The sequence below is a fragment of the Pseudophryne corroboree genome, unplaced genomic scaffold (genome assembly GCF_028390025.1).
Source record: "Pseudophryne corroboree isolate aPseCor3 unplaced genomic scaffold, aPseCor3.hap2 scaffold_923, whole genome shotgun sequence".
Classification (NCBI taxonomy): domain Eukaryota; kingdom Metazoa; phylum Chordata; class Amphibia; order Anura; family Myobatrachidae; genus Pseudophryne; species Pseudophryne corroboree.
The window spans coordinates 22,915-94,067 of NW_026970503.1; the positions used below are offsets into that span (position 1 = coordinate 22,915).

The following is a 71,153-nucleotide window of genomic DNA, read 5'->3' on the forward strand; positions in this document are numbered from 1 at the left end:
TTTCTCCCAAACGAAGGACACTAGAATGAAAATTTTAAAGCCTCCTGTTAATGCTTCATCTACACGTTATAGCCCTGAATTTTCCAATGCCTATCTCTTTGCAAAAGAGAGATATCGGCAAGGAAAAGCTGTATTGTACCTTTGCATTTTTCTCCCAAACGAAAGACACTAGAATGAAAATTTTAAAGCCTCCTGTTAGTGCTTCATCTACTTGTTATAGCCCTGAATTTTCCAATGCCTATCTCTTTGTTATCATGCTGTTAACTGGGTTCAGATCACAAGTTGTACGGTGTGATTGGTGTGGCTGGTATGAGTCTTACCCGGGATTCAAAATCCTTCCTTATTGTGTACGCTCGTCCGGGCACAGTATCCTAACTGAGGCTTGGAGGAGGGTCATAGGGGGAGGAGCCAGTGCACACCAGCTAGTCCTAAAGCTTTTACTTTGTGCCCAGTCTCCTGCGGAGCCGCTATTCCCCATGGTCCTTTCGGAGTCCCCAGCATCCACTACGGACTATGAGAAATAGAATTATCGGTAAGTAAATTCTTATTTTCTGGACTGTGTCCAGGATCATCCTTAGGAATAGAAGACGTGTCGTCGGGATCAGCTGCGATTTTGGAATATTAAGAATCCAACCGTGCTGCCGCAACACTACCTGAGATAGTGCTACCCCGACTACCAACTGTTCCCTGGATCTTGCCCTTATCCGGAGATCGTCCAAGTAAGGGATAATTAAAACTCCCTTCCTTCGAAGGAGTATCATCATTTCGGCCATTACTTTGGTAAAGACCCGGGGTGCCGTGGACAAACCAAACGGCAGCGTCTGAAACTGATAGTGACAGTTCTGTACCACAAACCTGAGGTACCCTTGGTGAGAAGGGTAATTTGGGACATGGAGATAAGCATCCTTGATGTCCAGAGACACCATATAATCCCCTTCTTCCCGGTTTGCCATCACCGCTCTGAGTGACTCCATCTTGAATTTGAACCTTTGTATGTAAGTGTTCAAGGATTTCAGATTTAAATTAGGTCTCACCGAGCCGTCCGGCTTCGGTACCACAAACAGCGTGGAATAATACCCCTTTCCCTGTTGTTCAGATCTCTAGATGATTGTTTATTAGCCTTTGTCAGTATGTAATTTTGCAAAGTGTCGCTGTGGCGCAATCAGTTAGTGTGTATGGCTATTAACCAAAAGGTTGGTGGTTCAATCCCACCCAGGGATGTAATTGACTTTGTTATCAGATTTTGGTGATCTTTAAGTAGACAAGTCAAAATTTCAAACCCCCTGTTATGGTGTTAGGTATTTAGACTTCTCTGATGTAATCAGAGTTAGATTTGATTCAGTGATTTTATAAAAACAGCTAGGAAGCACAATTTAGCAGTGGGTTGCAGAGAAAAAGAAATATGCTGGCAAAAAAATCCAATTGAGTGATTAAACAGCTCTTGGATGGTTTTTCACCTATTACTAAATTAAACTTGCTTCATTGGAAAGGCAGCAAGATGCATCCTCATTTCAATATCTACTGAAATAATACAGGTTGACACCAGGAAACATTAACGCCACTGCATCCTTGCTGCTTTCTCATGTGGAAGTCTGTTTAATGTGAAAACAAGGTGATATCTAATTAGCACACAGGTAAGGAATTAAGAAAATCTTTATTAAAGGGTGAAGATGTTTCTCACAAAATCGTTGCCCCAATGCATCATTGAAATTCAAGCTGGAAAGATGATTTTAATATATCACTTGTACATTTTGTATTGCTCTTCTGGTGACAATGTAGTTTGTTTTTGTCAATTACCATTTTAATAATCGGGTAAAGAAAATTAATTGGATTTTTGAAAGAAAACAATACTGTCAATATACTATTAAAACAAATTAAAATGGTAAAAGTTATTGTACTTTAAGTAAAAATAAAAGAGCAAAAATATCAATCCCAGTTTTGGATTACTTTAATTAACAAAAAAAAATGCATATAGCAGAGGATAGTTTCAATCTGCCTACCTCTGGGTTATGGACCCAGCATGCTTCCATTACAGTACTCTGCTGCACATGTAAGTGCAAGAGGTCCTGAAGCACTCACTTATCATGGGAAAGTTCCAATGTGTTTCTTCATTGGTTGATGGAAGAAACATCTTACAAAAACTCTCCACTTTATTGACTTTTTAAAATGTTTCTAGGAAACGTTCTAGATGAATGCTTATTAGCATTTGTCAGTATGTACTTTTGCAAAGTGTCGCTGTGGCGCAATCAGTCTGTGTGTATGGTTATTAACCAAAAGGTTGGTGGTTCAATCCCACCCAGGGACGTAATTGACCTTGTTATCAGATTTTGGTGATCTTTAAGTAGACAAGTCAAAATTTCAAACCCCCTGTTATGGTGTAGGGTACCTGGCCTTCTCTGATGTAATCAGAGTTAGATTTGATTCAGTGATTTTATAAAAACAGCTAGGAAGCACAATTTAGCAGTGAGTTGCAGAGAAAAAGAAATATGCTGGCAAAAAAATCCAATTGAGTGATTAAACAGCTCTTCATTTTCTGGCTTTATTTTTATGCTAACAAATTTGTTCTCTGAAAAGTGTCCACAAAGCCAAGTCTCTGATTAACACCTTTGTAGGGATGGTTTTTCACCTATTACTAAATTAAACTTGCTTCATTGGAAAGGCAGCAAGATGCATCCTCATTTCAATGTCTACTGAAATAATACAGGTTGACACCAGGAAACATTAACGCCACTGCATCCTTGCTGCTTTCGCATGTGGAAGTCTGTTTAATGTGAAAACAAGGTGATATCTAATTAGCACACAGGTAAGGAATTAAGAAAATCTTTATTTAAGGGTGAAGATGTTTCTCACAAAATCGTTGCCCCAATGCATCATTGAAATTCAAGCTGGAAAGATGATTTTAATATATCACTTGTACATTTTGTATTGCTCTTCTGGTGACAATGTAGTTTGTTTTTGTCAATTACCATTATAAAAATAGGGTAAAGAAAATTAAGTGGATTTTTGAAAGAAAACAATACTGTCAATATACTATTAAAACAAATTAAAATGGTAAAAGTTATTGTACTTTAAAGTAAAAATAAAAGAGCAAAAATATCAATCCCAGTTTTGGATTACTTTAATTAACAATAAAAAATGCATATAGCAGAGGATAGTTTCAATCTGCCTACCTCTGGGTTATGGGCCCAGCATGTTTCCAATGCAGTACTCTGCTGCACATGTAAGTGCAAGAGATCCTGAAGCACTCACTCATCATGGGAAAGTACCAATGTGTTTCTTCGTTGGTTGATGGAAGAAACATCTTACAAAAACTCTCCAGATTATTGACTTTTTAAAGTTTTTCTAGGAAACGTTCTAGATGAATGCTTATTAGCCTTTGTCAGTATGTAAGTTTGCAAAGTGTCTCTGTGGCGCAATCGGTTAGTGTGTTTGGTTATTAATCAAAGGGTTGGTGGTTCAATCCCACCCAGGGATGTAATTGACCTTGTTATCAGATTTTGGTGATCTTTAAGTAGACTAGTCAAAATTTCAAACCCCCTCTTATGGTGTAGGGTACCTGGCCTTCTCTGATGTAATCAGAGTTAGATTTGATTAAGTGATTTTATAAAAAAACAGCTAGGAAGCACAATTTAGCAGTGGGTTGCAGAGAAAAAGAAATATGCTGGCAGAAAAATCCAATTGAGTGATTAAACTGCTCTTCATTTTCTGGCTTTATTTTTATGCTAACTAATTTGTTCTCTGAAAAGTGTCCACAAAGCCAAGTGTCTGATTAACATCTTTGTAGGGATGGTTTTTCACCTATTACTAAATTAAACTTGCTTCATTGGAAAGGCAGCAAGATGCATCCTCATTTCAATATCTACGGAAATAATACAGGTTGACACCAGGAAACATTAACGCCACTGCATCTTTGCTGTTTTCTCATGTGGAAGTCTGTTTAATGTGAAAACAAGGTGATATCTAATTAGCACACAGGTAAGGAATTAAGAAAATCTTTATTTAAGGGTGAAGATGTTTCTCACAAAATCGTTGCCCCAATGCATCATTGAAATTCAAGCTGGAAAGATGATTTTAATATATCACTTGTACATTTTGTATTGCTCTTCTGGTGACAATGTAGTTTGTTTTTGTCAATTACCATTTTAATAATCGGGTAAAGAAAATTAATTGGATTTTTGAAAGAAAACAATACTGTCAATATACTATTAAAACAAATTAAAATGGTAAAAGTTATTGTACTTTAAGTAAAAATAAAAGAGCACAAATATCAATCCCAGTTTTGGATTACTTTAATTAACAAAAAAAATGCATATAGCAGAGGATAGTTTCAATCTGCCTACCTCTGGGTTATGGACCCAGCATGCTTCCATTACAGTACTCTGCTGCACATGTAAGTGCAAGAGATCCTGAAGCACTCACTCATCATGGGAAAGTACCAATGTGTTTCTTCATTGGTTGATGGAAGAAACATCTTACAAAAACTCTCCAGATTATTGACTATTTAAAGTTTTTATAGGAAACGTTCTAGATGAATGCTTATTAGCCTTTGTCAGTAAGTACTTTTGCAAAGTGTCGCTGTGGCTCAATCAGTTAGTGTGTATGGCTATTAACCAAAAGGTTGGTGGTTCAACCCCACCCAGGGACATAATTGACCTTGTTATCAGATTTTGTTGATCTTTAAGTAGACAAGTCAAAATTTCGAAAACCCCTGTTATGGTGTAGGGTACCTAGCCTTCTCTGATGTAATCAGAGTTAGATTTGATTCAGTGATTTTATAAAAACAGCTAGGAAGCACAATTTAGCAGTGGGTTGCAGAGAAAAAGAAATATGCTATCAAAAAAATCCAATTGAGTGATTAAACAGCTCTTCATTTTCTGGCTTTATTTTTATGCTAACAAATTTGTTCTCTGAAAAGTGTCCACAAAGCCAAGTATCTGATTAACATCTTTGTAGGGATGGTTTTTCACCTATTACTAAATTAAACTTGCTTCATTGGAAAGGCAGCAAGATGCATCCTCATTTCAATATCTACTGAAATAATACAGGTTGACACCAGGAAACATTAACGCCACTGCATCCTTGCTGCTTTCTCATGTGGAAGTCTGTTTAATGTGAAAACAAGGTGATATCTAATTAGCACACAGGTAAGGAATTAAGAAAATCTTTATTTAAGGGTGAAGATTTTTCTCACAAAATCGTTGCCCCAATGCATCATTGAAATTCAAGCTGGAAAGATGATTTTAATATATCACTTGTACATTTTGTATTGCTCTTCTGGTGACAATGTAGTTTGCTTTTGTCAATTACCATTTTAATAATCGGGTAAAGAAAATTAATTGGATTTTTGAAAGAAAACAATACTGTCAATATACTATTAAAACAAATTAAAATGGTAAAAGTTATTGTACTTTAAGTAAAAATAAAAGAGCAAAAATATCAATCCCAGTTTTGGATTACTTTAATTAACAAAAAAAATGCATATAGCAGAGGATAGTTTCAATCTGCCTACCTCTGGGTTATGGACCCAGCATGCTTCCATTACAGTACTCTGCTGCACATGTAAGTGCAAGAGATCCTGAAGCACTCACTCATCATGGGAAAGTACCAATGTGTTTCTTCATTGGTTGATGGAAGAAACATCTTACAAAAACTCTCCACATTATTGACTTTTTAAAATGTTTCTAGAAATCGTTCTAGATGAATGCGTATTAGTCTTTGTCAGTAAGTACTTTTGCAAAGTGTCGCTGTGGCGCAATCAGTTAGTGTGTGAGGCTATTAACCAAAAGGTTGGTGGTTCAATCCCACCCAGGGACTTAATTGACCTTGTTATCAGATTTTGGTGATCTTTAAGTAGACAAGTCAAAATTTCAAACCCCCTGTTATGGTGTAGGGTACCTGGCCTTCTCTGATGTAATCAGAGTAAGATTTGATTTAGTGATTTTATAAAAACAGCTAGGAAGCACAATTTAGCAGTGAGTTGCAGAGAAAAAGAAATATGCTGGCAAAAAAATCCAATTGAGTGATTAAACAGCTCTTCATTTTCTGGCTTTATTTTTATGCTAACAAATTTGTTCTCTGAAAAGTGTCCACAAAGCCAAGTCTCTGATTAACATCTTTGTAGGGATGGTTTTTCACCTATTACTAAATTAAACTTGCTTCATTGGAAAGGCAGCAAGATGCATCCTCATTTCAATGTCTACTGAAATAATACAGGTTGACACCAGGAAACATTAACGCCACTGCATCCTTGCTGCTTTCGCATGTGGAAGTCTGTTTAATGTGAAAACAAGGTGATATCTAATTAGCACACAGGTAAGGAATTAAGAAAATCTTTATTTAAGGGTGAAGGTGTTTCTCACAAAATCGTTGCCCCAATGCATCATTGAAATTCAAGCTGGAAAGATGATTTTAATATATCACTTGTACATTTTGTATTGCTCTTCTGGTGACAATGTAGTTTGTTTTTGTCAATTACCATTATAATAATAGGGTAAAGAAAATTAAGTGGATTTTTGAAAGAAAACAATACTGTCAATATACTATTAAAACAAATTAAAATGGTAAAAGTTATTGTACTTTAAGTAAAAATAAAAGAGCAAAAATATCAATCCCAGTTTTGGATTACTTTAATTAACAATAAAAAATGCATATAGCAGAGGATAGTTTCAATCTGCCTACCTCTGGGTTATGGGCCCAGCATGTTTCCAATGCAGTACTCTGCTGAACATGTAAGTGCAAGAGATCCTGAAGCACTCACTCATCATGGGAAAGTACCAATGTGTTTCTTCGTTGGTTGATGGAAGAAACATCTTACAAAAACTCTCCAGATTATTGACTTTTTAAAGTTTTTCTAGGAAACGTTCTAGATGAATGCTTATTAGCCTTTGTCAGTATGTAAGTTTGCAAAGTGTCTCTGTGGCGCAATCGGTTAGTGTGTTTGGTTATTAATCAAAGGGTTGGTGGTTCAATACCACCCAGGGATGTAATTGACCTTGTTATCAGATTTTGGTGATCTTTAAGTAGACAAGTCAAAATTTCAAACCCCCTCTTATGGTGTAGGGTACCTGGCCTTCTCTGATGTAATCAGAGTTAGATTTGATTAAGTGATTTTATAAAAAAACAGCTAGGAAGCACAATTTAGCAGTGGGTTGCAGAGAAAAAGAAATATGCTGGCAGAAAAATCCAATTGAGTGATTAAACAGCTCTTCATTTTCTGGCTTTATTTTTATGCTAACTAATTTGTTCTCTGAAAAGTGTCCACAAAGCCAAGTGTCTGATTAACATCTTTGTAGGGATGGTTTTTAACCTATTACTAAATTAAACTTGCTTCATTGGAAAGGCAGCAAGATGCATCCTCATTTCAATATCTACGGAAATAATACAGGTTGACACCAGGAAACATTAACGCCACTGCATCTTTGCTGTTTTCTCATGTGGAAGTCTGTTTAATGTGAAAACAAGGTGATATCTAATTAGCACACAGGTAAGGAATTAAGAAAATCTTTATTTAAGGGTGAAGATGTTTCTCACAAAATCGTTGCCCCAATGCATCATTGAAATTCAAGCTGGAAAGATGATTTTAATATATCACTTGTACATTTTGTATTGCTCTTCTGGTGACAATGTAGTTTGTTTTTGTCAATTACCATTATAATAATAGGGTAAAGAAAATTAAGTGGATTTTTGAAAGAAAACAATACTGTCAATATACTATTAAAACAAATTAAAATGGTAAAAGTTATTGTACTTTAAGTAAAAATAAAAGAGCAAAAATATCAATCCCAGTTTTGGATTACTTTAATTAACAATAAAAAATGCATATAGCAGAGGATAGTTTCATTCTGCCTACCTCTGGGTTATGGGCCCAGCATGTTTCCAATGCAGTACTCTGCTGCACATGTAAGTGCAAGAGATCCTGAAGCACTCACTCATCATGGGAAAGTACCAATGTGTTTCTTCGTTGGTTGATGGAAGAAACATCTTACAAAAACTCTCCAGATTATTGACTTTTTAAAGTTTTTCTAGGAAACATTCTAGATGAATGCTTATTAGCCTTTGTCAGTAAGTACTTTTGCAAAGTGTCGCTGTGGCGCAATCAGTTAGTGTGTACGGCTATTAACCAAAAGGTTGGTGGTTCAATCCCACCCAGGGACGTAATTGACCTTGTTATCAGATTTTGTTGATCTTTAAGTAGACAAGTCAAAATTTCGAAAACCCCTGTTATGGTGTAGGGTACCTGGCCTTCTCTGATGTAATCAGAGTTAGATTTGATTCAGTGATTTTATAAAAACAGCTAGGAAGCACAATTTAGCAGTGGGTTGCAGAGAAAAAGAAATATGCTGGCAAAAAAATCCAATTGAGTGATTAAACAGCTCTTCATTTTCTGGCTTTATTTTTATGCTAACAAATTTGTTCTCTGAAAAGTGTCCACAAAGCCAAGTATCTAATTAACATCTTTGTAGGGATGGTTTTTCACCTATTACTAAATTAAACTTGCTTCATTGGAAAGGCAGCAAGATGCATCCTCATTTCAATATCTACTGAAATAATACAGGTTGACACCAGGAAACATTAACGCCACTGCATCCTTGCTGCTTTCTCATGTGGAAGTCTGTTTAATGTGAAAACAAGGTGATATCTAATTAGCACACAGGTAAGGAATTAAGAAAATCTTTATTTAAGGGTGAAGATGTTTCTCACAAAATCGTTGCCCCAATGCATCATTGAAATTCAAGCTGGAAAGATGATTTTAATATATCACTTGTACATTTTGTATTGCTCTTCTGGTGACAATGTAGTTTGCTTTTGTCAATTACCATTTTAATAATCGGGTAAAGAAAATTAATTGGATTTTTGAAAGAAAACAATACTGTCAATATACTATTAAAACAAATTAAAATGGTAAAAGTTAATGTACTTTAAGTAAAAATAAAAGAGCAAAAATATCAATCCCAGTTTTGGATTACTTTAATTAACAAAAAAAAATGCATATAGCAGAGGATAGTTTCAATCTGCCTACCTCTGGGTTATGGACCCAGCATGCTTCCATTACAGTACTCTGCTGCACATGTAAGTGCAAGAGATCCTGAAGCACTCACTCATCATGGGAAAGTACCAATGTGTTTCTTCATTGGTTGATGGAAGAAACATCTTACAAAAACTCTCCACATTATTGACTTTTTAAAATGTTTCTAGGAATCGTTCTAGATGAATGCTTATTAGCCTTTGTCAGTAAGTACTTTTGCAAAGTGTCACTGTGGCGCAATCAGTTAGTGTGTAAGGCTATTAACCAAAAGGTTGGTGGTTCAATCCCACCCAGGGACTTAATTGACCTTGTTATCAGATTTTGGTGATCTTTAAGTAGACAAGTCAAAATTTCAAACCCCCTGTTATGGTGTAGGGTACCTGGCCTTCTCTGATGTAGTTAGATTTGATTCAGTGATTTTATAAAAACAGCTAGGAAGCACAATTTAGCAGTGGGTTGCAGAGAAAAAGAAATATGCTGGCAGAAAAATCCAATTGAGTGATTAAACAGCTCTTCATTTTCTGGCTTTATTTTTATGCTAACTAATTTGTTCTCTGAAAAGTGTCCACAAAGCCAAGTATCTGATTAACATATTTGTAGGGATGGTTTTTCATCTATTACTAAATTAAACTTGCTTCATTGGAAAGGCAGCAAGATGCATCCTCATTTCAATATCTACTGAAATAGTACAGGTTGACACCAGGAAACATTAACGCCACTGCATCCTTGCTGCTTTCTCATGTGGAAGTCTGTTTAATGTGAAAACAAGGTGATATCTAATTAGCACACAGGTAAGGAATTAAGAAAATCTTTATTTAAGGGTGAAGATGTTTCTCACATAATCGTTGCCCCAATGCATCATTGAAATTCAAGCTGGAAAGATGATTTTAATGTATCACTTGTACATTTTGTATTGCTCTTCTGGTGACAATGTAGTTTGTTTTTGTCAATTACCATTTTAATAATCGGGTAAAGAAAATTAATTGGATTTTTTAAAGAAAAAATACTGTCAATATACTATTAAAACAAATTAAAATGGTAAAAGTTATTGTACTTTAAGTAAAAATAAAAGCTAAAATATCAATCCCAGTTTTGGATTACTTTTATGAACAAAAAAAAATGCATATAGCAAAGGATAGTTTCAATCTGCCTACCTCTGGGTTATGGGCCCAGCATGCTTCCATTGCAGTACTCTGCTGCACATGTAAGTGCAAGAGATCCTGAAGCACTCACTCATCATGCGAAAGTACCAATGTGTTTCTTCGTTGGTTGCTGGAAGAAACATCTTACAAAAACTCTCCAGATTATTGACTTTTTAAAGTTTTTTTAGGAAACGTTCTAGATGAATGCTTATTAGTCTTTGTCAGTATGTACTTTTTGCAAAGTGTCTCTGTGGCGCAATTGGTTAGTGTGTTCAGCTATTAATCAAAAAGTTGGTGGTTCAATCCCACCCAGGGACATAATTGACCTTGTGATCAGATTTTGGTGATATTTAAGTAGACAAGTCAAAATTGCAAACCCCCTCTTATGGTGTAGGGTACCTGGCCTTCTCTGATGTAATCAGAGTTAGATTTGATTAAGTGATTTTATAAAAAAAACAGCTAGGAAGCACAATTTAGCAGTGGGTTGCAGAGAAAAAGAAAAATGCTGGCAGAAAAATCCAATTGAGTGATTAAACAGCTCTTCATTTTCTGGCTTTATTTTTATGATAACAAATTTGTTCTCTGAAAAGTGTCCACAAAGCCAAGTATCTGATTAACATTTTTGTAGGGATGGTTTTTCACCTATTACTAAATTAAACTTGCTTCATTGGAAAGGCAGCAAGATGCATCCTCATTTCAATATCTACGGAAATAATACAGGTTGACACCAGGAAACATTAACGCCACTGCATCTTTGCTGTTTTCTCATGTGGAAGTCTGTTTAATGTGAAAACAAGGTGATATCTAATTAGCACACAGGTAAGGAATTAAGAAAATCTTTATTTAAGGGTGAAGATGTTTCTCACAAAATCGTTGCCCCAATGCATCATTGAAATTCAAGCTGGAAAGATGATTTTAATATATCACTTGTACATTTTGTATTGCTCTTCTGGTGACAATGTAGTTTGTTTTTGTCAATTACCATTTTAAAAATCGGGTAAAGAAAATTAATTGGATTTTTGAAAGAAAACAATACTGTCAATATACTATTAAAACAAATTAAAATGGTAAAAGTTATTGTACTTTAAGTAAAAATAAAAGCTAAAATATCAATCCCAGTTTTGGATTACTTTAATGAACAAAAAAAAAATGCATATAGCAAAGGATAGTTTCAATCTGCCTACCTCTGGGTTATGGGCCCAGCATGCTTCCAGTGCAGTACTCTGCTGCACATGTAAGTGCAAGAGATCCTGAAGCACTCACTCATCATGCGAAAGTACCAATGTGTTTCTTCATTGGTTGCTGGAAGAAACATCTTACAAAAACTCTCCAGATTATTGACTTTTTAAAGTTTTTCTAGGAAACGTTCTAGATGAATGCTTATTAGTCTTTGTCAGTATGTACTTTTTGCAAAGTGTCTCTGTGGCGCAATCGGTTAGTGTGTTCAGCTATTAATCAGAAGGTTGGTGGTTCAATCCCACCCAGGGACGTAATTGACCTTGTGATCAGATTTTGGTAATATTTAAGTAGACAAGTCAAAATTGCAAAACCCCTCTTATGGTGTAGGGTACCTGGCCTTCTCTGATGTAATCAGAGTTAGATTTGATTAAGTGATTTTATAAAAAAAACAGCTAGGAAGCACAATTTAGCAGTGGGTTGCAGAGAAAAAGAAAAATGCTGGCAGAAAAATCCAATTGAGTGATTAAACAGCTCTTCATTTTCTGGCTTTATTTTTATGATAACAAATTTGTTCTCTGAAAAGTGTCCACAAAGCCAAGTATCTGATTAACATCTTTGTAGGGATGGTTTTTCACCTATTACTAAATTAAACTTGCTTCATTGGAAAGGCAGCAAGATGCATCCTCATTTCAATATCTACGGAAATAATACAGGTTGACACCAGGAAACATTAACGCCACTGCATCTTTGCTGTTTTCTCATGTGGAAGTCTGTTTAATGTGAAAACAAAGTGATATCTAATTAGCACACAGGTAAGGAATTAAGAAAATCTTTATTTAAGGGTGAAGATGTTTCTCACAAAATCGTTGCCCCAATGCATCATTGAAATTCAAGCTGGAAAGATGATTTTAATATATCACTTGTACATTTTGTATTGCTCTTCTGGTGACAATGTAGTTTGTTTTTGTCAATTACCATTTTAATAATCGGGTAAAGAAAAGTAATTGGATTTTTGAAAGAAAACAATACTGTCAATATACTATTAAAACAAATTAAAATGGTAAAAGTTATTGTACTTTAAGTAAAAATAAAAGAGCAAAAATATCAATCCCAGTTTTGGATTACTTTAATTAACAAAAAAAAATGCATATAGCAGAGGATAGTTTCAATCTGCCTACCTCTGGGTTATGGACCCAGCATGCTTTCATAACAGTACTCTGCTGCACATGTAAGTGCAAGAGATCCTGAAGCACTCACTCATCATGGGAAAGTACCAATGTGTTTCTTCATTGGTTGATGGAAGAAACATCTTACAAAAACTCTCCAGATTATTGACTATTTAAAGTTTTTATAGGAAACGTTCTAGATGAATGCTTATTAGCCTTTGTCAGTATGCACTTTTGCAAAGTGTCGCTGTGGCGCAATCAGTTAGTGTGTACAGCTATTAACCAAAAGGTTGGTGGTTCAATCCCACCCAGGGACATAATTGACCTTGTTATCAGATTTTGTTGATCTTTAAGTAGACAAGTCAAAATTTCGAAAACCCCTGTTATGGTGTAGGGTACCTGGCCTTCTCTGATGTAATCAGAGTTAGATTTGATTCAGTGATTTTATAAAAACAGCTAGGAAGCACAATTTAGCAGTGGGTTGCAGAGAAAAAGAAATATGCTATCAAAAAAATCCAATTGAGTGATTAAACAGCTCTTCATTTTCTGGCTTTATTTTTATGCTAACAAATTTGTTCTCTGAAAAGTGTCCACAAAGCCAAGTCTCTGATTAACACCTTTGTAGGGATGGTTTTTCACCTATTACTAAATTAAACTTGCTTCATTGGAAAGGCAGCAAGATGCATCCTCATTTCAATATCTACTGAAATAATAAAGGTTGACACCAGGAAACATTAACGCCACTGCATCCTTGCTGCTTTCTCATGTGGAAGTCTGTTTAATGTGAAAACAAGGTGATATCTAATTAGCACACAGGTAAGGAATTAAGAAAATATTTATTTAAGGGTGAAGATGTTTCTCACAAAATCGTTGCCCCAATGCATCATTGAAATTCAAGCTGGAAAGATGATTTTAATATATCACTTGTACATTTTGTATTGCTCTTCTGGTGACAATGTAGTTTGTTTTTGTCAGTTACCATTTTAATAATCGGGTAAAGAAAATTAATTGGATTTTTGAAAGAAAACAATACTGTCAATATACTATTAAAACAAATTAAAATGGTAAAAGTTATTGTACTTTAAGTAAAAATAAAAGCTAAAATATCAATCCCAGTTTTGGATTACTTTAATGAACAAAAAAAAATGCATATAGCAGAGGATAGTTTCAATCTGCCTACCTCTGGGTTATGGACCCAGCATGCTTCCATTACAGTACTCTGCTGCACATGTAAGTGCAAGAGATCCTGAAGCACTCACTCATCATGGGAAAGTACCAATGTGTTTCTTCATTGGTTGATGGAAGAAACATCTTACAAAAACTCTCCACATTATTGACTTTTTAAAATGTTTCTAGGAATCGTTCTAGATGAATGCTTATTAGCCTTTGTCAGTAAGTACTTTTGCAAAGTGTCGCTGTGGCGCAATCAGTTAGTGTGTAAGGCTATTAACCAAAAGGTTGGTGGTTCAATCCCACCCAGGGACTTAATTGACCTTGTTATCAGATTTTGGTGATCTTTAAGCAGACAAGTCAAAATTTCAAACCCCCTGTTATGGTGTAGGGTACCTGGCCTTCTCTGATGTAATCAGAGTTAGATTTGATTCAGTGATTTTATAAAAACAGCTAGGAAGCACAATTTAGCAGTGGGTTGCAGAGAAAAAGAAATATGCTGGCAGAAAAATCCAATTGAGTGATTAAACAGCTCTTCATTTTCTGGCTTTATTTTTATGCTAACTAATTTGTTCTCTGAAAAGTGTCCACAAAGCCAAGTATCTGATTAACATATTTGTAGGGATGGTTTTTCACCTATTACTAAATTAAACTTGCTTCATTGGAAAGGCAGCAAGATGCATCCTCATTTCAATATCTACTGAAATAATACAGGTTGACACCAGGAAACATTAACGCCACTGCATCCTTGCTGCTTTCTCATGTGGAAGTCTGTTTAATGTGAAAACAAGGTGATATCTAATTAGCACACAGGTAAGGAATTAAGAAAATCTTTATTTAAGGGTGAAGATGTTTCTCACAAAATCATTGCCCCAATGCATCATTGAAATTCAAGCTGGAAAGATGATTTTAATATATCACTTGTACATTTTGTATTGCTCTTCTGGTGACAATGTAGTTTGTTTTTGTCAATTACCATTTTAATAATAGGGTAAAGAAAATTAAGTGGATTTTTGAAAGAAAACAATACTGTCAATATACTATTAAAACAAATTAAAATGGTAAAAGTTATTGTACTTTAAGTAAAAATAAAAGCTAAAATATCAATCCCAGTTTTGGATTACTTTAATGAACAAAAAAAAAATGCATATAGCAAAGGATAGTTTCAATCTGCCTACCTCTGGGTTATGGGCCCAGCATGCTTCCATTGCAGTACTCTGCTGCACATGTAAGTGCAAGAGATCCTGAAGCCCTCACTCATCATGCGAAAGTACCAATGTGTTTCTTCATTGGTTGCTAGAAAAAACATCTTACAAAAACTCTCCAGATTATTGACTTTTTAAAGTTTTTCTAGGAAACGTTCTAGATGAATGCTTATTAGTCTTTGTCAGTATATTCTTTTTGCAAAGTGTCTCTGTGGCGCAATCGGTTAGTGTGTTCAGCTATTAATCAAAAGGTTGGTGGTTCAATCCCACCCAGGGACGTAATTGACCTTGTGATCAGATTTTGGTGATATTTAAGTAGACAAGTCAAAATTGCAAACCCCCTCTTATGGTGTAGGGTACCTGGCCTTCTCTGATGTAATCAGAGTTAGATTTGATTAAGTGATTTTATAAAAAAACAGCTAGGAAGCACAATTTAGCAGTGGGTTGCAGAGAAAAAGAAAAATGCTGGCAGAAAAATACAATTGAGTGATTAAACAGCTCTTCATTTTCTGGCTTTATTTTTATGATAACAAATTTGTTCTCTGAAAAGTGTCCACAAAGCCAAGTCTCTGATTAACACCTTTGTAGGGATGGTTTTTCACCTATTACTAAATTAAACTTGCTTCATTGGAAAGGCAGCAAGATGCATCCTCATTTCAATATCTACTGAAATAATACAGGTTGACACCAGGAAACATTAACGCCACTGCATCCTTGCTGCTTTCTCATGTGGAAGTCTGTTTAATGTGAAAACAAGGTGATATCTAATTAGCACACAGGTAAGGAATTAAGAAAATCTTTATTTAAGGGTGAAGATGTTTCTCACAAAATTGTTGCCCCAATGCATCATTGAAATTCAAGCTGGAAAGATGATTTTAATATATCACTTGTACATTTTGTATTGCTCTTCTGGTGACAATGTAGTTTGTTTTTGTCAGTTACCATTTTAATAATCGGGTAAAGAAAATTAAGTGGATTTTTGAAAGAAAACAATACTGTCAATATACTATTAAAACAAATTAAAATGGTAAAAGTTATTGTACTTTAAGTAAAAATAAAAGCTAAAATATCAATCCCAGTTTTGGATTACTTTAATGAACAAAAAAAAAATGCATATAGCAAAGGATAGTTTCAATCTGCCTACCTCTGGGTTATGGGCCCAGCATGCTTCCATTGCAGTACTCTGCTGCACATGTAAGTGCAAGAGATCCTGAAGCACTCACTCATCATGCGAAAGTACCAATGTGTTTCTTCATTGGTTGCTGGAAGAAACATCTTACAAAAACTCTCCAGATTATTGACTTTTTAAAGTTTTTCTAGGAAACGTTCTAGATGAATGCTTATTAGTCTTTGTCAGTATATTCTTTTTGCAAAGTGTCTCTGTGGCGCAATCGGTTAGTGTGTTCAGCTATTAATCAAAAGGTTGGTGGTTCAATCCCACCCAGGGACGTAATTGACCTTGTGATCAGATTTTGGTGATATTTAAGTAGACAAGTCAAAATTTCAAAAACCCCTATTATGGTGTAGGGTACCTGGCCTTCTCTGATGTAATCAGAGTTAGATTTGATTCAGTGATTTTATAAAAACAGCTAGGAAGCACAATTTAGCAGTGGTTTGCAAAGAAAAAGAAATATGCTGGCAAAAAAATCCAATTGAGTGATTAAACAGCTCTTCATTTTCTGGCTTTATTTTTATGCTAACAAATTTGTTCTCTGAAAAGTGTCCACAAAGCCAAGTATCTGATTAACATCTTTGTAGGGATGGTTTTTCACCTATTACTAAATTAAACTTGCTTCATTGGAAAGGCAGCAAGATGCATCCTCATTTCAATATCTACTGAAATAATACAGGTTGACACCAGGAAACATTAACGCCACTGCATCCTTGCTGCTTTCTCATGTGGAAGTCTGTTTAATGTGAAAACAAGGTGATATCTAATTAGCACACAGGTAAGGAATTAAGAAAATCTTTATTTAAGGGTGAAGATGTTTCTCACAAAATCGTTGCCCCAATGCATCATTGAAATTCAAGCTGGAAAGATGATTTTAATATATCACTTGTACATTTTGTATTGCTCTTCTGGTGACAATGTAGTTTGTTTTTGTCAATTACCATTTTAATAATAGGGTAAAGAAAATTAAGTGGATTTTTGAAAGAAAACAATACTGTCAATATACTATTAAAACAAATTAAAATGGTAAAAGTTATTGTACTTTAAGTAAAAATAAAAGAGCAAAAATATCAATCCCAGTTTTGGATTACTTTAATTAACAAAAAAAAATGCATATAGCAGAGGATAGTTTCAATCTGCCTACCTCTGGGTTATGGGCCCAGCATGCTTCCATTGCAGTACTCTGCTGCACATGTAAGTGCAAGAGATCCTGAAGCACTCACTCATCATGGGAAAGTACCAATGCGTTTCTTCATTGGTTGATGGAAGAAACATCTTACAAAATCTCTCCAGATTATTGACTTTTTAAAGTTTTCTAGGAATTGTTCTAGATGAATGCTTATTAGCCTTTGTCAGTATGTACGTTTGCAAAGTGTCTCTGTGGTGCAATCGGTTAGTGTGTTTGGTTATTAACCAAAGGGTTGGTGGTTCAATCCCACCCAGGGATGTTATTGACCTTGTCATCAGATTTTGGTGATCTTTAAGTAGACAAGTCAAAATTTCAAACCCCGTCTTATGGTGTAGGGTACCTGGCCTACTCTGATGTAATCAGAGTTAGATTTGATTAAGTGATTTTATCAAAAAACAGCTAGGAAGCACAATTTAGCAGTGGGTTGCAGAGAAAATGAAATATGCTGGCAGAAAAATCCAATTGAGTGATTAAACAGCTCTTCATTTTCTGGCTTTATTTTTATGCTAACAAATTTGTTCTCTGAAAAGTGTCCACAAAGCCAAGTATCGGATTAACATCTTTGTAGGGATGGTTTTTCACCTATTACTAAATTAAACTTGCTTCATTGGAAAGGCAGCAAGATGCATCCTCATTTCAATATCTACTGAAATAATACAGGTTGACACCAGGAAACATTAACGCCACTGCATCCTTGCTGCTTTCTCATGTGGAAGTCTGTTTAATGTGAAAACAAGGTGATATCTAATTAGCACACAGGTAAGGAATTAAGAAAATCTTTATTTAAGGGTGAAGATGTTTCTCACAAAATCGTTGCCCCAATGCATCATTGAAATTCAAGCTGGAAAGATGATTTTAATATATCACTTGTACATTTTGTATTGCTCTTCTGGTGACAATGTAGTTTGTTTTTGTCAATTACCATTTTAATAATCGGGTAAAGAAAATTAAGTGGATTTTTGAAAGAAAACAATACTGTCAATATACTATTAAAACATATTAAAATGGTAAAAGTTATTGTACTTTAAGTAAAAATAAAAGAGAAAAAATATCAATCCCAGTTTTGGATTACTTTAATTAACAAAAAAAAATGCATATAGCAGAGGATAGTTTCAATCTGCCTACCTCTGGGTTATGAACCCAGCATGCTTTCATTACAGTACTCTGCTGCACATGTAAGTGCAAGAGATCTTGAAGCACTCACTCATCATGGGAAAGTAACAATGTGTTTCTTCGTTGGTTGATGGAAGAAACATCTTACAAAAACTCTCCAGATTATTGACTTTTAAAAGTTTTTCTAGGAAACGTTCTAGATGAATGCTTATTAGCCTTTGTCAGTATGGACTTTTGCAAAGTGTCTCTGTGGCGCAATTGGTTAGTGTGATTGGTTATTAACCAAAGGGTTGGTGGTTCAATCCCACCCAGGGATGTAATTGACCTTGTTATCAGATTTTGGTGATCTTTAAGTAGACAAGTCAAAATTTCAAAAACCCCTGTTATGGTGTAGGGTACCTGGCCTTCTCTGATGTAATCAGAGTTAGATTTGATTCAGTGATTTTATAAAAACAGCTAGGAAGCACAATTTAGCAGTGGTTTGCAGAGAAAAAGAAATATGCTGGCAAAAAAATCCAATTGAGTGATTAAACAGCTCTTCATTTTCTGGCTTTATTTTTATGCTAACAAATTTGTTCTCTGAAAAGTGTCCACAAAGCCAAGTATCTGATTAACATCTTTGTAGGGATGGTTTTTCACCTATTACTAAATTAAACTTGCTTCATTGGAAAGGCAGCAAGATGCATCCTCATTTCAATATCTACTGAAATAATACAGGTTGACACCAGGAAACATTAACGCCACTGCATCCTTGCCGATGATAACCTCAAGTTGGGTCATTCGGTGCTGCAGAGTCGTACGCACTCTTCCACCCGTTCAAGAGCTTTGGTATAACCCCATGGTTCTTAATGTGACCCCAGCATCCTCTAGGTCGTATGAGAAAATAGGATTTTAATACCTACCGGTAAATCCTTTTCTCTTAGTCTGTAGAGGATGCTGGGCACCCGTCCCAGTCCATACTGTGTCTGCAGTTATTACTTGTGGTTATACACATGTTGTGTTATGGTTCTGGTCAGCTTTTTGCTGCAATTGTTCATGCCGTTGGCTTGTGTTCTGTTGAATGCCACGTTCTGCGGCATGCTTAAGGTGTGAGCTGGTAAGATGCTCACCTTAGTTTAACAATAAATCCTTTCCTCGAAATGTCCGTCTCCCTGGGCACAGTTCCTATAACTGGAGTCTGGAGGAGGGGCATAGAGGGAGGAGCCAGTTCACACCCTTTGATAGTCTTAAAGTGCCCATGTCTCTTGCGGATCCCGTCTATACCCCATGGTTCTTAATGTGACCCCAGCATCCTCTACGGACTAAGAGAAAAGGATGCCCTTGCGCACTATCCTGACTTCTCCTCCCGTCTGCTTACTTTGTGCCTTCCAACGCACAATGCGAACTACAGGTGGTGCTGCAGGGCCCACACCCTTTTACTTGCCTTACAGAACAGCTCTGGAGCTGTTACAGTGCCCAGCTGCTGCAAGAAATCAGCTTGAATGCTTCAGGGGATGGGGCATGGCCAACATGAGCCCCACACCAAAGGAGGGTGTGGGTGTTTAATGAGAACTAGGGGTCATCCAAGCACTGCAAAAGGCCGCCATGCCCTGCACGCCCCTTTTCTCTTTTCATATGCAGATGAGGGTTCCAGCCAACTTTGGCCCACTGCTTGGATAACATCACTGTATGCAAATCCGTCTGCTGCAGACCTTCCCCCAGGAATGCTTGTACTTGATGTTGCATATGGTTTGATATTTGATGGTGCTTCAGTATTAGGCAGCCTTCCGCCCTCCCATGTTCATCTGAAAAGATGTGGTCTCCCTGCAGTTGTTGTCCCCAGACGAGAGTTCCCTTGTGCTTCCTCAGTTGAATCTCCTTAACTTGACGGGGGAGGGGCTGCCCGAGCAGCCACCCTCCCCAGCCCTATCCCAACTCATACTTATTTTGCATATGAGATCTCTTGATCATGAAGATTGTTCTCACAGGGTGAGGTTCATCCATTATATTTTAAAATAGGAAGGTACAAATTACATATTTGAATTGCATTTATGTGCTTGATTCAAATGTCCCCCCCCCCTTCCATTCTCAATTGTGCCCGTCAGCAGCTATTCTAAGGTTGCTGCCAATGGGTGTGACACATTAATTTCTTCTGTGGGGTACACTGGACTCCACAAGGATTCACATTGGGGTGTAGAGTAGGATCTTGATCTGAGGCACCAACCGGCTCAAAGCTTTTGACTGTTCCCAAGATGCTCAGTGCATTCTCCTCTATAACCCCGCTTCCATGAACAGGGAGCTCAGTTTGTAGTTGGTGCCTTCAGTAGCAGGCCACTTAACAGGGGCCTGCCTCAGGCAGCCTATTCTTAGCTATAAATTTTGACAAGAAAAGAAGAACTTGTTTTATGAGAATCTACAAGGGCTGCAGCAGGCTAGGTCTAATAGACATCTTTACTGCAGCTTCATCACTCCCAGCGGCGCTGTATACTCCCATGCCCTGGTTGCTGGGTCACTGCAGCGGAGGCTCCGGTTTCATCCTAAGGTCAGTCACACACACACCACCCTTCCGGATCACGAGGCCGCTGATGAAGGGGAGCGTGGCCGTAGGGGGTGGACCGTGTGCGCACTGGCGTGGACACTGATTACTGGGCAGCCGCTCCACTAGCCACCAGGTACAGTTAAGGAGCACAGGTCTGGGGGTTTTTCTCCTATATTAACCCAATTTTGCACTGCCCGCAGCGCATTGTGATAGGTAATAGGGCCTGATTCAGGTTGGATTGCAATCACAATAAGCGATCCAACTGCAAAAATTGCTAAGAGCATACGCATGTGCCTGCATTTTCTGTGGCACCCCGCAGAGAATGCGATCGCCTCTGCCTGTCAATCGGGGCGGGGGGGGGGGATAGGTGGGTCAGCAACACTCCATTTCCAAGTCAGGGATGGAGCGGTGCGGGGGCAAGGCTTCAAAATGGGGTCTGCAACGGAGGAGACACAGGGGGCGTGGTCACAGCGGCTGTATGACATCACATTCAGCCGCTGTGATCACAAAAATGGTGGCGGCTTCCTGCGCGCACATACAGTCTGCACCAGCAGGAGGCTACATCATTTTTTATGATCACGCTGAACTGCAGTGCGACTGCAATTACAGCATGGACAAGAAGGGAGGCGTCATGCTGGGTGGCCATGCCCTTTCACTGTGCAGGAGCCAGCACCGCTCACTCACTAGTCCCCGGGTGCAGCCCCCAACCCCCGGGACACCCGGAGCAACAAAATGTAGATTCAGGCCACCAGGCCACGCCCCTACCTATGAAACCATGCCTCCTTTTTACCATTGCGCTGCTTATCTGCGCGCACTGCATTACAATCTCCCTCGCCACCTCTCTGGGTGTCACCAGTGATAGTGACACCTCTGCCATGCTTGTAGCAGCTGGTCCTAAGATCTACGCCTCAAGCCCTGAGTGTTTGCCCTTGTGACTTGTTGATCATCATAGCGAAGCAGATGCTTACAGAAAACTGCAGGGGCTTAGATTGAAAATAAAAAAATTGATAGGTATAAGGTAGAGAGGAGCGGGTTCGGTTCTCCGAGAACCGAATTCCCCACGAACTCCACGTTGTTTACACTGGTCCGAGGCAGGCTCGGTTGTTCCCGCCTGACTCGGAAAACCTGAAAAAGGGAAAATGTCATCATCCCGCTGTCGGATTCTCGCGAGATTCGGATTCCATATAAAGAGCTGCGCGTTGCCGCCATTTTTACTCGTGCATTGAAGATAGAGCGGAATGGACGTGGCTATGTTCTCTCAGTGGAAATCTCAATATCAGTGCTCAGTATCAGTGGTTACTTATTGCTGCTCAGTAATACTAGTAGTGTGTCTCTCCTGCTCAGTGTCAGTTCTCAGTAGTATCCTCATCAGTGCTCAGTATCACTGCTCATTGTCTTGTGCTGCATTGTGGTGCTCAGCATACTACAGTACATTACTAATAGTCCAGTGCTGCATCTTGCTGCTCAGTGTCAGTTCTAGTATCCTCATCAGTGCTCACTATCACTGTTCATTGCATTTTGGTTTTCTGTATACTACAGTAACATAGTAATATAGTAACATATAGTAACATAGTTTTTGAGGTTGAATAGAGGCAAATTGCCCATCGTGTTCAACCTGTTTTAAGTTGTGATGATTCTACATACTTGCTGAATAATGTTTTATGACTAGTTAGCTACTATAACTCATGTTACCCCCGGATTAACCATGTTGATATTTTAAGTATTATAACCTTGGATAGCTTTTTCATTCAGAAATGTATCCATTCCTTTTTTAAATCCAATTACAGAGTCCACCATTACCACCTTCCCTGGCAGGGAATTCCACATCCTGATTGCCCTAACAGTGAAGATCATAGTATCTCACCTGGCAGGTAAGTAGGAGTTGGGCTAGAGCTGTGGAGGATTGCTGCTCGGGCACCCCCTGTCAAGTGAAGGAGATCCAACTGAGGCAGCACAAGGGAACTCTCGAAAGAAGAACAAGGCTAGAGGAAGATCTGAGACAAAGAAATCTGACTTTTACCAGAGCTGACCAGAGGAAAGCACAAACACAGTCCCCCACTACCACAAATAATGCAGTCGAGTTTCCCACATTTGGGGAAATCACAGGGGTCAGCATACCCAGAATGCAATGAATGAACCTCACCCTGGGAGAACAATCTTCATGACCATGGTATCTCCTATGCAAAATAAGTATGATTTGGGATAGGGCTGGGGAGGGCCGCTGCTCAGGCACATCTCTGTCAAGTAAAGGAGATTCAACTGAGGCAGCACAAGGGAACTCTCATCTGGGGACAACAACTGCAGGGAGAACACATATTTTCAGATGAAAATCTTGGTCATGCTCTGGTTTCTCTTCAGAACGAACAAATCTTTCGCCTTTTACTAAAGATTTCCGTGGAGAGGAGCAAAACTGAGTTTTACCTCAATTTTTGCATGCCCCATCTTTTTGGGGTTTCTTTTATCGGTTTAAAGATAGAATGAGTGTGCTTTAATGAAAGCTCATTTGCATAGAAATGACAGTAAATGTTTGTTTCTTTTCAAACAGAACTTTCTTGACCATGCTACTTGCTTGAAAGATCTGGGAGCACATGGAATACAGTACAAACCATGCTTATAGCAAGGAGAAGCCAGGTGAGAAATCTGCTTTCTTTCAAATTGGGCGCTCACTTTGATCTGAATGAGGACTGCTGGCATGGCACTCAGGCGACAGGTGGAATCTTGGTCATGCTCTGGTTTCTCTTCAGAACTAACAAATATTTCGCCTTTTATTAAAGATTTCCGTGGAGAGGAGCAAAACTGAGTTTTATCTCAATTTTTGCATGCCCCATATTATTGGGGTTTCTTTTATCAGTTTAAAGACAGAACGAGTGTGCTTTCTTGTTAGCTTTAATGTAAGTTTATTTGTATAACAATGACAGTAAATGTCTGTTTCTTTTCAAGCAGAACTTTCTTGACCATACTAATTGCTTGAAAGATCTGGGAGCACATGGAAAAGAGTACAAACCATGCTTATAGCAAGGGGAAGCCTGGTGAGAAATCTGCTTTCTTTCTTTCAAATTGGGTGCTCACTTTGAGCTGAATGAGGACTGCTGGCATCAGGGCCGGCTCTAGGCATGTTCGAATAGAGCGGCCGCGCAGGGCGCCACCCTTAATGGGCGCCACGCGCTGGCGCCGCCATATTCGATGCTGGAGCCGGCCCTGTGTGTGTGCTGCTGCAGCATTTGGCGGTCGCGCTGTGTATGCGCGCTGCGCGGCGCCGGTATCTAACGTCAGACGCCGGCGCCGCGCATAGCCCGCCTGCACAAGTGGCCGCCCACCCGCCCGCCAGCCCGGACCCAGGCTCAGGCTCACTCGCCCGGCCTCCCGCCCGCCAGCGCTCCCACACAGGCGGACAGCAGTACTCCTCCCCAGCGCCGCAGGTATTTTTTTTTTTTTGGGGGGGGGGGAGATCCGCACTGTGGGGGCATTTCTGGCACACAGGGGGCATTTTTGGTTATGTGGGGGCATTTCTGGCACTGTGGGGGCATTTCTGGCTCTGTGGGGGGCATTTCTGGCACTGTGGGGGCATTTCTGGCACTGTGGGGGCATTGCATATCTGGCTCTGTGGGGGCATATTTGGCACTGTGGGGACATATCAGGCACTGTGGGGACATTTCTGGCACTGTGGGGGCATTTCTGGCACTGTGTGGGCATTTCTGGCACTGTGGGGGCATTTCTGGCACTGTGGGGGCATTTATCTGGCTCTGTGGGGGCATTTATCTGGCTCTGTGGGGGCATTTATCTGGCTCTGTGGGGGCATTTATCTGGCACTGTGGGGGCATTTCTGGCACTGTGGGGGCATTTCTGGCACTGTGGGGACATATCAGGCACTGTGGGGGCATATCTGGCACTGTGGGGGCATATCTGGCACTGTGGGGGCATATCTGGCACTGTGGGGGCATTTCTGGCACTGTGGGGGCATTTCTGGCACTGTGGGGGCATTTATCTGGCTCTGTGGGGGCATTTATCTGGCACTGTGGGGGCATTTATCTGGCACTGGGGGCATTTATCTGGCACTGTGGGGGCATTTCTGGCACCGTGGGGGCATATCTGGCACTGTGGGGGCATATCTGGCACTGTGGGGACATATCTGGCACTGTGGGGGCATTTATCTGGCTCTGTGGGGGCATTTATGTATCAGGCACCGTGGGGGCATTTATGTATCAGGCACCGTGGGGGCATTTATGTATCATGCACCGTGGGGGCATTTATGTATCATGCACCGTGGGGGCATTTATGTATCAGGCACCGTGGGGACATTTATGTATCTGGCACCGTGGGGGCATTTATGTATCTGGCACCGTGGGGGCATTTATGTATCTGGCACCGTGGGGGCATTTATGTATCAGGCACCGTGGGGGCATTTATGTATCTGGCACCGTGGGGGCATTTATGTATCTGGCACCGTGGGGGCATTTATGTATCTGGCACCGTGGGGGCATTTCTTGCACTGTGGGGGCATTTCTTGCACTGTGGGGACATTTCTTGCACTGTGGGGGCATATCTTGCACTGTGAGGGCATTAATGTATGTGGCACTGTGGGGGCATATCTGCGCTGTGGGGGCATTTATCCATCTGGAACTGTGTGGCCATTTATGTAGCTGGCACTGCTGGGGGGCATGTCACGTGTAGCTGGCACTGCTGGGGGGCATGTCATGTGTAGCTGGCACTGCTGGGGGGCATATCATGTAGTGTTCCCGCTAGGCGTCTGTGGCTGGGCAGTGTGTCTCAGTGCTCTACCTGGCGCAATGTGTCTAACGTGCTCTTATAGGAGGTTCTACCTGGTGCAATGTGTATTAGCTGCACTACTGTGTGGTGTAATGTGAATTGCCACTATAATGTGGCTACGCACCTTCCCCACGAAGTAACTCCCCTAAATTTTTGCTGCGCGCCTTCGGCGCGCACTGTCCATGCTTTAGCGTGTGGAAATGGGAACAACAAGCATTACAGTATGTACATCATTTTGCCCACCTAACTTAAAAATGTGCCCTCCCTGTGATCAGCAACCTGCCCTAAAAAGTGAACACTAGCACGTGTAGCTGGCACTGCTGGAGGGCATGTCATGTGTAGCTGGCACTGCTGGGGGACGAGACCACGCCCACTTTTTCAAGAGGCCACACCCACTTTTCCAAGGGCGCGCGCGCCTTCGGCGCGCGCATGGGGGGGGGGCACTTTTACATTTTCTCGCTCAGGGTGCTAGTAGGCCTGGAGCCGGCCCTGGCTGGCATGGCACTCAGGCGACAGGTGGAATCTTGGTCATGCTCTGGTTTCTCTTCAGAACGAACAAATCTTTCGCCTTTTACTAAAGATTTCCATGGAGAGGAGCAAAACTGAGTTTTATCTCAAATTTTGCATGCCCCATCTTATTGGGGTTTTATTTTATCGGTTTAAAGATAGAACGAGTGTGCTTTAATGTAAGCTCATTTGCATAGAAATGACAGTAAATGTTTGTTTCTTTTCAAACAGAACTTTCTTGACTATACTAATTGCTTGAAAGATCTGGGAACACATGGAAAAAAATACAAACCATGTTTATAGCTAGGGGAAGCCTGGTGAGAAATCTGCTTTCTTTCTTTCAAATTGGGTGCTCACTTTGAGCTGAATAAGAACTGCTGGCATGGCACTCAGGCGACAGGTGGAATCTTGGTCATGCTCTGGTTTCTCTTCAGAACGAACAAATCTTTCGCCTTTTACTAAAGATTTCCGTGGAGAGGAGCAAAACTGAGTTTTATCTCATTTTTTCCTTGCCCCATCTTATTGGGGTTTTATTTTATCTGTTTAAAGATAGAACGAGTGTGCTTTAATGTAAGCTCATTTGCATAGAAATTACAGTAAATGTTTGTTTCTTTTCAAACAGAACTTTCTTGACCACACTAATTGCTTGAAAGATCTGGGAGCACATGGAAAAGAGTACAAACCATGTTTATAGCAAGGGTAAGCCTGGTGAGAAATCTGCTTTCTTTCATTCAAATTGGGTGCTCACTTTCAGCTGAATGAGAACTGCTGGCATGGCACTCAGGCGACAGGTGGAATCTTGGTCATGCTCTGGATTCTCTTCAGAACTAACAAATATTTCGCCTTTTATTAAAGATTTCCGTGGAGAGGAGCAAAACTGAGTTTTATCTCAATTTTTGCATGCCCCATATCATACCTCCCAACTGTCCCGATTTTCGCGGGACAGTCCCGTTTTTTGGGGACTGTCCCGCTGTCCCACCTGCGGGCCGCAGTGTCCCGCGGTGGGGAGGACAGTTGGGAGGCTCTGTCTGTCGCTGCCCTGCTTAGCAGAGCAGCGGTGAATAGACGCTGTGCGCATGCGCACAGCGTCTATTCACTGAAGTCAGAGGGAGAGGTGGCATGCCAGCGGCTCACAGAGCGCTGGGCATGCCCCCTCAGTGCCGAAAACGGGGGCGTGACTCGCGATCGCGGGTCCTCCCGCGAAGTCACACCCCCTTTTACTTAGGCCACGCTGCAATTGTTCATGCCGTTGGCTTGTGTTCTGTTGAATGCCACGTTCTGCGGCATGCTTAAGGTGTGAGCTGGTAAGATGCTCACCTTAGTTTAACAATAAATCCTTTCCTCGAAATGTCCGTCTCCCTGGGCACAGTTCCTATAACTGGAGTCTGGAGGAGGGGCATAGAGGGAGGAGCCAGTTCACACCCTTTGATAGTCTTAAAGTGCCCATGTCTCTTGCGGATCCCGTCTATACCCCATGGTTCTTAATGTGACCCCAGCATCCTCTACGGACTAAGAGAAAAGGATGCCCTTGCGCACTATCCTGACTTCTCCTCCCGTCTGCTTACTTTGTGCCTTCCAACGCACAATGCGAACTACAGGTGGTGCTGCAGGGCCCACACCCTTTTACTTGCCTTACAGAACAGCTCTGGAGCTGTTACAGTGCCCAGCTGCTGCAAGAAATCAGCTTGAATGCTTCAGGGGATGGGGCATGGCCAACATGAGCCCCACACCAAAGGAGGGTGGGGGTGTTTAATGAGAACTAGGGGTCATCCAAGCACTGCAAAAGGCCGCCATGCCCTGCACGCCCCTTTTCTCTTTTCATATGCAGATGAGGGTTCCAGCCAACTTTGGCCCACTGCTTGGATAACATCACTGTATGCAAATCCGTCTGCTGCAGACCTTCCCCCAGGAATGCTTGTACTAGATGTTGCATATGGTTTGATATTTGATGGTGCTTCAGTATTAGGCAGCCTTCCGCCCTCCCATGTTCATCTGAAAAGATGTGGTCTCCCTGCAGTTGTTGTCCCCAGACGAGAGTTCCCTTGTGCTTCCTCAGTTGAATCTCCTTAACTTGACGGGGGAGGGGCTGCCAGAGCAGACACCCTCCCCAGCCCTATCCCAACTCATACTTATTTTGCATATGAGATTTCTTGATCATGAAGATTGTTCTCACAGGGTGAGGTTCATCCATTATATTTTAAAATAGGAAGGTACAAATTACATATTTGAATTGCATTTATGTGCTGGATTCAAATGTCCCCCCCCCCCCTTCCATTCTCAATTGTGCCCGTCAGCAGCTATTCTAAGGTTGCTGCCAATGGGTGTGACACATTAATTTCTTCTGTGGGGTACACTGGACTCCACAAGGATTCACATTGGGGTGTAGAGTAGGATCTTGATCTGAGGCACCAACCGGCTCAAAGCTTTTGACTGTTCCCAAGATGCTCAGTGCATTCTCCTCTATAACCCCGCTTCCATGAACAGGGAGCTCAGTTTGTAGTTGGTGCCTTCAGTAGCAGGCCACTTAACAGGGGCCTGCCTCAGGCAGCCTATTCTTAGCTATAAATTTTGACAAGAAAAGAAGAACTTGTTTTATGAGAATCTACAAGGGCTGCAGCAGGCTAGGTCTAATAGACATCTTTACTGCAGCTTCATCACTCCCAGCGACGCTGTATACTCCCGTGCCCTGGTTGCTGGGTCACTGCAGCGGAGGCTCCGGTTTCATCCTAAGGTCAGTCACACACACACCACCCTTCCGGATCACGAGGCCGCTGTTGAAGGGGAGCGTGGCCGTAGGGGGTGGACCGTGTGCGCACTGGCGTGGACACTGATTACTGGGCAGCCGCTCCACTAGCCACCAGGTACAGTTAAGGAGCACAGGTCTGGGGGTTTTTCTCCTATATTAACCCAATTTTGTACTGCCCGCAGCGCATTGTGATAGGTAATAGGGCCTGATTCAGGTTGGATTGCAATCACAATAAGCGATCCAACTGCAAAAATTGCTAAGAGCATACGCATGTGCCTGCATTTTCTGCGGCACCCCGCAGAGAATGCGATCGCCTCTGCCTGTCAATCGGGGCGGGGGGGGGGGGGATAGGTGGGTCAGCAACACTCCATTTCCAAGTGAGGGATGGAGCGGTGCGGGTGCAAGGCTTCAAAATGGGGTCTGCAATGGAGGAGACACAGGGGGCGTGGTCACAGCGGCTGTATGACATCACATTCAGCCGCTGTGATCACAAAAATGGTGGCGGCTTCCTGCGCGCACATACAGTCTGCACCAGCAGGAGGCTACACCATTTTTTATGATCACGCTGAACTGCAGTGCGACTGCAATTACAGCATGGTCAAGAAGGGAGGCGTCATGCTGGGTGGCCATGCCTTTTCACTGTGCAGGAGCCAGCACCGCTCACACACTAGTCCCCGGGTGCAGTCCCCAACCCCCGGGACACCCGGAGCAACAAAATGTAGATTCAGGCCACCAGGCCACGTCCCTACCTATGAAACCATGCCTCCTTTTTACCATTGCGCTGCTTATCTGCGCGCACTGCATTACAATCTCCCTCGCCACCTCTCTGGGTGTCACCAGTAATAGTGACACCTCTGCCATGCTTGTAGCAGCTGGTCCTAAGATCTACGCCTCAAGCCCTGAGTGTTTGCCCTTGTGACTTGTTGATCATCATAGCGAAGCAGATGCTTACAGAAAACTGCAGGGGCTTAGATTGAAAATAAAAAAATTGATGGGTATAAGGTAGAGAGGAGCGGGTTCGGTTCTCCGAGAACCGAATTCCCCACGAACTCCACGTGGTTTACACTGGTCCGAGGCAGGCTCGGTTGTTCCCGCCTGACTCGGAAAACCTGAACAAGGGAAAATGTCATCATCCCGCTGTCGGATTCTCGCGAGATTCGGATTCCATATAAAGAGCTGCGCGTTGCCGCCATTTTTACTCGTGCATTGAAGAGAGAGCGGAATGGACGTGGCTATGTTCTCTCAGTGGAAATCTCAATAGCAGTGCTCAGTATCAGTGGTTACTTATTGCTGCTCAGTAATACTAGTAGTGTGTCTCTCCTGCTCAGTGTCAGTTCTCAGTAGTATCCTCATCAGTGCTCAGATCACTGCTCATTGTCTTGTGCTGCATTGTGGTGCTCAGCATACTACAGTACATTACTAATAGTCCAGTGCTGCATCTTGCTGCTCAGTGTCAGTTCTAGTATCCTCATCAGTGCTCACTATCACTGTTCATTGCATTTTGGTTTTCTGTATACTACAGTAACATAGTAATATAGTAACATATAGTAACATAGTTTTTGAGGTTGAATAGAGGCAAATTGCCCATCGTGTTCAACCTGTTTTAAGTTGTGATGATTCTACATACTTGCTGAATAATGTTTTATGACTAGTTAGCTACTATAACTCATGTTACCCCCGGATTAACCATGTTGATATTTTAAGTATTATAACCTTGGATAGCTTTTTCATTCAGAAATGTATCCATTCCTTTTTTAAATCCAATTACAGAGTCCGCCATTACCACCTTCCCTGGCAGGGAATTCCACATCCTGATTGCCCTAACAGTGAAGATCATAGTATCTCACCTGGCAGGTAAGTAGGAGTTGGGCTAGAGCTGTGGAGGATTGCTGCTCGGGCACCCCCTGTCAAGTGAAGGAGATCCAACTGAGGCAGCACAAGGGAACTCTCGAAAGAAGAACAAGGCTAGAGGAAGATCTGAGACAAAGAAATCTGACTTTTACCAGAGCTGACCAGAGGAAAGCACAAACACAGTCCCCCACTACCACAAATAATGCAGTCGAGTTTCCCACATTTGGGGAAATCACAGGGGTCAGCATACCCAGAATGCAATGAATGAACCTCACCCTGGGAGAACAATCTTCATGACCATGGTATCTCCTATGCAAAATAAGTATGATTTGGGATAGGGCTGGGGAGGGCCGCTGCTCAGGCACATCTCTGTCAAGTAAAGGAGATTCAACTGAGGCAGCACAAGGGAACTCTCATCTGGGGACAACAACTGCAGGGAGAACACATATTTTCAGATGAAAATCTTGGTCATGCTCTGGTTTCTCTTCAGAACGAACAAATCTTTCGCCTTTTACTAAAGATTTCCGTGGAGAGGAGCAAAACTGAGTTTTACCTCAATTTTTGCATGCCCCATCTTTTTGGGGTTTCTTTTATCGGTTTAAAGATAGAATGAGTGTGCTTTAATGAAAGCTCATTTGCATAGAAATTACAGTAAATGTTTGTTTCTTTTCAAACAGAACTTTCTTGACCATGCTACTTACTTGAAAGATCTGGGAGCACATGGAATACAGTACAAACCATGCTTATAGCAAGGAGAAGCCAGGTGAGAAATCTGCTTTCTTTCAAATTGGGCGCTCACTTTGATCTGAATGAGGACTGCTGGCATGGCACTCAGGCGACAGGTGGAATCTTGGTCATGCTCTGGTTTCTCTTCAGAATGAACAAATCTTTCGCCTTTTATTAAAGATTATCCGTGGAGAGGAGCAAAACTGAGTTTTATCTCAATTTTTGCATGCCCCATATTATTGGGGTTTCTTTTATCAGTTTAAAGACAGAACGAGTGAGCTTTCTTGTTGGCTTTAATGTAAGTTTATTTGTATAACAATGACAGTAAATGTCTGTTTCTTTTCAAGCAGAACTTTCTTGACCATACTAATTGCTTGAAAGATCTGGGAGCACATGGAAAAGAGTACAAACCATGCTTATAGCAAGGGGAAGCCTGGTGAGAAATCTGCTTTCTTTCTTTCATATTGGGTGCTCACTTTGAGCTGAATGAGGACTGCTGGCATGGCACTCAGGCGACAGGTGGAATCTTGGTCATGCTCTGGTTTCTCTTCAGAACGAACAAATCTTTCGCCTTTTACTAAAGATTTCCGTGGAGAGGAGCAAAACTGAGTTTTATCTAAATTTTTGCATGCCCCATATTATTGGGGTTTCTTTTATCTGTTTAAAGACAGAACGAGTGTGCTTTCTTGTTAGCTTTAATGTAAGTTGCCATAGATGCAGTGAAACACGCGTGTAGGGCACGGCGTGTCCTCGTGTATTTGACTCATGTGAAATGTTATAAAACAAAAATATATGATTATGATGTTAGCTGTTAGTCTCCACTAATAGGGAATAGAAGCTGAGCTATAAGAAAGGAATACACTAGATATGATGTCACTTAGCAATTACAATGTCTAAAGTGCATACAGATAGCTACTAATAACTCTTGATAAGAAAGTATATCAGTGTGGGTATATTTATATGATGGGATATTGGGACTAGTGAATATATATCACTCCTGCTGTCCAGATTGGCAATAACCAGACAATTATGATAAGAGTAGAGATGTCACATGGGCTGCTATAGATATTAATTTAATGCTGTATGTGTCATTTGTTACAAATGGATACATTTTCTATGAGTCAGCCTAGCAGCTGCATGTTCTAACAGAACACTATCCTCACACAGAATCTGCTAACCTTGAGATAACTAAATGACAGTGTGTAACAGTCTCTTTACTATAAGACTGTTACAAAGTAATATATATATTTGAAGTCAGTCTAGCAGCTGTGTGTTCCAGCAGTTTATAAGACAAAGAAAATCTCCTATTGTGGAATCTAGACACATGGGACTGCTGGCCTGTGTCATACTATTTCTATGTAATACCAGTAACATGTATATAACTGTTACATAATTGTTACAAATGGATAAATCTTTGAGTCAGCCTAGCAGCTGCATGTCCTAACAGGACACCATAAATCCTTTACAGTGTAACAAATTGATTGGTAACACTTAAAGGCTGGAGAGCAGTTATATGCCTTACTAGCATACTCAATATACCACATTATTACACCAGTTACCACGATTATTGACAGCGCATTTGATATATTATATTACCCTCACACTGAGTCTGTTTACCTTTAGATAACTAAGTGACCGAATATGTAACAGTTTCTCTATCATAAGACTGTTACAAAGTGAGATAGATATATTTGGAAGTCAGTCAAACAGCTGTGTGTTTCAGCGGTTTATAAGAAAATTCCTCATTGTGGAATCTGGACCACTAAGGGTTATTATATATATAGCACATGGAATTGCCACATCTCCCTATATGATAATTTCATTACACTGTAACATAATAAGAATTAACTCTTTAACAGTGTAAATAGAGAGTAATGAATCTCTGACACATGGAATATATTATTTCTTAGATGAATTGGATAAACCATTATGACAGACACTTTGCTTCCTAATAAGAATTGAGGTGGCTATACCTCTAAGGAAAGCATTATTGCCTACGCCTAGATCAGATTAAATAAGATCTGGCTGAATATATGAAGGAAGGTTGCTATTTATATGAGAATTGGAATTGCTATATTCCTTAAGGCAACCCCACCGATTGATATATGTTGTCAATTAAGTATATCTGAACGGCTATATCTGGACCAGATTTAATAAGATCTGGCTGATTATATGAAGGAGGGCTGCTATTTATATTGGAATTGCCATATTCCTTAAGGCAACCGCACCTGTTGGTATATCTCGCCAATTAACTATATCTAAACAGCTAAATTAAAGCTATTCATCATTTTTTTAGTTTGGATATTAATAAATATGATCTTTCCATGATGCATAGAGATTTCCCTATCAAGTGATTCCTTATCCGATATAGAAAGCTATCCCCCTATGGTATTGAATTTAGGAATATAGTCTTAGGGGACACAGAGAAATAAGTGATCCCCATCTACCTAAGCACCCCACAAATTGGAGGTTAGCTTACCGGTTATACTCAATCACCCCCACAAATTCGCCAATGGGGATGGCTTCCCGGGAGGTAACCCCTATTGAGTGAAGGGAGTATATAGGATACGACCCAGTGGTACCTGACGACATAGATACTAACAGCTATTTAATAACATTACGCTAGAAAGTGATTATTAGCAACATATATATCTATATAAACAACCCCGCCAGGGTTGTGCCTTCAAAAATAATCACACACGGACACGCTTTTTAAACCTTTTTTTCACATCTCTTTATTCTTCTTATGCACATGTATGTTAGTTCTGTGATTTTAACCTTTATGTTTCACTGCAGTTTGGGATAATAATATTAATATTTATCCAATTTTAATACATACTTAATAAAGGTTATATTTTATGATTCATTCATTCTGTCCAGTGCGTCAACAGTGCAGATTTCTTCTTGTTTTTTCTCCCAAATTCTATAACAATGACAGTAAATGTTGTTACTTTTCAAACAGAACTTTCTTGACCATGCTACTTGCTTGAAAGATCTGGGAGCACATGGAAAACAGTACAAACCATGCAGTATCACAAGATCCTTTATTTGATCTTTCATGAAGATAGAGCAGAATTGAGGACACGTCAACAATTTCTGCCGAAGGTGGTTCATCTTTCCACATGGTGCCTTTGGCCACTGACACCTTCGTTGAGTCAAAGTCTCTGGCTGTGGTCAGAACTTTGAAAATTTATGTCACCAGAACGGTTCAGATTAGGAAAACAGAGGCTCTGTTTGTCCTGTATGCTCCCAACAGGATTGGGTGTCCTGCTTCCATGTAGACCATTATGCGCTGGATCTGTGGTAAGATTCAGCATGCTCATTCCACGGCAGGATTGCCGTTACTGAAATAGGTGAAGACCCATTCTACTAGAAAGGTGGGTTCATCCTGGGCAGCTGGTCGGGGAGTCTTGGCATTGCAATTTTGCCGAGCAGCTATTTAGTAAACACTTTTGCTAAGTTTTACAAGTTTGATACCTTGGCTGATGATAACCTCAAGTTGGGTCATTCGGTGCTGCAGAGTCGTACGCACTCTCCCACCCGTTCAAGAGCTTTGGTATAACCCCATGGTTCTTAATGTGACCCCAGCATGCGGCATGCTTAAGGTGTGAGCTGGTAAGATGCTCACCTTAGTTTAACAATAAATCTTTTCCTCGAAATGTCCGTCTCCCTGGGCTCAGTTCCTATAACTGGAGTCTGGAGGAGGGGCATAGAGGGAGGAGCCAGTTCACACCCTTTGAAAGTCTTAAAGTGCCCATGTCTCTTGCGGATCCCGTCTATACCCCATGGTTCTTAATGTGACCCCAGCATCCTCTACGGACTAAGAGAAAAGGATGCCCTTGCGCACTATCCTGACTTCTCCTCCCGTCTGCTTACTTTGTGCCTTCCAACGCACAATGCGAACTACAGGTGGTGCTGCAGGGCCCACACCCTTTTACTTGCCTTACAGAACAGCTCTGGAGCTGTTACAGTGCCCAGCTGCTGCAAGAAATCAGCTTGAATGCTTCAGGGGATGGGGCATGGCCAACATGAGCCCCACACCAAAGGAGGGTGGGGGTGTTTAATGCGAACTAGGGGTCATCCAAGCACCGCAAAAGGCCGCCATGCCCTGCATGCCCCTTTTCTCTTTTCATATGCAGATGAGGGTTCCAGCCAACTTTGGTCCACTGCTTGGATGACATCACCGTATGCAAATCCGTCTTCTGCAGACCTTCCCCCTGGAATGCTTGTACTAGTTGTTGCATATGGTTTGATATTTGATGGTGCTTCAATATTAGGCAGCCTTCCACCCTCCCATGTTCATCTGAACAGATGTGGTCTCCCTGCAGTTGTTGTCCCCAGACGAGAGTTCCCTTGTGCGTCCTCAGTTGAATCTCCTTAACTTGACGGGGGAGGGGCTGCCCGAGCAGCCACCCTCCCCAGCCCTATCCCAACTCATACTTATTTTGCATATGAGATCTCTTGATCATGAAGATTGTTCTCACAGGGTGAGGTTCATCCATTATATTTTAAAATAGGAAGGTACAAATTACATATTTGAATTGCATCTATGTGCTGGATTCAAATGTCCCCCCCCCCCCCTTCCTTTCTCAATTGTGCCCGTCAGCAGCTATTCTAAGGTTGCTGCCAATGGGTGTGACACATTAATTTCTTCTGTGGGGTACACTGGACTCCACAAGGATTCACATTGGGGTGTAGAGTAGGATCTTGATCTGAGGCACCAACCGGCTCAAAGCTTTTGACTGTTCCCAAGATGCTCAGTGCATTCTCCTCTATAACCCCGCTTCCATGAACAGGGAGCTCAGTTTGTAGTTGGTGCCTTCAGTAGCAGGCCTCTTAACAGGGGCCTGCCTCAAGCAGCCTATTCTTAGCTATTAATTTTGACAAGAAAAGAAGAACTTGTTTTATGAGAATCTACAAGGGCTGCAGCAGGCTAGGTCTAATAGACATCTTTACTGCAGCTTCATCACTCCCAGCGGCGCTGTATACTCCCGTGCCCTGGTTGCTGGGTCACTGCAGCGGAGGCTCCAGTTTCTTCCTAAGGTCAGTCACACACACACCGCCCTTCCGGATCACGAGGCCGCTGATGAAGGGGAGCGTGGCCGTAGGGGGTGGACCGTGTGCGCACTGGCGTGGACACTGATTACTGGGCAGCCGCTCCACTAGCCACCAGGTACAGTTAAGGAGCACAGGTCTGGGAGTTTTACTCCTATATTAACCCAATTTTGTACTGCCCGCAGCGCATTGTGATAGGTAATAGGGCCTGATTCAGGTTGGATTGCAATCACAATAAGCGATCCAACTGCAAAAATTGCTAAGAGCATACGCATGTGCCTACATTTTCTGCGGCACCCCGCAGAGAATGCGATCGCCTCTGCCTGTCAATCGGGGCGGGGGGGGGGGGGGAGAGGGGGGTCAGCAACACTCCATTTCCAAGTCAGGGATGGAGCGGTGCGGGGGCAAGGCTTCAAAATGGGGTCTGCAACGGAGGAGACACAGGGGGCGTGGTCACAGCGGCTGTATGACATCACATTCAGCCGCTGTGATCACAAAAATGGTGGCGGCTTCCTGCGCGCACATACAGTCTGCACCAGCAGGAGGCTACACCATTTTATATGATCACGCTGAACTGCAGTGCGACTGCAATTACAGCATGGTCAAGAATGGAGGCGTCATGCTCGGTGGCCATGCACTGTCACTGTGCAGGAGCCAGCACCGCACACACACTAGTCCCCGGGTGCAGCCCCCAACCCCCGGGACACCCGGAGCAACAAAATGTAGATTCAGGCCACCAGGCCACGTCCCTACCTATGAAACCATGCCTCCTTTTTACCATTGCACTGCTTATCTGCGCGCACTGCATTACAATCTCCCTCGCCACCTCTCTGGGTGTCACCAGTGATAGTGACACCTCTGCCATGCTTGTAGCAGCTGGTCCTAAGATCTACGCCTCAAGCCCTGAGTGTTTGCCCTTGTGACTTGTTGATCATCATAGCGAAGCAGATGCTTACAGAAAACTGCAGGGGCTTAGATTGAAAATAAAAAAATTGATGGGTATAAGGTAGAGAGGAGCGGGTTCGGTTCTCCGAGAACCGAATTCCCGACGAACTCCACGTGGTTTACACTGGTCCGAGGCAGGCTCGGTTGTTCCCGCCTGACTCGGAAAACCTGAACAAGGGAAAATGTCATCATCCCGCTGTCGGATTCTCGCGAGATTCGGATTCCATATAAAGAGCTGCGCGTTGCCGCCATTTTTACTCGTGCATTGAAGAGAGAGCGGAGAGGACGTGGCTATGTTCTCTCAGTGGAAATCTCAATATCAGTGCTCAGTATCAGTGGTTACTTATTGCTGCTCAGTAATACTAGTAGTGTGTCTCTCCTGCTCAGTGTCAGTTCTCAGTAGTATCCTCATCAGTGCTCAGTATCACTGCTCATTGTCTTGTGCTGCATTGTGGTGCTCAGCATACTACAGTACATTACTAATAGTCCAGTGCTGCATCTTGCTGCTCAGTGTCAGTTCTAGTATCCTCATCAGTGCTCACTATCACTGCTCATTACATTGTGGTGTTCTGTATACTACAGTAACATAGTAATATAGTAACATATAGTAACATAGTTTTTGAGGTTGAATAGAGGCAAATTGCCCATCGTGTTCAACCTGTTTTAAGTTGTGATGATTCTACATACTTGCTGAATAATGTTTTATGACTAGTTAACTACTATAACTCATGTTACCCCCGGAATAACCATGTTGATATTTTAAGTATTATAACCTTGGATAGCTTTTTCATTCAGAAATGTATCCATTCCTTTTTTAAATCCAATTACAGAGTCCGCCATTACCACCTTCCCTGGCAGGGAATTCCACATCCTGATTGCCCTAACAGTGAAGATCATAGTATCTCACCTGGCAAGTAAGTAGGAGTTGGGCTAGAGCTGTGGAGGATTGCTGCTCGGGCACCCCCTGTCAAGTGAAGGAGATCCAACTGAGGCAGCACAAGGGAACTCTCGAAAGAAGAACAAGGCTAGAGGAAGATCTGAGACAAAGAAATCTGACTTTTACCAGAGCTGACCAGAGGAAAGCACAAACACAGTCCCCCACTACCACAAATAATGCAGTCGAGTTTCCCACATTTGGGGAAATCACAGGGGTCAGCATACCCAGAGTGCAATGAATGAACCTCACCCTGGGAGAACAATCTTCATGACCATGGTATCTCCTATGCAAAATAAGTATGATTTGGGATAGGGCTGGGGAGGGCCGCTGCTCAGGCACATCTCTGTCAAGTAAAGGAGATTCAACTGAGGCAACACAAGGGAACTCTCATCTGGGGACAACAACTGCAGGGAGAACACATATTTTCAGATGAACATGGGAGGGCAGAAGGCTGCCTAATACTGAAGCACCCCCAAACAACAAACCAAATGCAACTACTAGTGCAAGCATTCCTGGGGGAAGGCCTGCAGCAGATGGATTTGCATATGGTGATGTCATCCAAGCAGTGGGTCAAAGTTGGCTTCAACCCTCGTCTGCATATGAAAATAAAAATGGGGTGTGCAGGGCATGGCGGCCTTTTGCGGCGCTTGGATGACCCCTAGTTCGCATTAAACACCTCCACCTTCCTTCGGTGTGGGGCTCATGTTGGCTATGCCCCAGCCCCTGAAGCATTCAAGCTGATTTCTTGCAGCAGCTGGGCACTGTAACAGCTCCAGAGCTGCTCTGTAAAGCAAGTAAAAGGGTGTGGGCCCTGCAGCACTACCTGTAGTTTGCATTGTGCTTTGGAAGGCACAAAGTAAGCAGACGGGAGAAGTCAGGATAGTGCACAAGGGCATAGAAGGGAGCGGCTCAAGAAAAGAGAAGTGGAAACAGACAGCAAACTAGGCTGGAGAGAGACCTGAGACAAAGAGATCTGAATTATACGAGAGCCGACCAGAGGAAACACAAATTATGTAATCAAGTGTCCCACATTTGGGGAAATCGTAGGAGCAGCACACCCAGAGTGCATTGGGTGAGCCTTGCCCTGGGAGAAGCACCTTCCTGATCATAGTATCTCACCTGGCAGGTAAGTAGGAGTTGGGCTAGAGCTGGGGAGGGTCGCTGTTCGGGCACCCCCCTGTCAAGTGAAGGAGCTCCAACTGAGGCAGCACAAGGAAACTCTCGAAAAAAGAACAAGGCTAGAGGAAGATCTGAGACAAAGAAATCTGACTTTTACCAGAGCTGACCAGAGGAAAGCACAAACACAGTCCCCCACTACCACAAATAATGCAGTCGAGTTTCCCACATTTGGGGAAATCACAGGGGTCAGCATACCCAGAATGCAATGAATGAACCTCACCCTGGGAGAACAATCTTCATGACAATGGTATCTCCTATGCAAAATAAGTATGATTTGGGATAGGGCTGGGGAGGGCCGCTGCTCAGGCACATCTCTGTCAAGTAAAGGAGATTCAACTGAGGCAGCACAAGGGAACTCTCATCTGGGGACAACAACTGCAGGGAGAACACATATTTTCAGATGAACATGGGAGAGCAGAAGGCTGCCTAATACTGAAGCACCCCCAAACAACAAACCAAATGCAACAACTAGTACAAGCATTCCTGGGAAAAGGTCTGCAGAAGACGGATTTGCATACGGTGATGTCATCCAAGCAGTGGGCCAAAGTTGGCTGGAACCCTCATCTGCATATGAAAAGAGAAAAGGGGTATGCAGGGCATGGCGGCCTTTTGCGGCGCTTGGATGACCCTTAGTTCGCATTAAACACCTCCACCCTCCGTCGGTGTGGGGCTCATGTTGGCTATGCCCCAGCCCATGAAGCATTCAAGCTGATTTCTTGCAGCAGCTGGGCACTGTAACAGCTCCAGAGCTGCTCTGAAAGGCAAGTAAAAGGGTGTGGGCCCTGCAGCACTACCTGTAGTATGCATTGTGCGTTGGAAGGCACAAAGTAAGCAGACAGGAGAAGTCAGGAGAGTGCACAAGGGCATAGAAGGCAGCGGCTCAAGAAAAGAGAAGTGGAAACAGACAGCAAACTAGGCTGGAGAGAGACCTGAGACAAAGAGATCTGAATTATACGAGAGCCGACCAGGGGAAACACAAATTATGCAGTCAAGTTTCCCACATTTGGGGAAATCGCAGGAGCAGCACACCCAGAGTGCAATGGGTGAGCCTTGCCCTGGGAGAAGCACCTTCATGATCATAGTATCTCACCTGGCAGGTATGTAGGAGTTGGGCTAGAGCTGGGGAGGGTCGCTGCTTGGGTACCCCCCTGTCAAGTGAAGGAGATCAAACTGAGGCAGCACAATGGAACTCTCGAAAGAAGAACAAGGCTAGAGGAAGATCTGAGACAAAGAAATCTGACTTTTACCAGAGCTGACCAGAGGAAAACACAAACACAGTCCCCCACTACCACAAATAATGCAGTTGAGTTTCCCACATTTGGGGAAATCACAGGGGTCAGCATACCCAGAATGCAATGAATGAACCTCACCCTGGGAGAACAATCTTTATGACCATGGTATCTCCTATGCAAAATAAGTATGATTTGGGAAAGGGCTGGGGAGGGCCGCTGCTCAGGCACATCTCTGTCAAGTAAAGGAGATTCAACTGAGGCAGCACAAAGGAACTCTCATCTGGGGACAACAACTGCCGGGAGAACACATATTTTCAGATGAACATGGGAGGGCAGAAGGCTGCCTAATACTGAAGCACCCCCAAACAACAAACCAAATGCAACAACTAGTTCAAGCATTCCTGGGGGAAGGTCTGCAGAAGACGGATTTGCATACAGTGATGTCATCCAAGCAGTGGGCCAAAGTTGGCTGGAACCCTCATCTGCATATGAAAAGAGAAAAGGGGTATGCAGGGCAGGGCGGCCTTTTGCGGCGCTTGGATGACCCTTAGTTCGCATTAAACACCCCCACCCTCCTTCGGTGTGGGGCTCATGTTGGCCATGCCCCAGCCCCTGAAGCATTCAAGCTGATTTCTTTCAGCAGCTTGGCACTGTAACAGCTCCAGAGCTGCTCTGTAAGGCAAGTAAAAGGGTGTGGGCCCTGCAGCACTACCTGTAGTTTGCATTGTGCATCGGAAGGCACAAAGTAAGCAGACAGGAGGAGAAGTCAGGATAGTGCACAAGGGTGTAGAAGGGAGGGGCTCAAGAAAAAAGAAGTGGAAACAGACAGCAAACTAGGCTGGAGAGAGACCTGAGACAAAGAGATCTGAATTATATGAGAGCCGACTAGGGGAAACACAAATTATGCAGTCAAGTTTCCCACATTTGGGGAAATCGCAGGGGCAGCACACCCAGAGTGCAATGGGTGAGCCTTGCCCTGGGAGAAGCAACTTCATGATCATAGTATCTAACCTGGCAGGTAAGTAGGAGTTGGGCTAGAGCTGGGGAGGGTCGCTGCTCGGGCACCCCCCTGTCAAGTGAAGGAGATCCAACTGAGGCAGCACAAGGGAACTCTTGAAAGAAGAACAAGGCTAGAGGAAGATCTGAGACAAAGAAATCTGACTTTTACCAGAGCTGACCAGAGGAAAGCACAAACACAGTCCCCCACTACCACAAATAATGCAGTTGAGTTTCCCACATTTGGGGAAATCACAGAGGTCAGCATACCCAGAATGCAATGAATGAACCTAACCCTGGGAGAACAATCTTCATGACCATGTTATCTCCTATGCAAAATAAGTATGATTTGGGATAGGGCTGGGGAGGGCCGCTGCTCAGGCACATCTCTGTCAAGTAAAGGAGATTCAACTGAGGCAGCACAAGGGAACTCTCATCTGGGGACAACAACTGCAGGGAGAACACATATTTTCAGATGAACATGGGAGGGCAGAAGGCTGCCTAATACTGAAGCACCCCCAAACAACAAACCAAATGCAACAACTAGTGCAAGCATTCCTGGGGGAAGGCCTGCCGCAGATGGATTTGCATATGGTGATGTCATCCAAGCAGTGGGTCAAAGTTGGCTTCAACCCTCGTCTGCATATGAAAAGAGAAAAGGGGCATGCAGGGCATGGCGGCCTTTTGCGGCGCTTGGCTGACCCCTAGTTTGCATTAAACACCTCCACCCTCCGTCGGTGTGGGGCTCTTGTTGGCTATGCCCCAGCACCTGAAGCATTCAAGCTGATTTCTTGCTGCAGCTGGGCACTGTAACAGCTCCAGAGCTGCTCTGTAAGGCAAGGTAAAAGGGTGTGGGCCCTGCAGCACTACCTGTAGTTTGCATTGTGCGTTGGAAGGCACAAAGTAAGCAGACAGGAGAAGTCAGGAGAGTGCACAAGGGCATAGAAGGCAGCGGCTCAAGAAAAGAGAAGTGGAAACAGACAGCAAACTAGGCTGGAGAGAGACCTGAGACAAAGAGATCTGAATTACACCAGGTCCGTCATTATATTATATATACCAACAGTAGTTATATATATTTTTTTTTATATCATTAATTATCATCTCTATACTAGCAGACGCAGTACGGTAGTCCACGGCTGTGGCTATCTCTGTGTCGTCAGTGCTCGTCCATAATTGTATACCTACCTACCTGTGGTGGAAGTTTTTTTCTATCTTCTTCATACTAGTAGTTTAGCAGTCTGCTGACAGTGTCCACCAGGTCCGTCATTATATTATATATACCTACAGTAGTTATATATATTTTTTTTTTATATCATTAATTATCATCTCTATACTAGCAGACGCAGTACGGTAGTCCACGGCTGTAGCTACCTCTGTGTCGTCAGTCACTCGTCATCCATAAGTATACTAGTATCCATCCATCTCCATTGTTTACCTGAGGTGCCTTTTAGTTGTGCCTATTAAAATATGGAGAACAAAAATGTTGAGGTTCCAAAAATAGGGAAAGATCAAGATCCACTTCCACCTCGTGCTGAAGCTGCTGCCACTAGTCATGGCCGAGACGATGAAATTCCATCAACGTCGTCTGCCAAGGCCGATGCCCAATGTCATAGTACAGAGCATGTAAAATCCAAAACACAAAAGATCAGTAAAAAAAGGACTCAAAAATCTAAATAAAAATCGTCAGAGGAGAAGCGTAAACTTGCCAATATGCCATTTACCACACGGAGTGGCAAGGAACGGCTGAGGCCCTGGCCTATGTTCATGGCTAGTGGTTCAGCTTCACATGAGGATGGAAGCACTCAGCCTCTCGCTAGAAAAATGAAAAGACTTAAGCTGGCAAAAGCACAGCAAAGAACTGTGCGTTCTTCAAAATCACAAATCCACAAGGAGAGTCCAATTGTGTCGGTTGCGATGCCTGACCTTCCCAACACTGGACGTGAAGAGCATGCACCTTCCACCATTTGCACGCCCCCTGCAAGTGCTGGAAGGAGCACCCGCAGTCCAGTTCCTGATAGTCAGATTGAAGATGTCAGTGTTGAAGTACACCAGGATGAGGAGGATATGGGTGTTGCTGGCGCTGGGGAGGAAATTGACAAGGAGGATTCTGATGGTGAGGTGGTTTGTTTAAGTCAGGCACCCGGCGAGACACCTGTTGTCCGTGGGAGGAATATGGCCATTGACATGCCTGGTGAAAATACCAAAAAAATCAGCTCTTCGGTGTGGAAGTATTTCAACAGAAATGCGGACAACAGGTGTCAAGCCTTGTGTTGCCTTTGTCAAGCTGTAATAAGTAGGGGTAAGGACGTTAACCACCTCGGAACATCCTCCCTTATACGTCACCTGCAGCGCATTCATCATAAGTCAGTGACAAGTTCAAAAACTTTGGGCGACAGCGGAAGCAGTCCACTGACCAGTAAATCCCTTCCTCTTGTAACCAAGCTCACGCAAACCACCCCACCAACTCCCTCAGTGTCAATTTCCTCCTTCCCCAGGAATGCCAATAGTCCTGCAGGCCATGTCACTGACAATTCTGACGAGTTCTCTCCTGCCTGGGATTCCTCCGATGCATCCTTGAGTGTAACGCCTACTGCTGCTGGCGCTGCTGTTGTTGCTGCTGGGAGTCGATGGTCATCCCAGAGGGGAAGTCGTAAGACCACTTTTACTACTTCCACCAAGCAATTGACTGTCCAACAGTCTTTTGCAAGGAAGATGAAATATCACAGCAGTCATCCTGCTGCAAAGCGGATAACTGAGGCCTTGGCATCCTGGGCAGTGAGAAACGTGGTTCCGGTATCCATCATTACTTCAGAGCCAACTATAGACTTGATTGAGGTACTGTGTCCCCGGTACCAAATACCATCTAGGTTCCATTTCTCTAGGCAGGCGATACCGAAAATGTACACAGACCTCAGAAAAAGACTCACCAGTGTCCTAAAAAATGCAGTTGTACCCAATGTCCACTTAACCACGGACATGTGGACAAGTGGAGCAGGGCAGACTCAGGACTATATGACTGTGACAGCCCACTGGGTAGATGTATTGACTCCCGCCGCAAGAACAGCAGCGGCGGCACCAGTAGCAGCATCTCGCAAACGCCAACTCTTTCCTAGGCAGGCTACGCTTTGTATCACCGCTTTCCAGAATACGCACACAGCTGAAAACCTCTTACGGCAACTAAGGAAGATCATCACAGAATGGCTTACCCCAATTGGACTCTCCTGTGGATTTGTGGCATCGGACAACGCCAGCAATATTGTGCGTGCATTATATCTGGGCAAATTCCAGCACGTCCCATGTTTTGCACATACCTTGAATTTGGTGGTGCAGAATTATTTAAAAAACGACAGGGGCGTGCAAGAGATGCTGTCGGTGGCCACAAGAATTGCGGGACACTTTCGGCGTACAGGCACCACGTACAGAAGACTGGAGCAACACCAAAAACGCCTGAACCTGCCCTGCCATCATCTGAAGCAAGAAGTGGTAACGAGGTGGAATTCAACCCTCTATATGCTTCAGAGGATGGAGGAGCAGCAAAAGGCCATTCAAGCCTATACATCTGACCACGATATAGGAGGTGGAATGCACCTGTCTCAAGCGCAGTGGAGAATGATTTCAACGTTGTGCAAGGTTCTGCAACCTTTTGAACTTGCCACACGTGAAGTCAGTTCAGACACTGCCAGCCTGAGTCAGGTCATTCCCGTCATCAGGCTTTTGCAGAAGAAGCTGGAGACATTGAAGGAGGAGCTAAGACAGAGCGATTCCGCTAGGCATGTGGGACTTGTGGATGGAGCCCTTCATTCGCTTAACCAGGATTCACGGGTGGTCAATCTGTTGAAATCAGAGCACTACATTTTGGCCACCGTGCTCGATCCTAGATTTAAAACCTACGTTGTATCTCTCTTTCCGGCAGACACAAGTCTGCAGGGGTTCAAAGACCTGCTGGTGAGAAAATTATCAAGTCAAGCGGAACTTGATCGGTCAACAGCTCCTCCTTCACATTCTCCCGCAATTGGGGGTGCGAGGAAAAGGCTCAGAATTCCGAGCCCACCCGCTGGCGGTGATGCAGGGCAGTCTGGAGCGACTGCTGATGCTGACATCTGGTCCGGACTGAAGGACCTGCCAACGATTACGGACATGTCGTCTACTGTCACTGCATATGATTCTCTCACCATTGAAAGAATGGTGGAGGATTATATGAGTGACCGCATCCAAGTAGGCACGTCAGACAGTCCGTACGTATACTGGCAGGAAAAAGAGGCAATTTGGAGGCCCTTGCACAAACTGGCTTTATTCTACCTAAGTTGCCCTCCCACAAGTGTGTACTCCGAAAGAGTGTTTAGTGCCGCCGCTCACCTTGTCAGCAATCGGCGTACGAGGTTACTTCCAGAAAATGTGGAGAAGATGATGTTCATTAAAATGAATTATAATCAATTTCTCCGTGGAGACATTGACCAGCAGCAATTGCCTCCACAAAGTATACAGGGAGCTGAGATGGTGGATTCCAGTGGGGACGAATTGATAATCTGTAAGGAGGGGGATGTACACGGTGATGAATCGGAGGATGATGAGGTGGACATCTTGCCTCTATAGAGCCAGTTTGTGCAAGGAGAGATTAATTGCTTCTTTTTTGGTGGGGGTCCAAACCAACCCGTCATTTCAGTCACAGTCGTGTGGCAGACCCTGTCACTGAAATGATGGGTTGGTTAAAGTGTGCATGTCCTGTTTATACAACATAAGGGTGGGTGGGAGGGCCCAAGGCAATTCCACCTTGCACCTCTTTTTTCTTTTATTTTTCTTTGCGTCATGTGCTGTTTGGGGAGTGTTTTTTGGAAGGGCCATCCTGCGTGACACTGCAGTGCCACTCCTAGATGGGCCAGGTGTTTGTGTCGGCCACTTGGGTCGCTGAGCTTAGTCACACAGCTACCTCATTGCGCCTCTTTTTTTCTTTGCGTCATGTGCTGTTTGGGGAGTGTTTTTTGGAAGGGCCATCCTGCGTGACACTGCAGTGACACTCCTAGATGGGCCAGGTGTTTGTGTCGTCCACTTGGGTCGCTGAGCTTAGTCACACAGCTACCTCATTGCGCCTCTTTTTTTCTTTGCGTCATGTGCTGTTTGGGGAGTGTTTTTTGGAAGGGCCATCCTGCGTGACACTGCAGTGCCACTCCTAGATGGGCCAGGTGTTTGTGTCGGCCACTTGGGTCGCTGAGCTTAGTCACACAGCTACCTCATTGCGCCTCTTTTTTTCTTTGCGTCATGTGCTGTTTGGGGAGTGTTTTTTGGAAGGGCCATCATGCGTGACACTGCAGTGCCACTCCTAGATGGGCCAGGTGTTTGTGTCGGCCACTTGGGTCACTGAGCTTAGTCATCCAGCGACCTCGGTGCAAATTTTAGGACTAAAAATAATATTGTGAGGTGTGAGGTGTTAAGAATAGACTGAAAATGAGTGGAAATTATGGTTATTGAGGTTAATAATACTTTGGGATCAAAATGACTCCCAAATTCTATGATTTAAGCTGTTTTTTAGGGTTTTTTGAAAAAAACACCCGAATCCAAAACACACCCGAATCCGACAAAAAAAATTCGGTGAGGTTTAGCCAAAACGCGTTCGAACCCAAAACACGGCCGCGGAACCGAACCCAAAACCAAAACACAAAACCCGAAAAATTTCCGGTGCACATCTCTAGTGGCCATGCCATGTCACTGTGCAGGAGCCAGCACCGCTCACACACTAGTCCCCGGTGCAGCCCCCAACCCCCGGGACACCCGGAGCAACAAAATGTAGATTCAGGCCACCAGGCCACGCCCCTACCTATGAAACCATGCCTCCTTTTTACCATTGCGCTGCTTATCTGCGCGCACTGCATTACAATCTCCCTCGCCACCTCTCTGGGTGTCACCAGTGATAGTGACACCTCTGCCATGCTTGTAGCAGCTGGTCCTAAGATCTACGCCTCAAGCCCTGAGTGTTTGCCCTTGTGACTTGTTGATCATCATAGCAAAGCAGATGCTTACAGAAAACTGCAGGGGCTTAGATTGAAAATAAAAAAAATTGATGGGTATAAGGTAGAGAGGAGCGGGTTCGGTTCTCCGAGAACCGAATTCCCCACGAACTCCACGTGGTTTACACTGGTACGAGGCAGGCTCGGTTGTTCCCGCCTGACTCGGAAAACCTGAACAAGGGAAAATGTCATCATCCCGCTGTCGGATTCTCGCGAGATTCGGATTCCATATAAAGAGCTGCGCGTTGCCGCCATTTTTACTCGTGCATTGAAGAGAGAGCGGAGAGGACGTGGCTATGTTCTCTCAGTGGAAATCTCAATATCAGTGCTCAGTATCAGTGGATACTTATTGCTGCTCAGTAATACTAGTAGTGTGTCTCTCCTGCTCAGTGTCAGTTCTCAGTAGTATCCTCATCAGTGCTCAGTATCACTGCTCATTGTCTTGTGCTGCATTGTTGTGCTCAGCATACTACAGTACATTACTAATAGTCCAGTGCTGCATCTTGCTGCTCAGTGTCAGTTCTAGTATCCTCATCAGTGCTCACTATCACTGCTCATTGCATTGTGGTGTTCTGTATACTACAGTAACATAGTAATATAGTAACATATAGTAACATAGTTTTTGAGGTTGAATAGAGGCAAATTGCCCATCGTGTTCAACCTGTTTTAAGTTGTGATGATTCTACATACTTGCTGAATAATGTTTTATGACTAGTTAGCTACTACAACTCATGTTACCCCCGGATTAACCATGTTGATATTTTAAGTATTATAACCTTGGATAGCTTTTTCATTCAGAAATGTATCCATTCCTTTTTTAAATCCAATTACAGAGTCCGCCATTACCACCTTCCCTGGCAGGGAATTCCACATCCTGATTGCCCTAACAGTGAAGATCATAGTATCTCTCCTGGCAGGTAAGTAGGAGTTGGGCCAGAGCTGTGGAGGATTGCTGCTCGGGCACCCCCTGTCAAGTGAAGGAGATCCAACTGAGGCAGCACAAGGGAACTCTCGAAAGAAGAACAAGGCTAGAGGAAGATCTGAGACAAAGAAATCTGACTTTTACCAGAGCTGACCAGAGGAAAGCACAAACACAGTCCCCCACTACCACAAATAATGCAGTCGAGTTTCCCACATTTGGGGAAATCACAGGGGTCAGCATACCCAGAATGCAATGAATGAACCTCACCCTGGGAGAACAATCTTCATGACCATGGTATCGCCTATGCAAAATAAGTATGATTTGGGATAGGGCTGGGGAGGGCCGCTGCTCAGGCACATCTCTGTCAAGTAAAGGAGATTCAACTGAGGCAGCACAAGGGAACTCTCATCTGGAGACAACAACTGCAGGGAGAACACATATTTTCAGATGAACATGGGAGGGCAGAAGGCTGCCTAATACTGAAGCACCCCCAAACAACAAACCAAATGCAACAACTAGTACAAGCATTCCTGGGGGAAGTTCTGCAGAAGATGGATTTGCATACGGTGATGTCATCCAAGCAGTGGGCCAAAGTTGGCTGGAACCCTCATCTGCATATGAAAAGAGAAAAGGGGTATGCAGGGCATGGCGGCCTTTTGCGGCGCTTGGATGACCCTTAGTTCGCATTAAACACCCCCACCCTCCTTCGGTGTGGGGCTCATGTTGACAATGCCCCAGCCCCTGAAGCATTCAAGCTGATTTCTTACAGCAGCTTGGCACTGTAACAGCTCCAGAGCTGCTCTGTAAGGCAAGTAAAAGGGTGTGTAGTTTGCATTGTGCATTGGAAGGCACAAAGTAAGCAGACAGGAGGAGAAGTCAGGATAGTGCACAAGGGTATAAAAGGGAGGGGCTCAAGAAAAAAGAAGTGGAAACAGACAGCAAACTAGGCTGGAGAGAGACCTGAGACAAAGAGATCTGAATTATACGAGAGCCGACCAGGGGAAACACAAATTATGCAGTCAAGTTTCCCACATTTGGGGAAATCGCAGGGGCAGCACACCCAGAGTGCAATGGGTGAGCCTTGCCCTGGGAGAAGCACCTTCATGATCATAGTATCTCACCTGGCAGGTAAGTAGGAGTTGGGCTTGAGCTGGGGAGGGTCGCTGCTCGGGCACCCCCCTGTCAAGTGAAGGAGATCCAACTGAGGCAGCACAAGGGAACTCTCGAAAGAAGAACAAGGCTAGAGGAAGATCTGAAACAAAGAAATCTGACTTTTACCAGAGCTGACCAGAGGAAAACACAAACACAGTCCCCCACTACCACAAATAATGCAGTCGAGTTACCCACATTTGGGGAAATCACAGGGGTCAGCATACCCAGAATGCAATGAATGAACCTCACCCTGGGAGAATAATCTTCATGACCATGGTATCTCCTATGCAAAATAAGTATGATTTGGGATAGGGCTGGGGAGGGCCGCTGCTCAGGCACATCTCTGTCAAGTAAAGGAGATTCAACTGAGGCAGCACAAGGGAACTCCAGCATCCTCTACAGACTAAGAGAAAAGGATTTACCGGTAGGTATTAAAATCCTATTTTCTCATACGACCTAGAGGATGCTGGGGTCACATTAAGAACCATGGGGTTATACCAAAGCTCTTGAACGGGTGGAAGAGTGCGTACGACTCTGCAGCACCGAATGACCCAACTTGAGGTTATCATCGGCAAGGATGCAGTGGCGTTAATGTTTCCTGGTGTCAACCTGTATTATTTCAGTAGATATTGAAATGAGGATGCATCTTGCTGCCTTTCCAATGAAGCAAGTTTAATTTAGTAATAGGTGAAAAACCATCCCTACAAAGATGTTAATCAGATACTTGGCTTTGTGGACACTTTTCAGAGAACAAATTTGTTAGCATAAAAATAAAGCCAGAAAATGAAGAGCTGTTTAATCACTCAATTGGATTTTTTTGCCAGCATATTTCTTTTTCTCTGCAAACCACTGCTAAATTGTGCTTCCTAGCTGTTTTTATAAAATCACTGAATCAAATCTAACTCTGATTACATCAGAGAAGGCCAGGTACCCTACACCATAACAGGGGTTTTTGAAATTTTGACTTGTCTACTTAAAGATCACCAAAATCTGATAACAAGGTCAATTACATCCCTGGGTGGGATTAAACCACCAACCCTTTGGTTAATAACCAATCACACTAACCAATTGCGCCACAGAGACACTTTGCAAAAGTCCATACTGACAAAGGCTAATAAGCATTCATCTAGAACGTTTCCTAGAAAAACTTTAAAAAGTCAATAATCTGGAGAGTTTTTGTAAGATGTTTCTTCCATCAACCAACGAAGAAACACATTGTTACTTTCCCATGATGAGTGAGTGCTTCAAGATCTCTTGCACTTACATGTGCAGCAGAGTACTGTAATGAAAGCATGCTGGGTTCATAACCCAGAGGTAGGCAGATTGAAACTATCCTCTGCTATATGCATTTTTTTTTTGTTAATTAAAGTAATCCAAAACTGGGATTGATATTTTTTCTCTTTTATTTTTACTTAAAGTACAATAACTTTTACCATTTTAATATGTTTTAATAGTATATTGACAGTATTGTTTTCTTTCAAAAATCCACTTAATTTTCTTTACCCGATTATTAAAATGGTAATTGACAAAAACAAACTACATTGTCACCAGAAGAGCAATACAAAATGTACAAGTGATATATTAAAATCATCTTTCCAGCTTGAATTTCAATGATGCATTGGGGCAACGATTTTGTGAGAAACATCTTCACCCTTAAATAAAGATTTTCTTAATTCCTTACCTGTGTGCTAATTAGATATCACCTTGTTTTCACATTAAACAGACTTCCACATGAGAAAGCAGCAAGGATGCAGTGGCGTTAATGTTTCCTGGTGTCAACCTGTATTATTTCAGTAGATATTGAAATGAGGATGCATCTTGCTGCCTTTCCAATGAAGCAAGTTTAATTTAGTAATAGGTGAAAAACCATCCCTACAAAGATGTTAATCCGATACTTGGCTTTGTGGACACTTTTCAGAGAACAAATTTGTTAGCATAAAAATAAAGCCAGAAAATGAAGAGCTGTTTAATCACTCAATTGGATTTTTCTGCCAGCATATTTCATTTTCTCTGCAACCCACTGCTAAATTGTGCTTCCTAGCTGTTTTTTGATAAAATCACCTAATCAAATCTAACTCTGATTACATCAGAGTAGGCCAGGTACCCTACACCATAAGAGGGGGTTTGAAATTTTGACTTGTCTACTTAAAGATCACCAAAATCTGATGACAAGGTCAATAACATCCCTGGGTGGGATTGAACCACCAACCCTTTGGTTAATAACCAAACACACTAACCGATTGCACCACAGAGACACTTTGCAAAAGTACATACTGACAAAGGCTAATAAGCATTCATCTAGAACGTTTCCTAGAAAACTTTAAAAAGTCAATAATCTGGAGAGATTTTGTAAGATGTTTCTTCCATCAACCAATGAAGAAACGCATTGGTACTTTCCCATGATGAGTGAGTGCTTCAGGATCTCTTGCACTTACATGTGCAGCAGAGTACTGCAATGGAAGCATGCTGGGCCCATAACCCAGAGGTAGGCAGATTGAAACTATCCTCTGCTATATGCATTTTTTTTTGTTAATTAAAGTAATCCAAAACTGGGATTGATATTTTTGCTCTTTTATTTTTACTTAAAGTACAATAACTTTTACCATTTTAATTTGTTTTAATAGTATATTGACAGTATTGTTTTCTTTCAAAAATCCACTTAATTTTCTTTACCCTATTATTAAAATGGTAATTGACAAAAACAAACTACATTGTCACCAGAAGAGCAATACAAAATGTACAAGTGATATATTAAAATCATCTTTCCAGCTTGAATTTCAATGATGCATTGGGGCAACGATTTTGTGAGAAACATCTTCACCCTTAAATAAAGATTTTCTTAATTCCTTACCTGTGTGCTAATTAGATATCACCTTGTTTTCACATTAAACAGACTTCCACATGAGAAAGCAGCAAGGATGCAGTGGCGTTAATGTTTCCTGGTGTCAACCTGTATTATTTCAGTAGATATTGAAATGAGGATGCATCTTGCTGCCTTTCCAATGAAGCAAGTTTAATTTAGTAATAGGTGAAAAACCATCCCTACAAAGATGTTAATCAGATACTTGGCTTTGTGGACACTTTTCAGAGAACAAATTTGTTAGCATAAAAATAAAGCCAGAAAATGAAGAGCTGTTTAATCACTCAATTGGATTTTTTTGCCAGCATATTTCTTTTTCTCTGCAAACCACTGCTAAATTGTGCTTCCTAGCTGTTTTTATAAAATCACTGAATCAAATCTAACTCTGATTACATCAGAGAAGGCCAGGTACCCTACACCATAACAGGGGTTTTTGAAATTTTTACTTGTCTACTTAAAGATCACCAAAATCTGATAACAAGGTCAATTACGTCCCTGGGTGGGATTGAACCACCAACCTTTTGGTTAATAGCCGTACACACTAACTGATTGCGCCACAGCGACACTTTGCAAAAGTACATACTGACAAAGGCTAATAAGCATTCATCTAGAACGTTTCCTAGAAAAACTTTAAATAGTCAATAATCTGGAGAGTTTTTGTAAGATGTTTCTTCCATCAACCAATGAAGAAACACATTGGTACTTTCCCATGATGAGTGAGTGCTTCAGGATCTCTTGCAATTACATGTGCAGCAGAGTACTGTAATGGAAGCTCGCTGGGTCCATAACCCAGAGGTAGGCAGATTGAAACTATCCTCTGCTATATGCATTTTTTTTTGTTAATTAAAGTAAACCAAAACTGGGATTGATATTTTTGCTCTTTTATTTTTACTTAAAGTACAATAACTTTTACCATTTTAATTTGTTTTAATAGTATATTGACAGTATTGTTTTCTTTCAAAAATCCACTTAATTTTCTTTACCCGATTATTAAAATGGTAATTGACAAAAACAAACTACATTGTCACCAGAAGAGCAATACAAAATGTACAAGTGATATATTAAAATCATCTTTCCAGCTTGGATTTCAATGATGCATTGGGGCAACGATTTTGTGAGAAACATCTTCACCCTTAAATAAAGATTTTCTTAATTCCTTACATGTGTGCTAATTAGATATCACCTTGTTTTCACATTAAACAGACTTCCACATGAGAAAACAGCAAAGATGCAGTGGCGTTAATGTTTCATGGTGTCAACCTGTATTATTTCCGTAGATATTGAAATGATGCATCTTGCTGCCTTTCCAATGAAGCAAGTTTAATTTAGTAATAGGTGAAAAACCATCCCTACAAAGATGTTAATCAGATACTTGGCTTTGTGGACACTTTTCAGAGAACAAATTTGTTATCATAAAAATAAAGCCAGAAAATGAAGAGCTGTTTAATCACTCAATTGTATTTTTCTGCCAGCATTTTTCTTTTTCTCTGCAACCCACTGCTAAATTGTGCTTCCTAGCTGTTTTTTTATAAAATCACTTAATCAAATCTAACTCTGATTACATCAGAGAAGGCCAGGTACCCTACACCATAAGAGGGGGTTTGCAATTTTGACTTGTCTACTTAAATATCACCAAAATCTGATCACAAGGTCAATTACGTCCCTGGGTGGGATTGAACCACCAACCTTTTGATTAATAGCTGAACACACTAACCGATTGCGCCACAGAGACACTTTGCAAAAAGAATATACTGACAAAGACTAATAAGCATTCATCTAGAACGTTTCCTAGAAAAACTTTAAAAAGTCAATAATCTGGAGAGTTTTTGTAAGATGTTTCTTCCAGCAACCAATGAAGAAACACATTGGTACTTCCGCATGATGAGTGAGTGCTTCAGGATCTCTTGCACTTACATGTGCAGCAGAGTACTGCAATGGAAGCATGCTGGGCCCATAACCCAGAGGTAGGCAGATTGAAACTATCCTTTGCTATATGCATTTTTTTTTTGTTCATTAAAGTAATCCAAAACTGGGATTGATATTTTAGCTTTTATTTTTACTTAAAGTACAATAACTTTTACCATTTTAATTTGTTTTAATAGTATATTGACAGTATTGTTTTCTTTCAAAAATCCACTTAATTTTCTTTACCCTATTATTAAAATGGTAATTGACAAAAATAAACTACATTGTCACCAGAAGAGCAATACAAAATGTACAAGTGATATATTAAAATCATCTTTCCAGCTTGAATTTCAATGATGCATTGGGGCAATGATTTTGTGAGAAACATCTTTACCCTTAAATAAAGATTTTCTTAATTCCTTACCTGTGTGCTAATTAGATATCACCTTGTTTTCACATTAAACAGACTTCCACATGAGAAAGCAGCAAGGATGCAGTGGCGTTAATGTTTCCTGGTGTCAACCTGTATTATTTCAGTAGATATTGAAATGAGGATGCATCTTGCTGCCTTTCCAATGAAGCAAGTTTAATTTAGTAATAGGTGAAAAACCATCCCTACAAATATGTTAATCAGATACTTGGCTTTGTGGACACTTTTCAGAGAACAAATTTGTTATCATAAAAATAAAGCCAGAAAATGAAGAGCTGTTTAATCACTCAATTGTATTTTTCTGCCAGCATTTTTCTTTTTCTCTGCAACCCACTGCTAAATTGTGCTTCCTAGCTGTTTTTTTATAAAATCACTTAATCAAATCTAACTCTGATTACATCAGAGAAGGCCAGGTACCCTACACCATAAGAGGGGGTTTGCAATTTTGACTTGTCTACTTAAATATCACCAAAATCTGATCACAAGGTCAATTACATCCCTGGGTGGGATTGAACCACCAACCTTTTGATTAATAGCTGAACACACTAACCGATTGCGCCACAGAGACACTTTGCAAAAAGAATATACTGACAAAGACTAATAAGCATTCATCTAGAACGTTTCCTAGAAAAACTTTAAAAAGTCAATAATCTGGAGAGTTTTTGTAAGATGTTTCTTCCAGCAACCAATGAAGAAACACATTGGTACTTTCGCATGATGAGTGAGTGCTTCAGGATCTCTTGCACTTACATGTGCAGCAGAGTACTGCAATGGAAGCATGCTGGGCCCATAACCCAGAGGTAGGCAGATTGAAACTATCCTTTGCTATATGCATTTTTTTTTTGTTCATTAAAGTAATCCAAAACTGGGATTGATATTTTAGCTTTTATTTTTACTTAAAGTACAATAACTTTTACCATTTTAATTTGTTTTAATAGTATATTGACAGTATTGTTTTCTTTCAAAAATCCACTTAATTTTCTTTACCCTATTATTAAAATGGTAATTGACAAAAATAAACTACATTGTCACCAGAAGAGCAATACAAAATGTACAAGTGATATATTAAAATCATCTTTCCAGCTTGAATTTCAATGATGCATTGGGGCAATGATTTTGTGAGAAACATCTTTACCCTTAAATAAAGATTTTCTTAATTCCTTACCTGTGTGCTAATTAGATATCACCTTGTTTTCACATTAAACAGACTTCCACATGAGAAAGCAGCAAGGATGCAGTGGCGTTAATGTTTCCTGGTGTCAACCTGTATTATTTCAGTAGATATTGAAATGAGGATGCATCTTGCTGCCTTTCCAATGAAGCAAGTTTAATTTAGTAATAGGTGAAAAACCATCCCTACAAATATGTTAATCAGATACTTGGCTTTGTGGACACTTTTCAGAGAACAAATTTGTTATCATAAAAATAAAGCCAGAAAATGAAGAGCTGTTTAATCACTCAATTGTATTTTTCTGCCAGCATTTTTCTTTTTCTCTGCAACCCACTGCTAAATTGTGCTTCCTAGCTGTTTTTTTATAAAATCACTTAATCAAATCTAACTCTGATTACATCAGAGAAGGCCAGGTACCCTACACCATAAGAGGGGGTTTGCAATTTTGACTTGTCTACTTAAATATCACCAAAATCTGATCACAAGGTCAATTACATCCCTGGGTGGGATTGAACCACCAACCTTTTGATTAATAGCTGAACACACTAACCGATTGCGCCACAGAGACACTTTGCAAAAAGAATATACTGACAAAGACTAATAAGCATTCATCTAGAACGTTTCCTAGAAAAACTTTAAAAAGTCAATAATCTGGAGAGTTTTTGTAAGATGTTTCTTCCAGCAACCAATGAAGAAACACATTGGTACTTTCGCATGATGAGTGAGTGCTTCAGGATCTCTTGCACTTACATGTGCAGCAGAGTACTGCAATGGAAGCATGCTGGGCCCATAACCCAGAGGTAGGCAGATTGAAACTATCCTTTGCTATATGCATTTTTTTTTTGTTCATTAAAGTAATCCAAAACTGGGATTGATATTTTAGCTTTTATTTTTACTTAAAGTACAATAACTTTTACCATTTTAATTTGTTTTAATAGTATATTGACAGTATTGTTTTCTTTCAAAAATCCACTTAATTTTCTTTACCCTATTATTAAAATGGTAATTGACAAAAACAAACTACATTGTCACCAGAAGAGCAATACAAAATGTACAAGTGATATATTAAAATCATCTTTCCAGCTTGAATTTCAATGATGCATTGGGGCAATGATTTTGTGAGAAACATCTTTACCCTTAAATAAAGATTTTCTTAATTCCTTACCTGTGTGCTAATTAGATATCACCTTGTTTTCACATTAAACAGACTTCCACATGAGAAAGCAGCAAGGATGCAGTGGCGTTAATGTTTCCTGGTGTCAACCTGTATTATTTCAGTAGATATTGAAATGAGGATGCATCTTGCTGCCATTCCAATGAAGCAAGTTTAATTTAGTAATAGGTGAAAAACCATCCCTACAAATATGTTAATCAGATACTTGGCTTTGTGGACACTTTTCAGAGAACAAATTAGTTAGCATAAAAATAAAGCCAGAAAATGAAGAGCTGTTTAATCACTCAATTGGATTTTTCTGCCAGCATATTTCTTTTTCTCTGCAACCCACTGCTAAATTGTGCTTCCTAGCTGTTTTTATAAAATCACTGAATCAAATCTAACTCTGATTACATCAGAGAAGGCCAGGTACCCTACACCATAACAGGGGGTTTGAAATTTTGACTTGTCTGCTTAAAGATCACCAAAATCTGATAACAAGGTCAATTAAGTCCCTGGGTGGGATTGAACCACCAACCTTTTGGTTAATAGCCTTACACACTAACTGATTGCGCCACAGCGACACTTTGCAAAAGTACTTACTGACAAAGGCTAATAAGCATTCATCTAGAACGATTCCTAGAAACATTTTAAAAAGTCAATAATGTGGAGAGTTTTTGTAAGATGTTTCTTCCATCAACCAATGAAGAAACACATTGGTACTTTCCCATGATGAGTGAGTGCTTCAGGATCTCTTGCACTTACATGTGCAGCAGAGTACTGTAATGGAAGCATGCTGGGTCCATAACCCAGAGGTAGGCAGATTGAAACTATCCTCTGCTATATGCATTTTTTTTTTGTTCATTAAAGTAATCCAAAACTGGTATTGATATTTTAGCTTTTATTTTTACTTAAAGTACAATAACTTTTACCATTTTAATTTGTTTTAATAGTATATTGACAGTATTGTTTTCTTTCAAAAATCCAATTAATTTTCTTTACCCGATTATTAAAATGGTAACTGACAAAAACAAACTACATTGTCACCAGAAGAGCAATACAAAATGTACAAGTGATATATTAAAATCATCTTTCCAGCTTGAATTTCAATGATGCATTGGGGCAACGATTTTGTGAGAAACATCTTCACCCTTAAATAAAGATTTTCTTAATTCCTTACCTGTGTGCTAATTAGATATCACCTTGTTTTCACATTAAACAGACTTCCACATGAGAAAGCAGCAAGGATGCAGTGGCGTTAATGTTTCCTGGTGTCAACCTGTATTATTTCAGTAGATATTGAAATGAGGATGCATCTTGCTGCCTTTCCAATGAAGCAAGTTTAATTTAGTAATAGGTGAAAAACCATCCCTACAAAGGTGTTAATCAGAGACTTGGCTTTGTGGACACTTTTCAGAGAACAAATTTGTTATCATAAAAATAAAGCCAGAAAATGAAGAGCTGTTTAATCACTCAATTGTATTTTTCTGCCAGCATTTTTCTTTTTCTCTGCAACCCACTGCTAAATTGTGCTTCCTAGCTGTTTTTTTATAAAATCACTTAATCAAATCTAACTCTGATTACATCAGAGAAGGCCAGGTACCCTACACCATAAGAGGGGGTTTGCAATTTTGACTTGTCTACTTAAATATCACCAAAATCTGATCACAAGGTCAATTACGTCCCTGGGTGGGATTGAACCACCAACCTTTTGATTAATAGCTGAACACACTAACCGATTGCGCCACAGAGACACTTTGCAAAAAGAATATACTGACAAAGACTAATAAGCATTCATCTAGAACGTTTCCTAGAAAAACTTTAAAAAGTCAATAATCTGGAGAGTTTTTGTAAGATGTTTCTTCCAGCAACCAATGAAGAAACACATTGGTACTTTCGCATGATGAGTGAGTGCTTCAGGATCTCTTGCACTTACATGTGCAGCAGAGTACTGCAATGGAAGCATGCTGGGCCCATAACCCAGAGGTAGGCAGATTGAAACTATCCTTTGCTATATGCATTTTTTTTTGGTTCATTAAAGTAATCCAAAACTGGGATTGATATTTTAGCTTTTATTTTTACTTAAAGTACAATAACTTTTACCATTTTAATTTGTTTTAATAGTATATTGACAGTATTGTTTTCTTTCAAAAATCCACTTAATTTTCTTTACCCTATTATTAAAATGGTAATTGACAAAAACAAACTACATTGTCACCAGAAGAGCAATACAAAATGTACAAGTGATATATTAAAATCATCTTTCCAGCTTGAATTTCAATGATGCATTGGGGCAATGATTTTGTGAGAAACATCTTTACCCTTAAATAAAGATTTTCTTAATTCCTTACCTGTGTGCTAATTAGATATCACCTTGTTTTCACATTAAACAGACTTCCACATGAGAAAGCAGCAAGGATGCAGTGGCGTTAATGTTTCCTGGTGTCAACCTGTATTATTTCAGTAGATATTGAAATGAGGATGCATCTTGCTGCCTTTCCAATGAAGCAAGTTTAATTTAGTAATAGGTGAAAAACCATCCCTACAAATATGTTAATCAGATACTTGGCTTTGTGGACACTTTTCAGAGAACAAATTAGTTAGCATAAAAATAAAGCCAGAAAATGAAGAGCTGTTTAATCACTCAATTGGATTTTTCTGCCAGCATATTTCTTTTTCTCTGCAACCCACTGCTAAATTGTGCTTCCTAGCTGTTTTTATAAAATCACTGAATCAAATCTAACTCTGATTACATCAGAGAAGGCCAGGTACCCTACACCATAACAGGGGGTTTGAAATTTTGACTTGTCTGCTTAAAGATCACCAAAATCTGATAACAAGGTCAATTAAGTCCCTGGGTGGGATTGAACCACCAACCTTTTGGTTAATAGCCTTACACACTAACTGATTGCGCCACAGCGACACTTTGCAAAAGTACTTACTGACAAAGGCTAATAAGCATTCATCTAGAACGATTCCTAGAAACATTTTAAAAAGTCAATAATGTGGAGAGTTTTTGTAAGATGTTTCTTCCATCAACCAATGAAGAAACACATTGGTACTTTCCCATGATGAGTGAGTGCTTCAGGATCTCTTGCACTTACATGTGCAGCAGAGTACTGTAATGGAAGCATGCTGGGTCCATAACCCAGAGGTAGGCAGATTGAAACTATCCTCTGCTATATGCATTTTTTTTTGTTCATTAAAGTAATCCAAAACTGGGATTGATATTTTAGCTTTTATTTTTACTTAAAGTACAATAACTTTTACCATTTTAATTTGTTTTAATAGTATATTGACAGTATTGTTTTCTTTCAAAAATCCAATTAATTTTCTTTACCCGATTATTAAAATGGTAACTGACAAAAACAAACTACATTGTCACCAGAAGAGCAATACAAAATGTACAAGTGATATATTAAAATCATCTTTCCAGCTTGAATTTCAATGATGCATTGGGGCAACGATTTTGTGAGAAACATCTTCACCCTTAAATAAAGATTTTCTTAATTCCTTACCTGTTTGCTAATTAGATATCACCTTGTTTTCACATTAAACAGACTTCCACATGAGAAAGCAGCAAGGATGCAGTGGCGTTAATGTTTCCTGGTGTCAACCTGTATTATTTCAGTAGATATTGAAATGAGGATGCATCTTGCTGCCTTTCCAATGAAGCAAGTTTAATTTAGTAATAGGTGAAAAACCATCCCTACAAAGGTGTTAATCAGAGACTTGGCTTTGTGGACACTTTTCAGAGAACAAATTTGTTAGCATAAAAATAAAGCCAGAAAATGAAGAGCTGTTTAATCACTCAATTGGATTTTTTTGATAGCATATTTCTTTTTCTCTGCAACCCACTGCTAAATTGTGCTTCCTAGCTGTTTTTATAAAATCACTGAATCAAATCTAACTCTGATTACATCAGAGAAGGCCAGGTACCCTACACCATAACAGGGGTTTTCGAAATTTTGACTTGTCTACTTAAAGATCAACAAAATCTGATAACAAGGTCAATAATGTCCCTGGGTGGGATTGAACCACCAACCTTTTGGTTAATAGCTGTACACACTAACTGATTGCGCCACAGCGACACTTTGCAAAAGTACATACTGACAAAGGCTAATAAGCATTCATCTAGAACGTTTCCTATAAAAACTTTAAATAGTCAATAATCTGGAGAGTTTTTGTAAGATGTTTCTTCCATCAACCAATGAAGAAACACATTGGTACTTTCCCATGATGAGTGAGTGCTTCAGGATCTCTTGCATTTACATGTGCAGCAGAGTACTGTTATGAAAGCATGCTGGGTCCATAACCCAGAGGTAGGCAGATTGAAACTATCCTCTGCTATATGCATTTTTTTTTTGTTAATTAAAGTAATCCAAAACTGGGATTGATATTTTTGCTCTTTTATTTTTACTTAAAGTACAATAACTTTTACCATTTTAATTTGTTTTAATAGTATATTGACAGTATTGTTTTCTTTCAAAAATCCAATTAATTTTCTTTACCCGATTATTAAAATGGTAATTGACAAAAACAAACTACATTGTCACCAGAAGAGCAATACAAAATGTACAAGTGATATATTAAAATCATCTTTCCAGCTTGAATTTCAATGATGCATTGGGGCAACGATTTTGTGAGAAACATCTTCACCCTTAAATAAAGATTTTCTTAATTCCTTACCTGTGTGCTAATTAGATATCACTTTGTTTTCACATTAAACAGACTTCCACATGAGAAAACAGCAAAGATGCAGTGGCGTTAATGTTTCCTGGTGTCAACCTGTATTATTTCCGTAGATATTGAAATGAGGATGCATCTTGCTGCCTTTCCAATGAAGCAAGTTTAATTTAGTAATAGGTGAAAAACCATCCCTACAAAGATGTTAATCAGAAACTTGGCTTTGTGGACACTTTTCAGAGAACAAATTTGTTATCATAAAAATAAAGCCAGAAAATGAAGAGCTGTTTAATCACTCAATTGGATTTTTCTGCCAGCATTTTTCTTTTTCTCTGCAACCCACTGCTAAATTGTGCTTCCTAGCTGTTTTTTTTATAAAATCACTTAATCAAATCTAACTCTGATTACATCAGAGAAGGCCAGGTACCCTACACCATAAGAGGGGTTTTGCAATTTTGACTTGTCTACTTAAATATTACCAAAATCTGATCACAATGTCAATTACGTCCCTGGGTGGGATTGAACCACCAACCTTCTGATTAATAGCTGAACACACTAACCGATTGCGCCACAGAGACACTTTGCAAAAAGTACATACTGACAAAGACTAATAAGCATTCATCTAGAACGTTTCCTAGAAAAACTTTAAAAAGTCAATAATCTGGAGAGTTTTTGTAAGATGTTTCTTCCAGCAACCAATGAAGAAACACATTGGTACTTTCGCATGATGAGTGAGTGCTTCAGGATCTCTTGCACTTACATGTGCAGCAGAGTACTGCACTGGAAGCATGCTGGGCCCATAACCCAGAGGTAGGCAGATTGAAACTATCCTTTGCTATATGCATTTTTTTTTTGTTCATTAAAGTAATCCAAAACTGGGATTGATATTTTAGCTTTTATTTTTACTTAAAGTACAATAACTTTTACCATTTTAATTTGTTTTAATAGTATATTGACAGTATTGTTTTCTTTCAAAAATCCAATTAATTTTCTTTACCCGATTTTTAAAATGGTAATTGACAAAAACAAACTACATTGTCACCAGAAGAGCAATACAAAATGTACAAGTGATATATTAAAATCATCTTTCCAGCTTGAATTTCAATGATGCATTGGGGCAACGATTTTGTGAGAAACATCTTCACCCTTAAATAAAGATTTTCTTAATTCCTTACCTGTGTGCTAATTAGATATCACCTTGTTTTCACATTAAACAGACTTCCACATGAGAAAACAGCAAAGATGCAGTGGCGTTAATGTTTCCTGGTGTCAACCTGTATTATTTCCGTAGATATTGAAATGAGGATGCATCTTGCTGCCTTTCCAATGAAGCAAGTTTAATTTAGTAATAGGTGAAAAACCATCCCTACAAAGATGTTAATCAGATACTTGGCTTTGTGGACACTTTTCAGAGAACAAATTTGTTATCATAAAAATAAAGCCAGAAAATGAAGAGCTGTTTAATCACTCAATTGGATTTTTCTGCCAGCATTTTTCTTTTTCTCTGCAACCCACTGCTAAATTGTGCTTCCTAGCTGTTTTTTTTATAAAATCACTTAATCAAATCTAACTCTGATTACATCAGAGAAGGCCAGGTACCCTACACCATAAGAGAGGGTTTGCAATTTTGACTTGTCTACTTAAATATCACCAAAATCTGATCACAAGGTCAATTACGTCCCTGGGTGGGATTGAACCACCAACCTTTTGATTAATAGCTGAACACACTAACAGATTGCGCCACAGAGACACTTTGCAAAAAGTCCATACTGACAAAGACTAATAAGCATTCATCTAGAACGTTTCCTAGAAAAACTTTAAAAAGTCAATAATCTGGAGAGTTTTTGTAAGATGTTTCTTCCAGCAACCAATGAAGAAACACATTGGTACTTTCGCATGATGAGTGAGTGCTTCAGGATCTCTTGCACTTAAATGTGCAGCAGAGTACTGCAATGGAAGCATGCTGGGCCCATAACCCAGAGGTAGGCAGATTGAAACTATCCTTTGCTATATGCATTTTTTTTTGTTCATTAAAGTAATCCAAAACTGGGATTGATATTTTAGCTTTTATTTTTACTTAAAGTACAATAACTTTTACCATTTTAATTTGTTTTAATAGTATATTGACAGTATTGTTTTCTTTCAAAAATCCACTTAATTTTTGTTTACCCTATTATTAAAATGGTAATTGACAAAAACAAACTACATTGTCACCAGAAGAGCAATACAAAATGTACAAGTGATACATTAAAATCATCTTTCCAGCTTGAATTTCAATGATGCATTGGGGCAACGATTATGTGAGAAACATCTTCACCCTTAAATAAAGATTTTCTTAATTCCTTACCTGTGTGCTAATTAGATATCACCTTGTTTTCACATTAAACAGACTTCCACATGAGAAAGCAGCAAGGATGCAGTGGCGTTAATGTTTCCTGGTGTCAACCTGTATTATTTCAGTAGATATTGAAATGAGGATGCATCTTGCTGCCTTTCCAATGAAGCAAGTTTAATTTAGTAATAGGTGAAAAACCATCCCTACAAATATGTTAATCAGATACTTGGCTTTGTGGACACTTTTCAGAGAACAAATTAGTTAGCATAAAAATAAAGCCAGAAAATGAAGAGCTGTTTAATCACTCAATTGGATTTTTCTGCCAGCATATTTCTTTTTCTCTGCAACCCACTGCTAAATTGTGCTTCCTAGCTGTTTTTATAAAATCACTGAATCAAATCTAACTCTGATTACATCAGAGAAGGCCAGGTACCCTACACCATAACAGGGGGTTTGAAATTTTGACTTGTCTGCTTAAAGATCACCAAAATCTGATAACAAGGTCAATTAAGTCCCTGGGTGGGATTGAACCACCAACCTTTTGGTTAATAGCCTTACACACTAACTGATTGCGCCACAGCGACACTTTGCAAAAGTACTTACTGACAAAGGCTAATAAGCATTCATCTAGAACGATTCCTAGAAACATTTTAAAAAGTCAATAATGTGGAGAGTTTTTGTAAGATGTTTCTTCCATCAACCAATGAAGAAACACATTGGTACTTTCCCATGATGAGTGAGTGCTTCAGGATCTCTTGCACTTACATGTGCAGCAGAGTACTGTAATGGAAGCATGCTGGGTCCATAACCCAGAGGTAGGCAGATTGAAACTATCCTCTGCTATATGCATTTTTTTTTGTTCATTAAAGTAATCCAAAACTGGGATTGATATTTTAGCTTTTATTTTTACTTAAAGTACAATAACTTTTACCATTTTAATTTGTTTTAATAGTATATTGACAGTATTGTTTTCTTTCAAAAATCCAATTAATTTTCTTTACCCGATTATTAAAATGGTAACTGACAAAAACAAACTACATTGTCACCAGAAGAGCAATACAAAATGTACAAGTGATATATTAAAATCATCTTTCCAGCTTGAATTTCAATGATGCATTGGGGCAACGATTTTGTGAGAAACATCTTCACCCTTAAATAAAGATTTTCTTAATTCCTTACCTGTTTGCTAATTAGATATCACCTTGTTTTCACATTAAACAGACTTCCACATGAGAAAGCAGCAAGGATGCAGTGGCGTTAATGTTTCCTGGTGTCAACCTGTATTATTTCAGTAGATATTGAAATGAGGATGCATCTTGCTGCCTTTCCAATGAAGCAAGTTTAATTTAGTAATAGGTGAAAAACCATCCCTACAAAGGTGTTAATCAGAGACTTGGCTTTGTGGACACTTTTCAGAGAACAAATTTGTTAGCATAAAAATAAAGCCAGAAAATGAAGAGCTGTTTAATCACTCAATTGGATTTTTTTGATAGCATATTTCTTTTTCTCTGCAACCCACTGCTAAATTGTGCTTCCTAGCTGTTTTTATAAAATCACTGAATCAAATCTAACTCTGATTACATCAGAGAAGGCCAGGTACCCTACACCATAACAGGGGTTTTCGAAATTTTGACTTGTCTACTTAAAGATCAACAAAATCTGATAACAAGGTCAATAATGTCCCTGGGTGGGATTGAACCACCAACCTTTTGGTTAATAGCTGTACACACTAACTGATTGCGCCACAGCGACACTTTGCAAAAGTACATACTGACAAAGGCTAATAAGCATTCATCTAGAACGTTTCCTATAAAAACTTTAAATAGTCAATAATCTGGAGAGTTTTTGTAAGATGTTTCTTCCATCAACCAATGAAGAAACACATTGGTACTTTCCCATGATGAGTGAGTGCTTCAGGATCTCTTGCATTTACATGTGCAGCAGAGTACTGTTATGAAAGCATGCTGGGTCCATAACCCAGAGGTAGGCAGATTGAAACTATCCTCTGCTATATGCATTTTTTTTTTGTTAATTAAAGTAATCCAAAACTGGGATTGATATTTTTGCTCTTTTATTTTTACTTAAAGTACAATAACTTTTACCATTTTAATTTGTTTTAATAGTATATTGACAGTATTGTTTTCTTTCAAAAATCCAATTAATTTTCTTTACCCGATTATTAAAATGGTAATTGACAAAAACAAACTACATTGTCACCAGAAGAGCAATACAAAATGTACAAGTGATATATTAAAATCATCTTTCCAGCTTGAATTTCAATGATGCATTGGGGCAACGATTTTGTGAGAAACATCTTCACCCTTAAATAAAGATTTTCTTAATTCCTTACCTGTGTGCTAATTAGATATCACTTTGTTTTCACATTAAACAGACTTCCACATGAGAAAACAGCAAAGATGCAGTGGCGTTAATGTTTCCTGGTGTCAACCTGTATTATTTCCGTAGATATTGAAATGAGGATGCATCTTGCTGCCTTTCCAATGAAGCAAGTTTAATTTAGTAATAGGTGAAAAACCATCCCTACAAAGATGTTAATCAGATACTTGGCTTTGTGGACACTTTTCAGAGAACAAATTTGTTATCATAAAAATAAAGCCAGAAAATGAAGAGCTGTTTAATCACTCAATTGGATTTTTCTGCCAGCATTTTTCTTTTTCTCTGCAACCCACTGCTAAATTGTGCTTCCTAGCTGTTTTTTTTATAAAATCACTTAATCAAATCTAACTCTGATTACATCAGAGAAGGCCAGGTACCCTACACCATAAGAGGGGTTTTGCAATTTTGACTTGTCTACTTAAATATTACCAAAATCTGATCACAATGTCAATTACGTCCCTGGGTGGGATTGAACCACCAACCTTCTGATTAATAGCTGAACACACTAACCGATTGCGCCACAGAGACACTTTGCAAAAAGTACATACTGACAAAGACTAATAAGCATTCATCTAGAACGTTTCCTAGAAAAACTTTAAAAAGTCAATAATCTGGAGAGTTTTTGTAAGATGTTTCTTCCAGCAACCAATGAAGAAACACATTGGTACTTTCGCATGATGAGTGAGTGCTTCAGGATCTCTTGCACTTACATGTGCAGCAGAGTACTGCACTGGAAGCATGCTGGGCCCATAACCCAGAGGTAGGCAGATTGAAACTATCCTTTGCTATATGCATTTTTTTTTTGTTCATTAAAGTAATCCAAAACTGGGATTGATATTTTAGCTTTTATTTTTACTTAAAGTACAATAACTTTTACCATTTTAATTTGTTTTAATAGTATATTGACAGTATTGTTTTCTTTCAAAAATCCAATTAATTTTCTTTACCCGATTTTTAAAATGGTAATTGACAAAAACAAACTACATTGTCACCAGAAGAGCAATACAAAATGTACAAGTGATATATTAAAATCATCTTTCCAGCTTGAATTTCAATGATGCATTGGGGCAACGATTTTGTGAGAAACATCTTCACCCTTAAATAAAGATTTTCTTAATTCCTTACCTGTGTGCTAATTAGATATCACCTTGTTTTCACATTAAACAGACTTCCACATGAGAAAACAGCAAAGATGCAGTGGCGTTAATGTTTCCTGGTGTCAACCTGTATTATTTCCGTAGATATTGAAATGAGGATGCATCTTGCTGCCTTTCCAATGAAGCAAGTTTAATTTAGTAATAGGTGAAAAACCATCCCTACAAAGATGTTAATCAGATACTTGGCTTTGTGGACACTTTTCAGAGAACAAATTTGTTATCATAAAAATAAAGCCAGAAAATGAAGAGCTGTTTAATCACTCAATTGGATTTTTCTGCCAGCATTTTTCTTTTTCTCTGCAACCCACTGCTAAATTGTGCTTCCTAGCTGTTTTTTTTATAAAATCACTTAATCAAATCTAACTCTGATTACATCAGAGAAGGCCAGGTACCCTACACCATAAGAGAGGGTTTGCAATTTTGACTTGTCTACTTAAATATCACCAAAATCTGATCACAAGGTCAATTACGTCCCTGGGTGGGATTGAACCACCAACCTTTTGATTAATAGCTGAACACACTAACAGATTGCGCCACAGAGACACTTTGCAAAAAGTCCATACTGACAAAGACTAATAAGCATTCATCTAGAACGTTTCCTAGAAAAACTTTAAAAAGTCAATAATCTGGAGAGTTTTTGTAAGATGTTTCTTCCAGCAACCAATGAAGAAACACATTGGTACTTTCGCATGATGAGTGAGTGCTTCAGGATCTCTTGCACTTAAATGTGCAGCAGAGTACTGCAATGGAAGCATGCTGGGCCCATAACCCAGAGGTAGGCAGATTGAAACTATCCTTTGCTATATGCATTTTTTTTTGTTCATTAAAGTAATCCAAAACTGGGATTGATATTTTAGCTTTTATTTTTACTTAAAGTACAATAACTTTTACCATTTTAATTTGTTTTAATAGTATATTGACAGTATTGTTTTCTTTCAAAAATCCACTTAATTTTTGTTTACCCTATTATTAAAATGGTAATTGACAAAAACAAACTACATTGTCACCAGAAGAGCAATACAAAATGTACAAGTGATACATTAAAATCATCTTTCCAGCTTGAATTTCAATGATGCATTGGGGCAACGATTATGTGAGAAACATCTTCACCCTTAAATAAAGATTTTCTTAATTCCTTACCTGTGTGCTAATTAGATATCACCTTGTTTTCACATTAAACAGACTTCCACATGAGAAAGCAGCAAGGATGCAGTGGCGTTAATGTTTCCTGGTGTCAACCTGTATTATTTCAGTAGATATTGAAATGAGGATGCATCTTGCTGCCTTTCCAATGAAGCAAGTTTAATTTAGTAATAGATGAAAAACCATCCCTACAAATATGTTAATCAGATACTTGGCTTTGTGGACACTTTTCAGAGAACAAATTAGTTAGCATAAAAATAAAGCCAGAAAATGAAGAGCTGTTTAATCACTCAATTGGATTTTTCTGCCAGCATATTTCTTTTTCTCTGCAACCCACTGCTAAATTGTGCTTCCTAGCTGTTTTTATAAAATCACTGAATCAAATCTAACTACATCAGAGAAGGCCAGGTAGCCTACACCATAACAGGGGGTTTGAAATTTTGACTTGTCTACTTAAAGATCACCAAAATCTGATAACAAGGTCAATTAAGTCCCTGGGTGGGATTGAACCACCAACCTTTTGGTTAATAGCCTTACACACTAACTGATTGCGCCACAGCGACACTTTGCAAAAGTACATACTGACAAAGGCTAATAAGCATTCATCTAGAACGATTCCTAGAAACATTTTAAAAAGTCAATAATGTGGAGAGTTTTTGTAAGATGTTTCTTCCATCAACCAATGAAGAAACACATTGGTACTTTCCCATGATGAGTGAGTGCTTCAGGATCTTCTGCACTTACATGTGCAGCAGAGTACTGTAATGGAAGCATGCTGGGTCCATAACCCAGAGGTAGGCAGATTGAAACTATCCTCTGCTATATGCATTTTTTTTTTGTTAATTAACGTAATCCAAAACTGGGATTGATATTTTTGCTCTTTTATTTTTACTTAAAGTACAATAACTTTTACCATTTTAATTTGTTTTAATAGTATATTGACAGTATTGTTTTCTTTCAAAAATCCACTTAATTTTCTTTACCCGATTATTAAAATGGTAATTGACAAAAACAAACTACATTGTCACCAGAAGAGCAATACAAAATGTACAAGTGATATATTAAAATCATCTTTCCAGCTTGAATTTCAATGATGCATTGGGGCAACGATTTTGTGAGAAACATCTTCACCCTTAAATAAAGATTTTCTTAATTCCTTACCTGTGTGCTAATTAGATATCACCTTGTTTTCACATTAAACAGACTTCCACATGAGAAAACAGTAAAGATGCAGTGGCGTTAATGTTTCCTGGTGTCAACCTGTATTATTTCCGTAGATATTGAAATGAGGATGCATCTTGCTGCCTTTCCAATGAAGCAAGTTTAATTTAGTAATAGGTGAAAAACCATCCCTACAAAGATGTTAATCAGATATTTGGCTTTGTGGACACTTTTCAGAGAACAAATTTGTTATCATAAAAATAAAGCCAGAATATGAAGAGCTGTTTAATCACTCAATTGGATTTTTCTGCCAGCATTATTCTTTTTCTCTGCAACCCACTGCTAAATTGTGCTTCCTAGCTGTTTTTTAATAAAATCACTTAATCAAATCTAACCCTGATTACATCAGAGAAGGCCAGGTACCCTACACCATAACAGGGGGTTTGCAATTTTGACTTGTCTACTTAAATATCACCAAAATCTGATCACAAGGTCAATTATGTCCCTGGGAGGGATTGAACCACCAACCTTTTGATTAATAGCTGAACACACTAACCGATTGCGCCACAGAGACACTTTGCAAAAAGTACATACTGACAAAGACTAATAAGCATTCATCTAGAACGTTTCCTAGAAAAACTTTAAAAAATCAATAATCTGGAGAGTTTTTGTAAGATGTTTCTTCCAGCAACCAATGAAGAAACACATTGGTACTTTCGCATGATGAGTGAGTGCTTCAGGATCTCTTGCACTTACATGTGCAGCAGAGTACTGCAATGAAAGCATGCTGGGCCCATAACCCAGAGGTAGGCAGATTGAAACTATCCTCTGCTATATGCATTTTTTATTGTTAATTAAAG

The 71,153-nt window shown here is 40.5% G+C and overlaps 19 non-coding genes and 1 pseudogene across 19 annotated transcripts; 8 read left to right on the forward strand and 12 right to left on the reverse strand.

Annotated features, from left to right (window-relative positions):
• Positions 1-22,908: 22,908 nt before the first annotated feature.
• LOC135046254 (U1 spliceosomal RNA) lies at positions 22,909-23,072 on the reverse strand. Its single transcript, XR_010238581.1, has one exon. It is a non-coding gene; the product is annotated as a U1 spliceosomal RNA (small nuclear RNA).
• A 144-nt stretch (positions 23,073-23,216) lies between these two features.
• Positions 23,217-23,332, forward strand: LOC135046273 (U5 spliceosomal RNA). Its single transcript, XR_010238593.1, has one exon. It is a non-coding gene; the product is annotated as a U5 spliceosomal RNA (small nuclear RNA).
• A 270-nt stretch (positions 23,333-23,602) lies between these two features.
• LOC135046227 (U5 spliceosomal RNA) lies at positions 23,603-23,718 on the forward strand. The gene has a single exon (XR_010238554.1). It is a non-coding gene; the product is annotated as a U5 spliceosomal RNA (small nuclear RNA).
• A 2,457-nt stretch (positions 23,719-26,175) lies between these two features.
• Positions 26,176-26,291, forward strand: LOC135046282 (U5 spliceosomal RNA). Its single transcript, XR_010238602.1, has one exon. It is a non-coding gene; the product is annotated as a U5 spliceosomal RNA (small nuclear RNA).
• Positions 26,292-26,566: 275 nt separating this feature from the next.
• Positions 26,567-26,682, forward strand: LOC135046280 (U5 spliceosomal RNA). Its single transcript, XR_010238600.1, has one exon. It is a non-coding gene; the product is annotated as a U5 spliceosomal RNA (small nuclear RNA).
• A 275-nt stretch (positions 26,683-26,957) lies between these two features.
• On the forward strand, positions 26,958-27,070 carry LOC135046232 (U5 spliceosomal RNA). The gene has a single exon (XR_010238559.1). It is a non-coding gene; the product is annotated as a U5 spliceosomal RNA (small nuclear RNA).
• Positions 27,071-30,911: 3,841 nt separating this feature from the next.
• LOC135046266 (U1 spliceosomal RNA) lies at positions 30,912-31,075 on the reverse strand. Its single transcript, XR_010238590.1, has one exon. It is a non-coding gene; the product is annotated as a U1 spliceosomal RNA (small nuclear RNA).
• A 144-nt stretch (positions 31,076-31,219) lies between these two features.
• Positions 31,220-31,335, forward strand: LOC135046274 (U5 spliceosomal RNA). Its single transcript, XR_010238594.1, has one exon. It is a non-coding gene; the product is annotated as a U5 spliceosomal RNA (small nuclear RNA).
• Positions 31,336-31,605: 270 nt separating this feature from the next.
• LOC135046228 (U5 spliceosomal RNA) lies at positions 31,606-31,722 on the forward strand. Its single transcript, XR_010238555.1, has one exon. It is a non-coding gene; the product is annotated as a U5 spliceosomal RNA (small nuclear RNA).
• Positions 31,723-32,008: 286 nt separating this feature from the next.
• Positions 32,009-32,124, forward strand: LOC135046278 (U5 spliceosomal RNA). The gene has a single exon (XR_010238598.1). It is a non-coding gene; the product is annotated as a U5 spliceosomal RNA (small nuclear RNA).
• A 6,424-nt stretch (positions 32,125-38,548) lies between these two features.
• On the reverse strand, positions 38,549-38,712 carry LOC135046225 (U1 spliceosomal RNA). The gene has a single exon (XR_010238552.1). It is a non-coding gene; the product is annotated as a U1 spliceosomal RNA (small nuclear RNA).
• A 671-nt stretch (positions 38,713-39,383) lies between these two features.
• Positions 39,384-39,546, reverse strand: LOC135046268 (U1 spliceosomal RNA). The gene has a single exon (XR_010238591.1). It is a non-coding gene; the product is annotated as a U1 spliceosomal RNA (small nuclear RNA).
• A 152-nt stretch (positions 39,547-39,698) lies between these two features.
• Positions 39,699-39,862, reverse strand: LOC135046238 (U1 spliceosomal RNA). The gene has a single exon (XR_010238565.1). It is a non-coding gene; the product is annotated as a U1 spliceosomal RNA (small nuclear RNA).
• Positions 39,863-40,533: 671 nt separating this feature from the next.
• LOC135046255 (U1 spliceosomal RNA) lies at positions 40,534-40,696 on the reverse strand. The gene has a single exon (XR_010238582.1). It is a non-coding gene; the product is annotated as a U1 spliceosomal RNA (small nuclear RNA).
• Positions 40,697-40,848: 152 nt separating this feature from the next.
• LOC135046235 (U1 spliceosomal RNA) lies at positions 40,849-41,012 on the reverse strand. Its single transcript, XR_010238562.1, has one exon. It is a non-coding gene; the product is annotated as a U1 spliceosomal RNA (small nuclear RNA).
• A 702-nt stretch (positions 41,013-41,714) lies between these two features.
• LOC135046264 (U1 spliceosomal RNA) lies at positions 41,715-41,849 on the reverse strand (annotated as a pseudogene).
• Positions 41,850-42,001: 152 nt separating this feature from the next.
• Positions 42,002-42,165, reverse strand: LOC135046244 (U1 spliceosomal RNA). Its single transcript, XR_010238571.1, has one exon. It is a non-coding gene; the product is annotated as a U1 spliceosomal RNA (small nuclear RNA).
• Positions 42,166-48,897: 6,732 nt separating this feature from the next.
• Positions 48,898-49,061, reverse strand: LOC135046240 (U1 spliceosomal RNA). The gene has a single exon (XR_010238567.1). It is a non-coding gene; the product is annotated as a U1 spliceosomal RNA (small nuclear RNA).
• A 655-nt stretch (positions 49,062-49,716) lies between these two features.
• LOC135046251 (U1 spliceosomal RNA) lies at positions 49,717-49,879 on the reverse strand. Its single transcript, XR_010238578.1, has one exon. It is a non-coding gene; the product is annotated as a U1 spliceosomal RNA (small nuclear RNA).
• Positions 49,880-50,031: 152 nt separating this feature from the next.
• Positions 50,032-50,195, reverse strand: LOC135046247 (U1 spliceosomal RNA). Its single transcript, XR_010238574.1, has one exon. It is a non-coding gene; the product is annotated as a U1 spliceosomal RNA (small nuclear RNA).
• Positions 50,196-71,153: the final 20,958 nt, after the last annotated feature.